Genomic DNA, 69,105 nt, shown 5'->3' with positions numbered 1-69,105 from the left:
TTACATATCTGATAAGAGATTATATATAAACAACTCAACAACAACAAAACACAAGTAAAAGATGAGAAAATGACTTGGGTAAACATTTCTCCAAAGATATATAAATAACCAAAAGTATGTGAAATGATGTTCAGGTACGACGAAAATGCAAATTAAAACCATGATGAAACAAACAACTATGAACCAGAGACACACTATGGGGGCGGGTGTTGGGGAAAGGAGGGAATGGGGTCAAAATGAGTGGGTTGCAATTGTATGGGGAATATAAAAATAAAATAAAAAAAAACACGATGAGATGCCACTTTACACATAGTAGGATATTTATGTAATTAAAAAAAGTACTCACAAGAGGGGCCTCCCCAGTGGCGCAGCGGGTTGAACACATCGCTGTGAAGCTGTCCGCAGCCTCTGTAGCGCCGGTTCGATTCCTGGCCGGCCAGGGAGATTCCCACATGGCGGGGCAGACCTCTCTTGACTTGCCCGCTGCTCCCCTCAGCAGTGTATTTCAGTCATTCTGCCTGTTCTGTTCCCCACTCTGTCTCTGGGGAATCCTCTCACCCCCCACACCTCTGGCCTGTACTCCAGCTCTTGTATGCATAAACAAATCTTTTTTTCTTTTTTTTTAATTTTATTTTTATATTCCCCATACAATTGCAACCCCCTTATTTTGACCCCATCCCCTCCTTTCCGCGCCCCCCCCCATAGTGTGTCTCTGGTTCATAGTTGTGCATAAATAAATCCTTAAAAAAAAAGTTATTCCGTCTGATTCTAATAACCACTGGTTATTAGGGATGTATGCCAAGGATATCTCAAGGAGCATTCTGAGCCTTAGAAAAGTTGAATAATTTCTCCAAAATCAGCACCCAAAGGGTCTGCCTACAGAGAGTAAGTCCACTCTGCAATATCTCACACTGCCACCTAGTGGGCAAGACCAACCAACCAGTTACATCATTCATTTTCATGATGGGCCTCTCAGGAACCAGAGAAGCAATGAAGGTTCTGACTCCTTCCTGAATCTCCCACCTGAGAAGTTTGTTTACTAAGAAGGATCATTTCTAGCAACTAACATGCTCTGAGACTGTGTACGTGGGTCTCAAGGAAAGGAAAGAGTAACCCTTGAGAATTCTGGACTAAAAGGGCAGCCCCTTACCTACAAATGCTCCCTCTTTTGCTTCTCTTCTTCCCTTTGCATTGACGCTGAAAAACAAGAATGGAATGAGGAGTTTTGATTCCATTTTTATTACCTTCTCTCCAAGCAAGTTTCAGGCATTCATTTTATGGAATAATATAAGTTTCTATGTTGAATTAATTCATTTCTATGCATTTGCCCTGAAATTCATTCTAAAAAATGGAGTATTTTCTATTTTTCTTCTTTGAAAATCTCAAAGAAATGTGTGTGACCATCAATAGATTTTTAGGCAGTAATCACTGAAAAGGGCAATTCTGAGACCAACTGAGACCAAATGAATATGTGCTTCATTTGATAGGATTTTGTCCCCTGGATATGGATTCTAGTATCTCAGCACTGCTCTCCAGATCAGCTCAAATACAAAGGAAATGTCTAACCCGGAGACAGCTGAGAAGGTAAGGTGAATGGTGAATGTGTATTAGGGACTTTGTTCTGCAGGTGTCCAGAACCATCTTCAGAATTTAAGACCTCCCTAATGGCCTAGGGGTTAGGTGTTAGCACTTTCACCACTACGGCCTCAGTTCAATCCTGAGCAAGTTGCTAAACCACATATGGCACAGCAGGCCTTTCCTGTCTGGCCCACTGTTCCCATCCCAGTGTATTTCAGTAGATCCACCTGTTCTGCTCCGCAGTCTGTCTCTGGTGACTCCTCTCATACCCTGGCACCTCTGGTATACACCCCAGTTCTTCTATGCAAAAAAAAAAAAAAAAAATCACAAACAAACAAAAAAATTTAATCCTATGCAGCCATACTTAATAACCTCTTGTCACATGTGGCTATTGAGCACTTTGAAAGGTGACTAGTCTGAACTGAGATGTGCTATAAGTATAAAATACACACTGACTGGATTTTAAAGACAATACCACAAGAGAAGGCAAGTGTCTTAATAATTTGCTTACATTGATTACATGTTGAAATGGCTCTTGAAAGGAAATTTTCAAATTTGCTATATATTTGCTGAAAATATCTCTTAATATTGTCCATTTAAAAAAATTTTTTTTCACATAACCAAGAGCTTTTACATTTTTTTCTGCAGAAGACCACTCTTTAGGAGTTTATAACCCAGGAAACATGTTTTAATACAACAGATTGACCAACATGGGTAAGAACCATTTGAATTTGAATTTTGTATAATCAGTTCTGACTCACTCTGTAGTCAACTCTGAGGACTCACAAGTGAATTTCCTCCATGCAACATAAAGAAAATCATCTAACAAGAGTAACTGCAGAGCACAATATTATGTGCACAATAAAGGCACAGAGATATGCTAACAAAGAGATAAAGGAAGAACTGTATATGTTGTTAAAATTTTTATATCTCTATATAAATACTTGCAAATGTTGAAAAGAAAATGGATCATGTGTTACACATTTGAAATTAAGTGAAATTTAAGGGTTCCAATTAAACACAGTAGATCAACATGCTTATTTATCTCCTCTCTTACCCAAAATTCCATTGAAAGCAAAGGAAAAAGAAAATAAAATATTTAAGAGCGAAAGAATGGGAGGCATACATAAGAGATGTAAACAAATTTCTAGCAAATGGAGATATGGTAACTGACTTAGCAAGGCAGAAGTAACTATCAAGTAAAGCACTTGTAGATGAGGATAGAGAAGTGAGTTAGTTCACCCCTGCAACCTCAGCAGACCCAGAAAGTGTGAGGAGGGTGTGCAGCAAGGAATTGCAAATGATTATCTGATAATTATTGGCCACATGATAAGCAGGCTTGAGAGACTACGGGCATATAGAAAACCAGATGAGAAATTGAGAACTGGAAAAACAAAAGTTGTATAAAAAGGAAACATGGAAAGTTGGAATGGCTATACTTGTTGTGACAGGAACTTTGTTGCTGCCTTGCGGTGGGAAACCTATGAGGGGCACAGCAGTCGCGGAGCAGGTTTGCAAGGCAAAACTCTGCTACTTGAGCTGAAGTTCTTGTGCCATTTATTGAAAGCACACAGGCTAGTAAAAGCTGATCATGCAACTATGGTGAGAGGAATAAAGTCCAGGGGTGGGATAGGCATGGGGGAGAAAGTTTTACGAGGGACAGAGAAAGGTACATCATGACCACTCTCATCAAGAGACATTTGCCTTTTCAACGTTCTGGCCCGGCAGGATGGCTCCTGCAAAGAAGGGTGGTGAGAAGAAGAAGGGCCGTTCTGCCATCAACGAGGTGGTTACCAGAGAATACACGATCAACATTCACAAGCGCATCCATGGAATTGGCTTCAAGAAGCGTGCCCCTAGAGCACTCAAAGAGATCCGGAAATTTGCAATGAAGGAAATGGGCACTCCAGATGTGTGCATTGACACCAGGCTCAACAAAGCTGTGTGGGCCAAGGGAATAAGGAATGTCCCCTATCGTATCCGTGTACGGTTGTCCAGGAAACGTAATGAGGATGAAGATTCACCAAACAAGCTGTATACATTGGTTACCTATGTACCTGTCACAACTTTTAAAAATCTACAGACAGTCAATGTGGATGAAAACTAATCACTGATTAGCAAATAAAGTTACAGGGCCTCAGTGGTGGCACAGCGGGTTGAGCATGATACGCCTGTGTATTTCTGCCTGTTCTGTTTCCCCACTCTGTCTCTGGTAAATCCTCTGGCCTATACCCCAATTATATAAAAAATTTATTCATGCAAAAAAAAAAAAAAAAGAGAGACATTTGCATCAGCAAAGTATTTGATGTTATCACAGGCAGAGTAATCCCGAGACCACCATGGAGACAGTCACTTAATCAGGTCAACAGTGGCCTGGGCGTCCCCGGGGCCTGCCTCTTGATACCGCTGTACTCCACAGGTGGTCAAGGAATGCTCTGCTATGATTTGTAGATAGCAAATAAGTCACAGTTGCCCATTCGTGGCCACGTAGTAGCCAGCTCTTAGGAACCCACATATACTCATATCAGACAAAATAGACTTCAAAACAAAAATAGCAATAAAAAACAAGTATAGGGCCTCCCCGGTGGCGCAGCGGTTGAGCGCTGGGTTGCGAAGCTGCCCGCGGCCTCTGTAGCGCCGGTTCGATCCCCGGCTGCTCCCCAGCCACTGGAGGAGGGTCCCACATGGCGCGCAGACCTCTCCTGCCGCCCGCTGCTCCCCTCAGCAGTGTACTTTGGTCCTTCTGCCTGCTCTGCTCCCCGCTCTGGTGAATTCTCTCACCCTCCCGTGCTTCTGACTGTACCCAGTGCTTGTATAAATAAAAACAAAAAAACCAATAAAAACAAGTATATTGGTGAAAGTGTATTTCTTTAAAATAAGATCAACAACAGAAACATAGCAAAGAAAAACTTAACGTGATTGGCTCTGGTAAACAGGATTTGAGGCAGATTAAAATGGGAGAAAAGAGACTATTTTTTGTTAAACGATTTACATTACTGACTTTTAAAACAATATGCATGAATTATTCTGATTGAGAAAATTAATTTTACTTCCTTAGCAACTTTCAAATTTGCGATATTATTATTATTCAGTAATACTGCAAATTTGAAAGTTGCTAATTTTCTATTTCTCTTAATTCTGTAGTTTTTGGTTTCATATATTTTGGGGCTCTTTGGTTAGTAATTAGTAGTTCTTATAATAAAAAATATTATAATATGTATGGGGATAGATAGCAACTAGATTTATTGGAGTGAAAATTTTGCAATTTATATAAATTTCAAATTATTTATATAATGAAACTAATATGTTGTATGTCAATTACACTTTAATAAAATTAAATAAAATTAAAATTAAAAACAAATTTTAAAAATAAGCAAACAAGTGTTTGATAGAGATTCCATTGTAAAAATCTTTAGGTAAGCCTGAAATATAATCCAACTTTTTTAAAATGAAATCTATATTCCCACTTCTGGCAGTTTAACTAGGCTAGATATTATGAAATACCCTTGTACTGAAAAACACTCAAATGTTGGATATATTAGAGCAAATACATTTTTAAATGCACTGCTGAGCTCACAAGAAAGTAAGGAAAGTTCTCAACAACAGAAAGAGGGGGAGGAAGGGGAAGAAAGAAATTCTAGAGCCAAAATTAGATGGAAGGCTGACACAGACACCAAAGCTGCCCTAAAAATATACCCAACCCAGAAGCCTAAAGCTTTGCTGATTATCAGCCCCAAAGAGGAACAGTGCTTAGAGTTAATAAAGTAGGGGAACGGAATCTAAGAACTACACATAAAGCCAGACCATCAAAAGGTCTATATCTTGAAAAGGTGAGCAGAAAAATCTGCATGCTGGCAACACAACCCAGTAAGAAAACCAGTCTGTCTCTGGTGACATCAAGAATGGAGAGGAAAGACAGATTTTAGAAACAGACAAAAGTGACAAATCTGAATGGAAAGATTAACACCATTAATACTAGTTATTTTCCCTAATAATTTATAAGTATAGGGCCTCCCTGGTGGTACAAGGGGTTAAGCATCAGCACTATGAAGCTACCCGCAACTTCTGCGGCACGAGTTCGATCCCTGGCCAGGGAGGTGACCCACTTGGCGCAGCAGACCTCTCCTGTCTCACCTGCTGCTCCCCTCAGCAGTGTATTTCAATCTGCCTATTCTGCTCCCCACTTTGTCTCTAGTAAATCTTCTCATTCGCTGCACCTTTGGCCTGCACTCTAGCTCTTGTATGCATAAATAAATCTTTAAAAATAATAACAATTTATAATTATAGTCCTAGTCTTTTGCCACCCCAGGATTTGAATTTACACCATACTCACTGTCTGAGAAATCCCAATCAAAGAAATAAGTAGAAATAATTCCAAATTGGCAGTGCCCCCAGAACCCAGGAGAAACCAAGACACATCATCTTAATCCAGGCACTTCAGGATCAACAAAGTTAAAATTTAACCAAATGTGAGCTCCTAATAAAATATATAAACATACGAGGAATATCAAACATATGAGGAAACAGACCTCCATAATGGTGAAGAGGGACTGCAAACTGAAAAAAAGACAAACTTAGATTGCAGATATTGCAATTTTAAGAAAAAGCATGTGAGGCAAATAGACTGAAGTGTTTTAAATGATGTTTTAACTGAAAAGACAGCAATAATTACTATGTAGAGCAGAAAGAAGGGCATTTAGCACAACCTGAGCTTTCAGGATAGGTAACCCAAGAAAATGATGCCTGAATTGGGCTAGAAGGACAACTGAGAATTAGCCAGGCGGGAAAAGGTAGTGAGGGCAGCCAATTAGGGAAATCAAAATCATGATGAGCAAAGACATGGAAGCAGTGGACAGCATGGAGGCCTGAGGAGAAACTGCAAACATTCCCCTGCAACTAGAATGACATGCCGAGCACTGACATCACTAAGATCAATGTCAAAGAGATTTTTACCTACCCTCCTGTAGTGGCAGGAGGACATGGAGCAGGATCTCGATGACCCCAGCAGACGGGGTAAGAAGTCCTGGAGCCCTCGGTGGCTTTTGCAGGTTTTTATTGGGATTTACCAGGTACACGGCAGGTAGCAGTGCTGGGGGCGGCTGCCCCCAGCAAGTCTTCACTCTTTCTGGGCTCACCGGCTCACCGGCGTTCTCTGGTGGTCTCTGCTGCTCTTTCACTCTCGTTCTCTCTGCTTCTTTGCTCTCCTGGTGTCCTCGTGACGCCGCCCTTATAAGCCCAGTCTTAGCCCAGGTGAATCCCATCTACATATGCCACACCCTATTCCAGGTGCCCGCCATCAGGCATGCATTCAGGACCGCAAGGATCCATCATCAATCCGAATGGCGGGAGGGCAGAAAAGCCTGATACTTTTTTTTACTTACCCTATACCACCTCAAAGAGCAAAAAGCATGCTGGGAAGAGGAGCTAAAGTTGAGAAAGATCTGCAGGTGGAGGGCAAAAAGGGCCAGTATTTATTTTAATTATTCATCCTTGAAGGTTCTTATTTTTGGAGAACAGCAAGGCATTTTATTATCCACTCTCTTTATTCTTTAAAGGTTTCCAAAAATTTTGGTAAATTCATATTACCCTCAACACTCCAGGTGTGTCAGCAGATCCATCACCAACCCACTTCACCGACACTTTGTAATTTCCTACGTTGAAGCCAACAGCACACTGCAGCTTGCCTTAAGAGACAGGGCAAAGGGCTAGGGGATGTAGGTCAGCTCCTTCCAAATGCTTGGAGCCTTGCATTAGGCCTGCCAGCTCCTGGCAGTGACAGTCTAAATATGTATCCCTTCTCATGAGTTAATGTCTTTCAGGACTGTAATAGTTACCAAAAATTGAAAAGTCACTTTGAAGATGTTTCCTGTGGCTCTTCACTTTGCCTTCAAAGCGAGCTATAAAAATTATTGTCACACCTAGCAAAGCTGAATATCCCACACTGTCTGTCAAAGAGGCAGGTTTTTATCCAAAGACAAAATTCCTGGAGTCTGTTGGCTAAAGATCAATCATAGTTATTCACACGACATAGAAGGCATCTTGAGGTTTGTTCTCTTTGAAGAACTTCAGGATGTCACCTGAATGAATTTCTATGTTTGGTGTGTTATCATTGATTCTACAAGGATCACCTCATTGCAGACTTGACCTGGTTCTAGAAGTTTTACTGTCAAGCCATAGAAAAATGCTTCACAGTAGGCTTTGAGCCACTTAATATATTGTTTACTGATAATACTGGTGTTTCTAGATGTCCAATTGCACTGTATATAAATACTGTGTGTAGGGTAAGTGAAAAAGTGTCAAGCTTTTCTGCCCTCCTGCCATTAGGATAGATGATGGATCCTTGCGGTCCTGAATGCATGCCTGATGGCAGGCACCTGGAGTAGGGTGTGGGCATAGGTAGATGGGATTCACCTGGGCTGAGAGACTGGGCTTATAAGGGTGGCATCATGGGGATGCCAGCAGAACGAATAGGAGAGCAGAGAAGCAGAGAGAATGCGAGAGAAGGCCGGAGAGCCCGGATAGAGTGAAGGCTTGCTGGGGGCTGGGAGGCCTCCCGGCCCCCCAGCACCCCTGCCTGCCGTGTCCCTGGTAAATCCCAATAAAAGTTTGAAAAGCCACTGAGGGCTCCAGGACTTCTCCATTACCCGGTCTGCTGGATCAGAAAACCTGCTCAGTGGCCTTCCTGCCACTACACTGTGTTTCCCTAGAAAGGGGCTATTTTGTAGGGATCACTGAATATTCAAAGTCGTGGGGATCCTCAGAATGGGAGGTGATCCAATCTGATCAAGAATGCAAGGTAATGGGTTCAAAGAGCTCACTGTCTGGCTGGAAGGCTTCATTCAGCAAATGCTGTTCCAGCATCTAATTTCTCACACTGTGACATTAGCACTTGGTTCTTTGAGATGAGGACTGTTTTTGTGTCTGTGCAGAGAGCCCTACTGTTTGCATAATGAGAGTTCTCTACCATTCACATCACGTTCCCTATGTAGAGTTTTCATCCTTCCATTTCAGTGGGCCAAAGCTGTTTCACCAAGAGGTTTACAAGGATGGGCATGTCTGGGTATGGCTGGAAGTGTGAATGGGATGCTTTTATCCCTGCCAGGTCTCAATCCTGCCTGCCTGTCTCTGGTAATGGCCCATGCACAGTCCTCTCTGAAGGATTTTTAAGGAGGGGAATATCAGGTCTCCCTGGTGGCCTAGGGGTGAACTGTCACCACTATGGCCTGAGTTTGATTTCTAGCCAGGGAGCTACCCACATGGCTCAGGAGACCTCTCCTGTCTCACCCGCTGCTCCCCTCAGCAGTGTATTTCAGTCGATCTGCCTGTTCTGCTCCCCACTCTGTCTCTGGTGAATCCTCTCACCCCCTGCACCTCTGGCCTGTACCCCAGCTCTTGTATGCATGAATAAATAAAATAAATCTTAAAAAAAAAAAGACAGAAGTTTCAAAGAAATATGGGAAGTGCTGGTGGGGAGGTGAGAATAAGGGTACCAGTCCTAGCTTAAGAAGTTCAAAGAAACTTCCCAGAGAAAACACCTTTCACTGTTGCAGAAACGAGATCAAACACAAGGGATTTTTCATGACTAAAAGATCCCATCTTCAAGCTTCTGGTTCCTCTGACAAGTAGAGGTCTGGCACATCTGCTAGGGGTAGAGGTAAGAGAAGCTGAGGGAAGCGAGGATGGTCTGAACTGATTTTGAGTATGATGGGTGAGTTTACTAAGGAATAAATGATGTAAACTCCATCAGCAGGGAGCTTTACCTATTCTGATAAGTATCCCAAGTACTTAGAAAGTACTTACAGTGCCTATCACATAGCAGATACTTAATAAATGTAATGCATGGCTAAATGCTTTTCAAGAGATGGTGGAACTCACCATTAGTTGTAGATCATGAGTTTATGGTGGCACCATTTTTCTCATTCATATGTGTGATTTTATCCAACGAGGCTTAGAGGCTCCCTAGAGGGCAGGTCTGGCAGATGCAGAGAGTTAGAATTTCACCAAGTAGAATGATAAACGGAAAATGAATTGATCCATGTTTAAGATGTTGATAAGTGATAGACCATGAGGTCTATCAAAGAGAGGGATGAAATGAAAGCAAGAAAGTGAAAGGATCAAAGGACTGGACGGTCTGACAAGGTTGAGGAATTGGCATTGTTAGGACAAATCTGGAAGTCAGCATTTAGAATGGCAGGCTGTGTTATTTCAGAAGATACAGTGATTCCTGATGATGAAGTTTCAGATATGATCACAGCTTGATTGAAGCAGAACTAAAGAATTCGGAGATGGAAAGGTCTAGGAAGTAAGAATCTGGGTCACTGAATGGGCTACGTGCAAAGATGCTGGGGTTGCCTGTACATGCCTCCTCGTCAAGCTTTCTAGCCCGGGCACCATTCAGGCCCTTCTCTGGCCTTCAGAGGATCCGCCATCATACCTCAAGTTAAGGTTTATATTCTGAAAGTGTAATAACATGAATCTGGGCCAAAGAACAGAATAGGGAAGTTACAAAGAGTAGACATCTGTTTTGTCTTAATTCCAGGATGAATACATCTTTGGCAATAGTATGTCCTCTGTTAAAAAAAAAAAAAATAGTATGTCCTCTGTTGAAACTACACCCCGACTTCTTCAATCCCAGTCCATGTGCAGCTGGAGTGATTTTCCCTCCACACGCCTACTCCAGGATATGTATGTGACTCAGACCTGTTAGAAGAAGTTCTATTCCCATGAGCAGTGCAGCAAATAGCTTAGTGATTGATACATGAGAAACTGGAGGCCATAAAGCACAATGGTGTCAGGGTGACACCACTTTTTCAGCTTTACTGAACTGGCTACCACACAAAACCTGAGACTAAGGTCAGCACTGTAGACTGAGAACCACGAAATGGAAATCTGAGGACTTTGAATTGAGTCCCTGCATCATTCCTACTATCTGAAGCTGGCCCTACTCCTTAATTGTTCAGTTGAATCAAAACATTTTCATTTTGTTTACACCAGTTAAATTCTATTTTATGTCACCTATTTTGAAATGAGTTATCGCAAAACAAGAGGGTCCTCAATCCTTGGTTCTGTCTTCTGGGATAGCCATCTCTATGCAAATATATTGATTTCTCTGTGCCCCAGTTACCCCTTACGTGAAAGGAAGTAGCAAAACCTACTTCAAAGAGTTGTGATGATAAATAGGATAATATAATTTCTTCTCACAATTCTGAGGAGCAAGAAACATCACATCACTTTATTTTTCTAAATTAATTTTGACTCAAACTTCTGTTTATCAGGGTTGGAAAACATCCAATATTAATCATGATTGGGGGAACTTCTTCCCTCTTCATCTGGTATCACTCTCCTCACACCACCCTCTAACCAAAAACAGAAACACTCAGGAAAGAACCTTGGGTCTTAATTCTATCATGGCTGCCACTGGGGCAGTTGTGCACTGTCTAAAGCCATCGAGTCCTTTCAAAGGCAAATGGTGCCACAGCATCTCTGCCAAGTATGTACACCAACATCTTTGCTGCAATTCCCAAGACTGCATCCTACATGTTTAGTGCCCTTTCTAACAGAGGTCCTGCTGCTTCCAAGTGGCCTTTTGTACAGACCCTGTCACTCATGGAGCCCATCAGGGTATCTTTCTCAAGTCTCTGGGCAACTCCTCTTCTTTCAACCCAGCAGCTCCTCCATCTTCCTGAGAACTCCCAGGTAAGTTAAATTGCCCTCCCACCCAAGAGCTGGATAAGGATGTAGATGAACTATCTGGCAACTTTGTTTTGGGACTAGAAAACACAGAGTCCATGAACAATTTACTGTGACAAGAAAGCTAGACTCTCTGGAAAATAGGAGAGAAAAATTACCTTTTATCCTACTGTGTGTCTCCTTTGTCAAGGAGTAGGAGACAGCACTTGATAACTTGCTAAGTTATTCTACCATAGAAGTACTTCAGCTAGCATAGAACAGCGTAGAACAGGTATTCTTGCTTCTCTAATTCTCATCAGGACTCAACTTCTCTCCATTCAAAGGTAGCAAATGGGTCAGGTCTTATCTTTTGTTTTGCAGAAACTAAAGCAAGGTTTCACTAACTAATGTGTTGCCTTCAATCTCTGCCCTCACTATAGTCAAGAGTATTTTTTTCAAGACACAAACTTGATCTTGCCAATTCCCTGCTCAGAACTTTTAAATGATTTCCCATCATCTTCAAGATCAATTTCTAACTCCTTAGTCTAGTATTTAGGGCCCTTTGCGATCTTGTCATTCCAGGTCCACCTCCAGCTGCATCCGAAAGTCTAACCCCACACGGCAGCTGCAGTGACAGATCTTCAGTGTCCCTGATGGAACATGCTCTCTCTGCCCCAGCACATTTACACTGGCTGTTCCTGTGGTTTGGGTTGTCCTCTCATTCCCTACCCTGTTTTCTTGGATCCTCAAGCCAAGTATTATCTCCTCGGAGAAGCACCCCCAGACAAACAGCCCCTTTCCCCAAGCAGGTTATCTCTGCCCCCACAGGACCATGTGCATGTCTGGATTTTGATTGTCTATTTACTTGACTATCCCCACCCCCCCCAGAAATGGAACTTACTTTAGTGCAATCTTTGTCTTCCATCTCCTCCGTATGCAGCACACTACCTAATCCACAGTAGTCACTCAATATAGTGTCACTCAATACCTAAAACCCAGTGAAAGAATGAGTCTAGTCCAATGGTGGCCATGGAGAAAACTTTCTTCCCCAAGATCACAGTCAGCCAGCAACACAGCTAGAGAATTCAAGTTTCCTCAGTTTCAGCTCAGTGGTCTTTGTGTGAAACTAAGCTGGTCTTTGATGGAGGTGAGGTGAAAGAGTGGCATTTCAATGTACTAGGGAGACAGAGGCTGAAGTCTGGCCTTGAAAAGAAGAGCTGACAGGAAACAGAGTAGTGGTTTCAGGGGAAAGAGAGGCAAATGGGGACGAGGACCATTCTATGCATTTATTCTATTTATTCTATGCATTTATTCTATGCATTTATTCATTTAATACTCAAAACCTGAGATAATATTATCCCCATTTTATAAATAAGAAAACTCAGGATCCAGGGCCTCCCAGGTGGTGCAAGGGATTAAAACACAGCACTATGAAGCTATCCACAGCCTCTGCAGCACGAGTTCGATCCCCAGCCAGGGAGCTACCCACATGGCGCGGCAGACCTCTCCTGACTCACCCGCTGCTCCCCTCAGCAGTGTATTTCAGTCAGTCTGCCTGTTCTGCTCCCCACTCTCTCTGGTGAATCCTCTCACCCCCTGCACCTCTGGCTTGCACCCCAGTTCTTGTACGTATAAATAATCATTAAAAAAAAAAAAAAAACCTCAGGATCTGAAAGTTTAAATAGCTTGAGATTTCACAGGTAGGAAGTGGTGAAGATTTTTTTTTTGACATTTTAAAAGGATAGATTAGGCAAAGGAGAAAGAAAACCACCTGCATAGTGACAATGAGTGAGGATTTGCGTAAGAGAATTTGATACTAGAATCCATGTTCTTAGCCACAATTGCCTTCAAACAAGAGGATAATTTGATCTTGGTTATTAAAACAAAGGGATCACCCAGATTTCATTGTGTGAAGTATGAATTGTCTGGTGAAGGTAATTTTTGGGCCCTGAATTCAAGAAGAAAACCGTTAGGCTCGTGGGGGATGGGAGTTCTTTTGTTCTGTGATGCCGTGATGACCTCAGGGTAAACCGCCACTAGGCTGAGGAAAATGGAATGGCTGCTAGAGAGTCTGCTTGGGGATGACTGGGATATGGGGATTCTCTGGGGCCAGTTGACCCAGGCCCTGGCCTGCAGGCACTGTGGCAGCAGCTGCTTCCAGAGTCCAGGGACTCTGGTGACACTGTTCTTGTTCATGGTTTGGCAGATCCAGAGGTGGTGGCAGCTTGGGAAGTGGCAACAGCTTCAGCCCTGGTACTCTGGAGACATGATGCAAGGCAAGGTGGGTGACATGGATGTCCAGCTGGGTAAATGACTGTTGACATCACATGTGAATTCAGGTGAGGAAGCACTGACAGGGATGGAGACCCAAGTGAATGACTGTAAACCTTTATTGTGAGACTGGCCAAGTCACCACTGACACCAGATCTGAAACCTAGTGAATGGTCACTGGAGCTAGGTAATGCCCATTAACACTGGGTGGGTGACTACTGACACAGAGGTGGGGCCAGGGAGGTAACTGTTCTAGATGTGGAACAGAGACTGAGGCGACCTGACATACCTTGTGTCTGCAAGGCTTTGTGTCTGACAGTGTCTTTGGACTCCCCAGGACCTACCTCTCCTGCACCGCTGGGCATTCCTTGATCGCCTGTGGAAGCACACATCAGAGGAGGAAGAGGAAGAAGGGGATGAAGAGGAGGCAGAATTGGCATCTCTGAATCACCTGAAGGCATATTCTCTTCCCCAAGAAGCTCCTATTGGAGAGGAAGCCACCACAGGCTCATCACGGACATCCTGTGGTTCTGATGATGCCTACAAGACCACAGGAACACCAGAGCAAGTACTCACGCAGACCCCAAACCCTTCCAGTTCCTTCCCCGTCTTTCAGATACTGACCAACCTGCCTGCGAGGCACAATGGAGTCTCAGGGAGGTGTCTACAGCAGCAAAAAAGTCAGTTCTTCTGGGGTTTCCCCTCTCTGCACAGTGAATCTTTGGAGGCCATCTTCCTAAGCTCGGGTGGCCCCTCTCCCCTGAAGTTGTCTCTTGGTCTTTCTGTTTTCTTCAACAAGTTTGCTTCCCTATCTGGGACCAACCTGCTGTTTCCCCGGGATTGTTTCCCAACTCAGCTACCTACCCATGAAGCCCATACTACAGAAGATCTGGAAAGGATGGCCCTAGATCCTCAGCAACTTCCCCTTTCCTCTCCCTCTCCTGTCCCATCTCTACCCCTCCATTTAAAACCCTTTCCCATGGACAACAAGGGAGTCCTATCTGGCCCTGAGGCACACACTCAATGGCTAAGGCAGCAGAGAGAGGTCCTTCGGGTCTCTGAAGAACAAGCTCTGCACCCACAGCCTAAACTCCAAAGAACCAGAAAATCCAAGCTCTTCACTTCACCTGAGGTTCAATGGGGGGTGCCATGGGATCTCGGTCTCCAACAACACATTTTAGAGCCACTCTCTGCCCCTCCGTTTTATCCCTCTAGCCTTCTAGTCCTGACTGGATTTGAGGTCCCATCGAGGACTATGGGGCAAAATGAGGATACCAAAGCCTCTGAGCCACCAGTGCCGGCTCCCAACCCAGTCTCCCTGCCTGAACTCCAGGAAATCAACCCTATAAGAGACCTGTCTGGATCTCAGGCCCTCTGGGAAACCACTAAGCAGAGAAAAAAAATTCATACTTGTGAGCCTTCAATCCTGGCCACTTGCCAACCCAGAGCCCCTGTGACAGGGCCTGAAGGAATTAATCCTTTGGGAATGCCACCTGGATATGAGACTCAGTGGGGAAGCATCAGCCATAAAAAGAATCTTCAAGTCTCTGAGGCTCCAATGCCGCCAACCCCCTGCCAACCCTCATATTCTCTGTCAACGCCCCAGAAAGTCAACCCTGAAGGTGGATGTTTTGTACCTACAGACTTCTGGAGAACTGTGGGACATAAAGAGACCAGTCAGGTCTCTGGGTCTCCAATGCCAGCCCTCCCCTCTCCCCCAGACCCTTTAGCAGAGCTCCAGGGAGGCAGACCCCTGGGAAACCCATTTGGATATAAGTCACAGTGGGGATGCAGAGAAAATTCAGGAAAGCCCTGGGCCTTTGATCCCCTAGCCTTGAGCCTCAACCCAGTGCTCCATAAAACCAGCCCTGCATGTGTCCCATCAATATCTGAGAATTCAGGGGAGGGCATACAAGGCAGAGAAATTCTTTGGGTCTCCATAGACCCAGTGTCATCTCCCAACCTTCCCTCAGTCTCTCTGCTGGAGTCCCTAGTAGTGGGTCCCCAGGGAGTCCTGTCTGAGTCCAAAGCTTTGTGGGACAGCACAGGGCAGAGAGAGAACAGCTGGACCTCCCAGTCCCCAGCACCTGCTCACAGCCCACCTCTAGATCCCATTCTAGAATCCCCCAGAGTCAATGGTGTGGGAGGCTTCACTAGATCAGATGCTGCCAGGAAGGACACTGAACATTCCAGCAAGTCTGAGCCCCTATCTCTGGCCCTCAGCTCACCGCTGGCTCTTACATTGGAGTCCCTCAGAGTTAGTTTCTTAGGAGTCCTGTTCGATTCTGAGAACAGATGTGGGAACGTACAAGGGAAGAAGAAACCTTGGGTCTCTAAGATCCCAGATTATAGTTTACTCCAAAACCCATATGATACAAGCCCCTTGGGATTACTGTTTGCTTCGGAGCCTGTTTGGAGGGACATGGGGCACAAAGAAATCAACTGTGTTCCTGTTTCCTCAGCGTGGGGCCCTAGTCCACACTCAAACTCTATGTCAAAGTCTGACATAAGTGAGCCTAGTAACTGTAAGCCTGAGGGGGAAGCAATGAAAGAGAGAGAGAACTCTTGGGCCACCAAGCTCCCAGCCGCAATTCCCAGTTCAGCTCCTTTACCAAATCCACACACTGACCTCGCCTTTGTAAATACACAACACAGAGCGATTCCCCAGGGCTCCAGCCCTCCAGCAGTGGATCTCCTGAAGCCAACACCCTGGCTTCCCACCCTACCTGACACGCTGAAGACTGAGCCCCAGAAGAGTGGCCAAACCAAGGGAACACCATTCTCTGGAGTTAAAGCAGAGACTCTACCCTCCCAGGGAGAGGCTGTCCTAGGGGTACCCACCCACTCTGGGGTCCAGGCTTGGCACTGGAGCACAGAGCTGGAAGCGAGGCTTAAGAAACTGCAGCAGAGTCCTGCCTCCAGATCTCCTGGCCCAAGCCAGTCATTTGGCAGCTGCCCTGCTCTGAATTCTACAACACCAGGCTCCAGGGGACTCTCTTCCTGTCCACCCCAGCAGACTAATGCCCCCAGTATGTGCCCCCACTCTTCAAGCTGTCATCTCCCAAAAGTTAGGAGCACAGTAACTCAGCCTGTCCAGGCCTCCCACTGTCATCACCCCAACACCTTTTCCCAATGTCAATTAGGAGGGTCTGACAGGGCAAAGCAAGGGTCCGAGACAAAGGAAAATATGAAGGCAAAAATGGTGGTCCAGGTCTCATCCCAGAGGCCATGTTGCCACATGAAGGCTGGTGAGAACTGCCCAGGTCTAGGAGAGCCCTCAGATCTTAAGGTTCCAGTCTCAGGTAAGAGACAGGACAAGACTTCCGCCCTATCTTCAGCCAATGAAAGAGTGAGCCCCAGGAGACCCAAAGAAATAGACGGAGGAGGGGATGCAAGATTAGGGTCATCCACAGTTAAAGGGAAGAGCCATCCAACTCAGGCCCAAAGACTAGTGGAAGCCTCTGTAAGCACAATTTCCCAAAGATCTCACTCCAGGGGCCAGAGCTCTCGACATACTCTGCCCCAGCTGCTTAATTCCAAAGTTGCAGATTTCCAAGATCAGCGAGGGGCAGGGATGGGAGCTGGTGACACCCCAATACTGCGACACTGTAAGCACTGCCCTTGGGCCCACATGAAGCATCACTCCTCCATACCTCAGGACCCCCTAACCAGAGGTCTCCGACGGGTGATAGCCAAATTTGTGGGTACCAATGGGCCCTGCTCACCAAGGTCAGTGAGCAGAGAAAAGGCTGGTAGTATTGGCACACAGTTATCCCAAGATGTGAATTCAAACCAGTTTGGGGGGGGGGGGGAGAGACAAGCAGAGTAACTAATAAACTAGGTGAACTAGGCAAATCCCACTCATTTTGTTTGGAATCTGGGGTACTAGAAATGTCAATTATGTCTGCAGCAACAAGCACTCCAATACATACATCAGAAACTTGTCATCCCTGATACCTCTGCTTCTCACTCCCTGATCATCCAACTGTCAATTATATCCATGAACTGTTATTTCAAATTCATCTTCATCTCTCTGCCGCCAACATCACTGTCCAACATCTTTCCCCATCAAATTGGTTGCTTTATTCCATCTAATCTATTCTCCACATAGCTACAATTCTCTGCATATCAACTGACCTAACAAGTGTCATTTGAGTAAAGGAACAAAACAGATGCAACCTGTGGTTCTAGACTGGATACTCATTTGGTCAAAAGTTGTGAATGACCTATTTGGGTGACTTGGGAAACTCCACAGTGTATTATTAAACAAAAACTGAAAGGAAAAGGTGGAAATTATTGGCTAAAAAAGTTACACAGCAATAATCTCATTTTGAATTTAAAGTTAACATGTATAGACACATTTACACAAGTGTAGATTCAGAAAGATATGAACTACCTATTACACTAGTGATATTTTTAACGTTTTGCTTACATTCTCCTAAATTTCAATGTTACTGCTTCTATAGTTAAAAGGTTATTTTAAAAAATTGTTTATGCACAATGCATACTGTGGTTGACAATACTACTAAAATTTTTACAATAAAAAAGTGAATTGTCAGACACTGAAATCTATCATCTTCCTGCCTAAAATCCCGAGAACCCATGTCTTTAGTTCTTCAAAATGTGGTTTTTGATCTCCAATTCACTCTATGTTTCTTAAACACTGTATTTTCTGGCCTCTGTGCCTTTTGCTCAAACCCCACTTTCCTTCTTTATCGCCCAGACTACCTTCAGAACTTTCTCTTGATTCTGTCTTGGTATGGTTTTCCCATCCTGGCAGTCCCACAACACTCCGTCTTGCTGCTAGCACTCACTTCCTGACGGTATAGCTATTAACCCCTTCAAATAACAAGTGATATTCTATGAGGTCAAGTTCACATCCCCAGTCCAGTGTTCTTCTCTCTATACCATTCTTTCTGAGAAAAAAGTCAGCCAGAAGGTCATGCTGTTTCTCTGCTTCCTCTGTTACTTTTGTGTTCCAAAGCTTCATTTAGCCCAAGCCTGTATACAGGTTTTAAGTCCAGACCAAGTGGAGAACTGAAGGTACTTTCCCTCTCCCCACCTAGCTACTATCTCCCCCTGAAAACAGTCTTGAAGAAGGCAATTCTGAATTTTGACTCAACAAAGCGTCCTTCAATGAGTCCATAGACTTCTGGATAGCTCTATTAAAAATCCAAGTACTATTTTTTTTCTTTGTCCTTCACATTTTAAAAGAACAGGTTTATTAGGAAAAGGAGAAAGTATGAGAGACACCTGCAAAAGTCACAGGTGGGCAGAAGGGCGATGCTAAGTCCCATATCCTTGTCTTTTTAAGCACTCAGGTTGTTGGATAGGCGAGGTAACCAACCACTCAGTACTTGCTATAGTTCAGTTGAATGAATGATGGACACACCTGTGCTCCTCACGGGCATTGTGTCCACTGAGCTCTCAGGGTTCTCTTGGAGGATCAGTATCTTGGATCCAAACATATCTCAGTATGTTAAGTTTATAGTTCCTTCTTTGCTTTTGCCTGTTGGTCCTCTATGATCTATGTGAAGTCCTCTCGGTTAGAAATCTTCTAATGGTAGCACTGATCCTACAGGAAGTAGTGATTAGCTAGATTAAAATCATATTCTAATTTCTTTGTAATTAAAGAAACTGGAATTCCCCCTCTGGGGGAAAGACAGTCTATACAACTTGTCTCTTGGTTTTAGTATGCAGGGTTCTTTAGGTACAAGCTGACAATAAACAGCCCCTCATATTGCTTCTAGATTATAAAGTACAATCAATCATTTTTAACACATTAAGAAACTCAAGGCCCCTAAAGAGCTGAGCACCTTGTTCAAGATTACACTGCTTATAGCGTAAATGCCAGGACTAGAAACGCCTCTCACTGAAAGTGCGCTTACTTTTTCCTAAAGAATCTGTAAAGCTTCAACTGTCCTCTCTACATTTTGTGACAAATGAAAGCAAAATAATCATTCTAACACAAATTTCTATCACTTATCAACTAGGATCTCCACATATTCTGGGAAAATACCAACTGCTTTCTGTTTTGTTCCCACAGCCCAATAAGGAGAAAGTAAATAAATGTCTTTCCCAAAAAGATCTTGTCTTTGGCCCCCACTGAGGTTAGGCTGTCAACCCACAGGAGTGAGACAGTGACAATTTTCAGAGTGGAAAGAAGACTAAAGTCACCAGGATACCTAAAGATAACCTAAGACAATGTATCTGGTAAAAAATAATATGGGAAATGACAACAGTTAATTCAAATCCACAAAGTGCAAAAATAACTATTTCACAGCATGAGTTAGAGATGCCCCAGTTTAATCAGCCAATAAAATTACCTTAATAGATAATCTAGGTAAACCAGACCAGAGCCTGGTGTAAATACTAGGACATCTAGGAAGCAATACAAATTTGACTCAATAAATTATTTTCTTTGCACCATACTCCTCTTTGGGTAAGGCATCATGGTACTGATCCCAGAAGAACTACATGATTACATTAGTACCTGTTGAACATACTCTGTACCTAGACAAAACCATGCAAAGCAATCATCTGAAAAACTAAGGAATGTTTAGCTAAGAAAAAAACATACCCAATACTAGAATTTTATATTAGGAAATGCTTTTTTTATATAAAACAAATTACATAAAGTAAAGCTGGACATATTTGTAAGTGACCCTCAATCAGAGCATGAATGCGTGGGATTTTTATGTATCAAAAGAATGTCCATCTCCAGATAGCAACTGTATCTTCCTGCAATCCTAAAACTTTGAGGTCACCCCAATCCAGTTCTCAGCCAGGAAAAGGAATCTCTGAAGGACTAGCCTTGCCATCCACATCAAACATAGGTGGAGGACACCACATCAGGAGCTTCATCTGGCTTCTCCTCCTGTACTGCAGTCCTATCCAGTGATACTGAGCAGGAAGTAGCAAACCACCGATGTTATCAGGAGGGAAAGAGTGCAATCTTAACTTTCCAGATTTCAAATTTGGAAGAGTGCCTTGGCAGTGAGAGGAAGCCCAGGCCCTTCCCAGGAAAAGAAGCAGGCACAGGGGCCGGGACTCAAAGGCTCCATTTTGACCCAACGTTTATTGTCCTTTTACAACATGTCATTTTTGGTTTAGAAACTGCTTATGATTAGTTTTCCAACATTAACTCAAAAGCATGTAAAATAAAATCAACCTATTCTCTATATAAACACCCAGCAACTGTGGCCCTTCAGCCTCCTGCCCAAGTTGGGTAGGGGGACGAAGAGAAGGCTCAGGCAGCACTGAGTGAAGTGCAGATGCTTTACTGTGGCGTGGCAGCAGTGCCTTAGTTCACACCCACAGGGCCCCTGCACTGCCCCAAACTACAACAGATATGGCGTAGGCCCAAGGCCCAATTCCTTGTTGGTAATTCACTCTCCGCCTCCCAAATGAAAATCGCTTTTATTTTATCGCTTTTGTAATTTTTTTTTTGCAACAGAAACCCCCTGTCCAGAGTCTGACTGTAGCTGAACTGTTCAGACTGAGGAATGGAGCAGGCCGTGGGCGCACCCCTGGTCCCTCCTGGGCGAGCGCCCCCACCCTCAGGGAACAAGGTCCAGCCAGGCCAGCTCACTGCACGCTAGCCACCACCAGTTAGCCATACAGGTCATCATCATTGTCTTCTGTGTACACACTGCCTCCTGTGCCGCCTCCACTGCCCTGACTGGGGCCAGCTCCGCCCTGGTTTCCTGAAGGGAATCTGTGTGCACAAGAGCAGAGTCAAAAGAGTATTAGAATAGGGCCTGTGGAAGATTCTCAAAACAACCCAATACACCTTGGGTGTGGGGTTCCACAAGACAACATAAGCACAACCCACTGCAACCTAATTACCTGAAGCTGCCAAAGCCCCGACTCTGCTGAAGGGTCTGAGCAAACATCTCATACTTCCGAATGTCATTATCACTGACAGAACGCCGGGCAAAGCGCATGGCTTCCTCAAAGTGATCTCGGCGGATCTCGGGCACTGGATCATCCTCTTCTACCTCCTGTGGGATGGGTAAATGCAGATGACCAGAGCTAGCTCGTTAAGGCCCAGCTGCTTCTTCCCTGGCCTACCTATCCCCCATTATTGCAGTAGTTGACAGTCTCCCTGCCTCTCCAATCCAACCCAAGCAAGGTGTCAGGCCAATATTCCTACAAGTGAGTCACTGACTCACTTAAAAACCTATCAACACATTCTGGAAGGGTGGATATGAAAGGACAGAAATCCTATCAACATGCTGCTGTGGGCTTACAGTGAGGAAAGGTGCCACTAAATGGCACAAGGGAACATTCTGGGATAGAAATTTCTGTATCCCAACTGTGGTTTAGTTTTAGAACTTATATGGCTGTCCAAAAATGGAAATGTATACCTTACTAAAGTGGTGAATTTCATTGTATGTAAATTGCACCTCAACAAACCTAGATTTTAAAAAGAAAACGCCAATGGCTCTCAGTGTTTACCACATTGGGATTACAACTTGCCTAGACATCTCACTTCTACTAACAAACACATACCCTCTTGAATTCATCCAGGTTCCTCCAATTCCTGCAGCCCTAACTCTCAAGCAGGTTATTTGGATTGTTTATTTCCTTTACCTAAATTCCACTCTCCCTTCACAGCCTATCTCAACCCTATCTTTTCTACTGAGAAGTTACTCTAATTGCTGTGATTTATGAGCTTACTTCCTAGGATTAGTGCACCAGTTTTTAAGCTTTCATAGGAAGATGTCACAGAATCCCTCCAAAAGGTAAGAAGAATCATACGTTCAGCTTTTTTCATTCATTTTTAAGTCTCTAACATGGCAACAAATAAGCAAAATAATACAGAATTCCTATCTTATAAATAGCACCCTCAAACCCCTCTCCAAATTTTGCACTTAAATTTCAGGAGATTCATGGACTACCAGGGGTTGAGCCACAGAGCATACGTGCTTTGTTCTACTTGTTTATCTGCCCAGTCATACTTTGATTTCCCCAAAAAAGCCTACTACATACCCTCCTGAATTCATCTCTTTCCAATTTTTGTAATACTAGACCCAAAGGGTTAAATCTCAATCTTCTTTCTCTTTGAGGTCCTACTAAACATCTCATTGAGATGATCTTTCCAAAACCTTATACTCTTTCAAACTCCGGGGCATGATGGAGCTTGTCCCCTGCCCGCCCCCCCGCAAGTGGCAAAATCCTGGGGAAGGGTGCAGACTCACCATGGCTGATGGGTTGGTCTGTCTCTCCCGTTCTCGCCTAATTTCACTCTCAATGGATTCACGGATGGCCAGCTTGCAAGCACGCTGGCAAATCTCTGTCAGGTCAGCTCCAGAGAAGCCATTAGTCATTTTAGCCAGGAACTCCAAATCCACATCCTAAAAGAAGCAACAGAGCTACTTTGCCTTTAGCCTCTCTTCTCCCCTGTGACACACTGATGCATGAGCAACCCAAGCACTCCCAACTCCAATGTGTCCCATCTCTTGCCACCCTGTTACACTCCTGACTCAAGATTTTCTCAATACCTTCAAATTTCCCAACTTCCCTTTACAAGTCTAATCCCAGAAATCCACAACAGAATCTTGTCTAGAAACCTAAGAGCACTCCACACCAGCTTAAGGACTCAGAGAAGTCTCCACGGCCCATGACTCTGCACCTGCCTTGGCAACTGGGGATTTGCGCAGGTTGGCCTTGAGGATGGCAACACGGGATTTCTCATCAGGAAGTGGGATATAGATGAGCTGATCAAGACGTCCAGGTCGCAGGATGGCAGGATCAATAATGTCAGGCCGGTTGGTAGCGCCAATGATAAACACGTTCTTCTTTGTGGACATGCCATCCATTTCTGTCAGAATCTGGTTGATGACTCGGTCAGCAGCCCCACCACCATCTCCAATGTTACCACCACGGGCCTTGGCAATTGAATCCAGCTCATCAAAGAATAACACACAGGGGGCAGCCTGGCGAGCCTGTGGGACAGATGGACTCAAGCGTTAGCACAATTTAGTCTCTCAGTCCCGAGAAGGAAAAAGAAAGTGACCCTCACTGCCTTAGGCAGAGTTGCCAGAATGAGGTCGTTTTCACTGTCCCAAAGAAACAGCCTCTAACCCCATCAGGCCAATAGACAGTCCAATCTCCTTAGCTTACCTTGTCAAAGATTTCTCTGACATTAGCCTCAGACTCCCCAAACCACATGGTGAGCAGTTCAGGACCCTTGATGGAGATGAAGTTGGCCTGGCACTCATTAGCAATGGCTTTGGCCAGCAAAGTTTTCCCACAGCCAGGAGGTCCGTAGAACAGTACTCCCTTGGAGGGTGTCATGCCAAATTTGAGGAATTTGTCTGGGTGCTCCACAGGATACTAGCAGAAGAAAAAAAGGTCCAGGGATAATTTGAAAGAAACAGAACCAAACAGAAGAATCCCTTCCACCAGCCTATGGTATTCGGTCAAGGTCCCCTAAGAGCAGATTCCTTAGTGACTCAAACCTGAGACTAGCAGGTTCCTGAATCATGGTCCCACAATTCTTGTGATGACTGGGTTAATATCCACACCAAGCAGCTCAAAATTACTAAATACAACTCTCCCTGAACTTAATTATCCTACCTGGACCAGCTCCTGAAGCTCACGTTTGACATCCTCCAGGCCCCCGATGTCCTCCCAGGTTACCTGTGGCACCTCTACCACAGTTTCCCGAAGTGCTGATGGGTTGCTCTGGCTCAGGGCCCACTAAAAAGGAAAGAAAAAATGGGGATGAGACTTGCCAGCAGAGGGGTCTAAGTACATGTGTGTCTACCTAAGGGGTGGATGTGGTCCTTACCCGGAAGTCATCCATAGTAACTGCCAGGGAGTTCATGACCTCAGCATCAATGGTCTCATCCTCTAAGTCAATAAGGTCCATCTTCTTGCGGATGGCCTGCAGAGCGGCTTCCGAACATAGGGCTGCTAAGTCAGCACCGACATGCCCATGAGTCTCATTGGCTACCTGCAGAGAGAAGATCTAATTACTATTTTATCTCTAAGGACTAGCAGCAGCCTTAGGAGGCTCAGAGACAGTAGACTCCTAGTGCCTTCTTGTGAACACATACTAGCAATCTTTTCACTGGACTTGGGATCTGGAAATCAAGCTGTCCTTCAAATTCTAGCTTATGCTAATGTAGTGTCAATTGAAAAAAATGCCAAGTCAAATCAAGTTTGATGGATTCAATCTCAGATCATTTCCTTCCTTCCTTTTTTTTTTTTGAAAAAGATTTAAGTGATCTATGCATATAAAAACTGGGATATAGGCCAGATATTGGGGGGGTGGTGATGAGAGGATTCACCAAAGACAGACCGAGGAGCAGAACAGGCAGACTGACTTAAATACCCTGCTGAGGGGAGCCGCGGGCAAGACAAGAGAAGTCTGTCTGCGCCATTTGGGTAGCTCCCTGGCCAGGGATCGAACTCATGCTGCAGTGGCTATGGACAGCCTGATAGCGCTGCCTTAAGCCCCGCGCCACCAGTGAGGCCCAGATCATTTCCTTCTGCCCAGGAATCAAAATCACTTTCCTGACCTCTTAAGCTGATGTCCCTAATCAGCCCCCTCAACTGCCTGGAAACACACACCCTAACTCCTGGCCAGCCCTCATCACCACTCCACCTGTTCCAGGTCCACATCATCTGCCAGCTTCATGTTCTTGGTATGGATCTGAAGAATTTCCAAGCGTCCTGTAGCATCAGGGATTCCAATATCTACTTCTCTGTCAAAGCGACCTGTGAAACAATGTATGAACAAAAATCAAGGCTTGTTTCTGATCTAGAAGGAGAAGACGATAGGACTGTCCTGGTGTAAGTGTTTTTGCTGACGGTCCCAAGTTGTGGAAAGCCCAACTTGGGCAAACCGGGGCAGCTGGTTACCATAGGCAGGAAATGGGATAAAAAGGACCCCTGGGGCCTCTCACTGAAATAACCTTGAAGAAATTCTCAAGATCAGGTGACTGAGATGAAGGACAAGCATGGGATCAAGGAGGTTACACTCACTAGAGCTATAATCTCCCTAAGAGAAAAGACAGAGTCGAAAAAAATCTGGGGTCCTTACCAAACCGCCGAAGGGCTGGGTCAATGCTGTTTGGTCTGTTGGTTGCTGCCATTACAATCACATGTGCCCTCTGCTTTAAGCCATCCATGAGGGTCAACAACTGTGATACAATCCGACGCTCTACTTCCCCATGGGTCTGTCAGGACAGAATGTCTGGTCAGTAATGAAGTCAGGATCTTTCAACCTCCCACTATCCCCTTAAGTAAGTTCCTACTTTCTCTCTTTTGGGAGCAATGGCATCCAGCTCATCAATGAAGATGATCGCAGGAGCATTCTTCTCTGCCTCCTCAAAGGCTTTACGAAGGTTGCTCTCAGACTCACCAGCCAGCTTGCTCATGATCTCAGGACCTGAAAGGATACAGAATGGCGGAAATGACAAACCACATATATATTCCCTCAATCTCAAAAGAAATCACATTTTCTTATTTGCCCAGCTCAGAGGAATGTCCTAGGTTAAACATGGTAACCTTGCCTACTTTGTCACAGCCTGCACCAGTGAGAACCCCAGAATGGTCACCAGACCAGGCTGGAAAAAATCACGAGACTCAGTATACTTTTCTCACAGTTGAGTTTAAAGTGTAAAGATGACAGCAGATGCTCTGGGTCCTTTGACCAGAACAGAAGCAGCACTCTAACTGGACCACTAGCAGCCATATATCATTCTTAAAGAGCCCATGATCTCAGCCTCAAACTCTCAAGTAAGTGAGCACAGACTTTTTGATATGCATTCTAACTTGCTTCCTCCTCCCCAAATGTCTTCGGCCTGTCCACAATCTCTCTCAAAGGGGCAGTGACCAGGAGCCCCAGGGTAGAACAGCTTCCCCATGTTGCTTATCTATCCACAAGGTATCCCAGCAGAAGATGCTAAAATGTACATAAGGGCATTTGTGCAAATGAATATGTCCATGCATTCTCCAGCTCATGAGACTGGGTCTCACTCAATTCAGGGTTGGATCCAGCCAAATGCAAGTGAAACAAGTCTCCTACCATTGATCAAGAAGAAAAAGGCTCCAGTCTCATTTGCCACAGCTCGAGCAATCAAGGTCTTCCCAGTCCCAGGAGGTCCATAGAGCAGAATTCCCCGAGGAGGCTAAAGACCAGTAGAGAGGGTAGGATTAGATTCAGACTCTCATCTTCTCCCAACCCCACCCACCTGAAAGGGTTTCTATCCATAACAGTTAAGAATCAGAGCTTAATTCTGAGACCAGTATAAATAACACTCAGCAGTAGCTGCTAGGAAGACAGTTTACCTCAGGTCACCCTCACTCCCCTCATCAATAGGAAAAATGTTACTTAGAAAGCTGGCAGCGTTTTGTGATTGCGATTTGAAGAGAAAACCAAGCGCAGGGGGCCTCCCTGGTGGAGCAGGCGGTTGAGCACCGCACTGTGAAGCTGTCCGCAGCCTCTGCAGCGCAGGTTCGATCCCAGCCAACCGGCGAGAATCCCACATGGCGAAGCAGACCTCTCCTGTCATGCCCACTGCTCCCCTCAGCAGTGTGTTTCAGTCAGTCTGCCTGTTCTGTTCCCCACTCTGTCTCTGGTGAATCCTCTCACCCTCCTCCACATCTGGCCTGTACCCTGGTACTTGTATGCATGAATAAATCAATCTTAAAAAAAGAAAACCAAGTGCAAAGAAACTACCCCAAGAAACTCTAATGTTACTAAGTCTAAAGACCCTGGGACTAGGGAAAAGTAAAAGGACATCAGGCAAAGGGCTTGTCTGACTTTGAGGCAAGGACCAGTGTAGCCATGTCACTGGAGGTTCATTCACTCCAGCAATGCTTTTCCTCACCACCAATCACAAGTGTCCCCTCTGTGAAACTGACTTTTCTGTGTTCTCATCCATAGGCAGTACATGAGAAGTGCCCACATAGAAGATAAAATTATTTGCACAGTGCACACTAAGGAAAAGAGTTATAAATTCATATTCAGTGTGTCCCATATGAAAACAGTCGGGAAGTTACACTCTAGAACAGCAATTCTCTAGACCATTAATAGCTTTCATGAATTCAGAGGCCTCTATATAAACTCCATGAATATATATATTACTGTCTTTCTAATTCAAGGTTTAATGAAACATGTGTGAACACAGGCTCCGGGATTAGACAATGAATACTCAATATTAATCATCACCCGAGACTTGATCCCAAAGAGCCCAGTACACTCACCTTCACACCAATTGCCTTAAATAGGGCAGGATGTCTTAGCGGCAGCTCCACCATCTCTTTTATCTGAGCTAGTTGTTTCCTGCAGCCACCAATGTCATCATAGCCCACTTCATTCAATGACTCTTCCTCATCCTGAATATGGAGGAGACAAAGAAAAGGAGAAGGCAGAAATAAATACTATGTTTAAAAAGTTGAGTTTCTCCAAATCCTCTATCTGGTGTGAAGAAATCTGCTATATAATTCTTGAAGGGGAACCTGCCTCAAAGGACAACTCTAAAAATCCCAAAGTAGATTTCTAGCATAGTTTTCTTCTCTTTTCACTGTCCTTAGGATTCCCTAAGACCTGAAGCTACAAACTCTTCAGGTCTAGGGCAGAGGTTTGGATGCCACCATTGGTATTTATTTCTTTAAAAAGTGGGTTCCAAGCAGATTTCTAAAAGTACTGGTCCAGAAATAAGCTACAGGGAGGTTTCTTACTTCTGCAAAGAAACTTAGTTCCACAGAGCACCTAGTCTTGATAGCTACACCACATGACTGCTCCACCAAATAACCATTAAATCAAGTACTGCAATCATAGAAAAGAACTCACCTCTCGTTTGATAGGCTCCCCTTCACAATGGATCACAGTGTCTGGAGCAACAATGCAATAAGGGCTGGGATCTGTCTCCACTACTTTGAACTCTACAGCACGCATTCCACCTCGGACGAGGAAAATGTCTCCTATGAAAGCAATCAGCACAAGGACAGTGAAGAGGCGTCAAACTACCAGACCAAGTAAGCATTGCTCATCAGATCCCTGGATCTAGAATGCCAGGCTCGCTAGATTTTGCTCTGTATCTCTTTCCCACCCGTCTCCCTTATGATCTTATTAAGCACCAGGCAAGAAAAAACTAACCTGTGAAGACTCCCTCTGCCACTCAAGAGGACAGTAGACAAAATGGGATGGTCCAGAAGCCCATAAGGTTTTGACACTTGTGGTACAGGTTACTCAAGCTCTCACAACCACCACCAATGGTACAGTTGTGCTAAATGTTAAAATACCCTTCAGAACATGACAAAGCCAAAACGGCACACCTCCTCCTTCAGAGAGGCTAGGTAGCTTACTCTCCTGGTGCAGGGAGTGGGAGTGGAAATGGGGGAGAGAGGAGGCTAGAGGAGAAGGCGCATGCACACATGTATGAGAACAAATCACAGATGTACCAAAGTTTACTCCATCAAACAATCATCCTTAAGCTCAGTTCCCAGAATTATCTCTCACCTTTCCGGATGGGCCGATAAGCTTCCAGGAAGTACGGCTTAAGATATACCTCAAAGAGATTGCCAGTGATGCCTTCCACCGTGTCATCGATGGGCAGCACATGGATACGTTTGCCGTACTTGACATCAGGGCACGGCTGGATGCTGAGGATGACAAGCAGACTCCACGTTACCAACCACACTGCAGCACCAAACACTGGGTGTCCGAAAGGGCCTGGCACAGAGAGCTGATGGCAAGTGAAAGAGAAAAGGCAGGGATGGCTTTAGGTGAACAGAGGCAGGTAGGTAGAGTGGGACTGAGGGCAAAGAACAGCCAAGCAGACTAAGACAGATCACACTCAGGGCAGGGTAGTAAAGGAAGCTACTACAAGAAGCTGCTGAGACCTCACACTATCATCAGTCTGTTAAGCCAAAAGACCCACACATTTGGAAACCCAGCATCCAAGGATAACCCACTCTGGGGGGCTTTAGTCTTACAAGTGTCAGGGTCTAAGAAACAGGAGTGAAAAAAATAACATCAGTGAGGTGGTCAGAGCACCTTGAGAAAGTGACTAAGTGCCTCCAGGAAGAAGGTAATATAAAACCTAAAATCCATGAAAACAAATCAGAAGTCTGAGCTGTTCTTGACCAGGTGACAGGTGGTTGGATAGTAGTGACTGGCGCTAATTCCAAGATGGGAAATCACTTTGCCTAAAGTTAAGTCCAAAATCACTCAGTCTGGAGCTATCCTTATCTTGTTCAAACTACCTCTCTCTTTGGTTAACTTGGATTCTTAAAAGACCTGCTAAGAGTCCATCTTCTATACCTACATTCCCACCTCATTCCAGTCCCAACCAGCCATTAATACAACATAGTACATGGTTACTTGGCAGACACACACTTTCATATAGCAACCGAAACCAGGGTCTAAGGTATAGTAAGTTATATCTCTGGTAGAAAAATAATAAAGGCATCGAGAAAGTCTTAGACATGCCAACTTATCCCGAGGGTTAGGAAAATTCAGATTTTGCAGTCCCAGGGAGGCAGGTCCAAAAACTAAAGACTACCCTAAAACAGAAGTCTTCAAATGCCTGGGAGGCTTCTGGTAATAGCAGGCAGCCGACAAGGCTTTCATGGGGATCATGCCTGCCACACAAGCTCTCTGGCCTCCCATCCCTGAGGAACCAAGAACCCCACACACACCTGATGACATCGCCTAGGCGTACGCGAAGGTTATTCCGAACAACTCTATTCATTCGAATCTTCTCATCAGAACATGTGTCATCAGAAAGCACAATGCACACAGCTTCCCGCCTCTTCTTTCCTTTCAGCAACACTGTGTCACCTCGGAATAACTGCAGCTCATCCATCTTGGGCTGAGGAAAAAAAGGTGAAGACCTTTGGGTCACTGGGCCAGGGGATAAGCAGCAGTCCTGGAAGTTGGGATTCCCAGTAAACCCCACTCTATCTGTGGTCACTACAAGAGAAATGGGAAAAGAAACCTGGGGAAAACCCTTAAGTAACACAGTAAGGAAAGATTAGACTGTGGACCCAACATACCTGAGACAAGGACACAACACTGTTGTCCTCATTGATGGCTTCATCAACAATTAACCGATTGGGACGGTTCTTCTGTTTAAGAATGGCTGTTGACAAATCATCACCTTTTGAACTAGTAAGAGAAAATGAAGTCAGTCCCAATGCTCCATACCGTGACGTAGGGGCCCCCACCAGTCTCTAAAACTCACATTTGGAAAATTAATGGTAAGACCTCCCTGGTGGTGCAAGGGGTGAAGACGTAACCTATGAAGCAATCTGCAGCCACTGCAGCATGAGTTCGCTCCCCGGCTAGGGAGCTACCCCCATGGCGCAAGAGACCTCTCCTGACTCCCCCAGCTGCTCCCCTCAGCAATGTATTTCAGTCAGTCTGCCTATTCTGTTCCCCACTCTGTCTCTGGTGAATCCTCTCACCCCCCACACCTCTGGCCTGTACCCCAGCTCTTGTATACATAAATAATCTTAAAAAAAGAAAAGAAAAAAAAGAAAAGAAAAACAAAATTAATAGTAGAGGAATGAAACTGTCCCTAGACCAGAGAGCTCTCATAAGGAAATTCAACCAATGTAATGAAGTAAGTAGCACAGATTACATATTACAATTCCCATTCTATCGCTCTTGGTTTTCTGAGCACTAGCATGCTCATTATAAGGTTCCAAGTGATCCTGCCCAAGTGTCAGGAAACCATGGTCTAAGGAAGACAAAACAGAAGAGGAGGTTGACTAGCAGAGAAATTAAAAGTCTTAAGACAACAGAGAATAGAATAAAATAGAATAGTGATAAGAGTAGGGTAGGGGTTCTATAGTCAGACCTGCTAGGTTTGAATCAACCCTGTCACAGCTTAACTGTAATCTTTGACAAATTATTCAACCTCTCAAGACACTGATGTCCTCATCTATAAAATGGAGCTTATAGCAGTACCGATCTCAAAGGATTATTGACCTAAATGAGATAACAATATAAAACGTTCACCACTAACTCAACTAACATATGGTAGTAATGGACACTATGACTAATTACTGCACCAAGTGAGCAAGACAACGGCCCTTAGGGCTCAAGGAAGCCCCAGTTTCATTATGAAGCAGGATCATGAGCATCCCCCTCAATATTGGCTAAACCTGTTAAATGACAGAGCATCCTATGTACCACAGAATGCCAATCATTTTTTGAAAAGAACATTAACAGATCTGAAACATTCATCAAGAAGCTCAAACTCAAAAGGAGCTTCACAGTAATCTCAGCAAAGATACCTAACTCTATGGAGATGGTTCAAAAAGTTACAACTAGAAAATGCTGAGACATGGGGGAAGTCCAAATGGTGTCACCCAAATCAAGGTTGCCTGAGTCTACATTCAGTTAAAACTCTAAACAGTTTCTATCATTTACTAGAACTAATATCACTCACCCACCACCAATTTCTTAACTAGCTTGTTTCCAGCCTTCCTTAACTAGACTCAGTGGGTTCTCCCTTTGAAGGCTACCTCCTGTTAGTAAGGCTCAGGAAAACATGAGTATTAGCCAAAAGAGGGAGGCCAGACAAAGAAAGAAGTGAAGAACTAAAAGAGATCTTTTCCATGAATTATTTCTTCATTCAACAAATTAATGAGTATCCATTATATGCCAGGAACTGTTCTAGGACCTGGGAAATATGTCAGAAACAGAATAGTATTCCTATTGGAAACATTTTCACAACTTGCAAGAAAAAAAGATGCTCTAGAATACCACCTAAGGGGGTTATGGGTTCTTAATCTGATCCCGACACACTGAATCCCATACCCCACCAAAGTTGCTGATCTTTTCACACTGGTTTTATCTTTAATCGGGGCCTTCAAACTAGCTGACGAAAGTGGACTTTCCTCAGCTTCAACCTGCCTCCTCCAACCCAAAAGTGTGCAACCCAAAAACTCAGGTAGGCACACTCTTCCAATGTTCATCAACACCCTGGAGGGCAAGCACGGTCAATGTGACAGCTGAGGACAACATAAACCCATTAATTCTCTCACGCAGCAAAATTCCCAATCTTCCTGCTTTATCTGTGGAACTGGGGCTGGAGAGAAATAAAATGACCCTCGTCCTTAAGGTGAACACTTTCACTCCCACATCCCTCTACTGAAATGCAAGCAAATCAAATCTCTTGAAGAAAGAATTCAGCCTGATTATGGGCCCATGGCAGTTCTGGAGATTCTTGGGGGGCATCCCCCATGGTCTCCTGAATGAGTCAGGTCCTTTCTAGAACCCCAGTGGGTCACAAGGGACTTGGAAGCAGTTCAGGTAAGAGTCATCAAGATGACGACCTAGAGATTAGAAACATGATGCCAGGTTGCAAGAATATTGTATTTTTACTTTTAGTCTGGAAAACAAAAGCCTGGATAACCTAGGGCAATGTTTTTTAGTCTTAGTGAAGTAGTCCTGTTAAACAGCGGACTAAGAAATACCTGCTCTGGACTCAGAAACTTGAAAAAAAGGAACACACCTCAGAAAAAAACAAAAACCAAAAAAACACACAACCGGAAAAAAAAAAAAAAAAAAAACCTAAACTCTCCGGTGTCAGGAAAGTGATTTGCATGCAGTTTCCATAAGATGGCTGTGTCTTTTTTTGTCTTCAGCATCTAAAGCTCCACATTCTAAATTCAGGGGCAGAGCTGCCAGGTTTTATCTGACGCTTCCTCGGGGGGCGGCTCGACACCTCAACAACTTCGGGGAGCGGGTGCGCGTTCGCCGAGCGCCGGGGAGCGCTGCCCTCCACGCCACGAAGCCCGCAATCCAGAAAGGCCCACAAAATACGAACTGAGATTTGAACTTCGGCAAGAACCTACCACAGAAGCCCGAGGAAAAGTTCCTTCCTCTCAGGCCCCGTTTCGTAACAGCGGGGAAACCTGCCCGAAGCTTTCCCAGCGCAACACGCGGGCAGAGAGTCGGGGCCGGCCGGAAGCGCAGGTGGGGCCGCCCCCCACCGGCGCGGCCCCCCGGACTCCGCCAGGCCGTGATGAGGCGCCCCGAGTCCGCCCGGGGTCCCCCCGCTCCGGCCTCACGGCCCCGGCCTTCACGTGGCCCGAAGTCCACGCCCACCGGGCCCGGCGGGGGCGGCGGGTCCGCGGGGCCCGCTCTCCTCGGGGCCCCGGGCCTTCCGCGGGCGGCCGGCGGGCCGCAGGGGCGCGCCCCGGGGCCCCGGGGGCCGCGGCCGGCGGGGTGGGCCCGCCGCCCTCGCGAGGCCCGCCGGCCGGCCCGCGGGCACCCGGCAGGCCGGGCCGGGCCTGCATGACACAGCACGATCCGGCCCAGGCCCCGACCCGGGCCCCACGCAGGCCCCGCCTAGGGGGCGCGCGGGTGCGCAGACGGGCCCGGCCGGCCCGCGGCCCCCGGCCGCCCTCCCGCCCGCCCGCCTTCCCCCTCGCCCTCCGGTCTCCACCGCCCCGGCGCGCCCGCGGCCCGGCCCGGCCCGGCCCGGCCGGGCCTACCCGGCGCGGAGGTCCCCGCGCGCGCGCTCGCGGCGGCCGCGGGCGCGCGCACTCACTCTGCTCCGGAGGCCATGGCGCGCGCCTCTCCCGGCCGGCGGCTGTGGCGGCCCGCGGTAACGGCTACGAGGGCTGGCGGCGGGCGAGCGGCTAGGCCGGGGCTCGGCGGTCGGGGCCGGGCGGCGGCGGCGGCAAACCCGCGGGCGGCCTCCCTCTCGCTTCCTCCCAGCGGCACCGGGGCGGCGGGCGGCGGGCGGGCGGGCGGCGCTGGTCCCGATCCGCGAGGGGGCAGCGGCAGCGACGACTCAAACGACGGCTGCGAACGCTTGGCGGAGACTGAGCCGAGAAGAGCCGAATCATCGGAAGGAGAGCGGCTCCCCCGCCGGCCAATCAGCGCCCGCCCTGGCGACGCCCGCCCGCCTCTCCGCGCCTCTCCCCAGCAACCCGCGGCCCCGAGCCAATCAGGAAATTCGCTGGCGGCCGGGCTCCCGCCTCGGCGATGCAACACGCCTAGTAACGCCACGTCCATTGGCCGCAGGGCTACGCTTCCTCGACGGATCGGGACTCCCGGCCAATCAGTGGAGGGAATGGGGCCAGAGCGACTGGCCAGAAAAGAGCCTTTAATCCTTGGGGGCGGTCTCTCCCACTTGGCTCCCCTTCATTGGCTCCTAATCTTATCCTGTTGGAAGGGCCTGGCACAATGGACTGAACTCTTGTGTTGATCTAGTGCTGTTGTAATAACTTACACACTCATCTTGTTTTCCAAAACCCGAAAGCCTCTCTCCTTATTCCTTCAAAACACGAGCCACCCCTACTCTGGACTCCTTGACCAGCACCCCAGCTCTCAATTCACTCCTGCCCAATTGTCCACGCACCCTCAGGCTTTAGTTCCTCAGGAGGCACATACTTTAGTTCCCCATCCCACAGGCTTTAGTTCCTCAGGGGGTACACAGGTCCTCTCTTACCGGGCTATAGTATTATTCATGGCTGGAGAAGGGAGGGCATGCAAGTCCAGAGAGGGGTCAAAAGGCAACCACAGGACACACAGCATATTCAATGGAGCCCAAAGAGCAAGAGAATTGCACGCTAACTTTAAGAGCTGAGGCGCAAAGAGCCTGCTACACCATTTTAATAATTAGCTTTTAGTGGCAACCCCAAATTTCTAGAATTTGAGATTAGGGCAGGGATCTGAGAGTCTCAGTCCCTCTAAGACTTCCTATTCTTCCCCTCTCAGAATCAAATATCTACCCTTGTACTGAAAGACCTGCCCAGAACACCTTCCAGACCCAATTCCACTCATTCTGTCATCTTGCACAAAATTCTAGCTCCCTGGGGTTCTGATTTTAGACAATGGGAAGGACTAAAGCAACTCCTTCCTGAATAAGGATTCCTGCAGCCCTTTCTTCTACCCAGACCTCAAGATCATAAGGCAGGTGATTTTGGGAGATGGCATCTTAGACAACCAGCACTCAAATGAATCAGGAAGCTGGGAAATTTTTCCCACTCAAGTATATGTAAGTAGGCAGACAAGAGATAAATATAAGATTTTACTCAATACAACAAATGAGGAAAGAGAAAAAAAGGATACCATGAAAAAAGTCAATGTCTCATTGATAATAAGGGCTTCCACTGGAACCAGAATGGCAATAACTAGGCCAAATTTCATAGGACTATCGCCAACCTCTCCAGTGCCAGACATATAGGAATGGTCAGCTACAGTCACATCCCCAAGAATGGTTAAAAAAAAGTCCACAGGGAGATGGCCCACTGGGGCCGCAGACTCTTAGAAACATGGCAGTTATAGGTCACAAGGCTCCAGCACAGATGTCCGAAGCTCTTCAAGAAGGGTTTCACGGTCAGGGGGATGGATCCAGCTCAAACAGATTTCTAAGTAGAGAGGGGGAGACCTGGAGAACAAAAAGGGTGATGTCTGAGTGAAGGATAGGCAGATGGATGGGCAGCCATTTCCTCCTTTCATTCACTACCACCCCCAACAGGCCAAGAACTCCAGGATGGCAACTGCCCATCAGTCCTAAGCCAGCAGGCCTCACTCTTACCATGCAGCATTCTCCTGTGGCAATTCAGTTTGGGCCTCCAGCTTCCCCCAGAGAGCAGTGGCCTCATTCTTCCGATTCAGCCTTCTCAGAGTCTGAAGCAGGTGAAGGGAGGCATCCTGATTACCTGTAACCCCACCCCAGAGTACAGAGCCTTAGAACTTCACACAGCTTTAAGCATCATTTTATAAAAAAGGAAACTGAGGCCTAGTCTGGTTCACACATGGAACCAAGAGATCATTCCCAACCACTCCTATCCCAGGGTCCCACTGTCTGCCCAGGACGAAAAGCTCAGCTGGCTCTGCTCCTTTTTTTTTTCCCAAAGATTTATTTATTTATGCATACAAGAGCTGGGGTACAGGCCAGAGACACGGGAGGGTGAGAGGATTCACCAGAGACAGAGTAGGGAACAGAACAGGCAGATTGACTGAAATACACTGCTGAGGGGAGCAGCAGGCGAGACAGGAGAGGTCTGCTGTGCCATGTGGGAATCTCCCTGGCCGGCCAGGAATCGAACCAGTCATGCAAAGGCTGCGGACAGCTTCACAGCGCTGCGCTAAACGCGCTGTGCCACCAGGAAGGCCCTGGCTCTGTTCCTAGCAACACATTGCCAGCACAAACATGGTCTTTGTGTTTGAGGGCATTGGGAAAGTTAAGGAACTCCTGAGAAGCCTTAGTACACACTTACCTATGTCTTGCATATATCTGCACACTTTGGTATATCCCTGGGTACATGTACTATAATCCCAAGCACGCCTCCTAACTGGAAACATCACTCTCATTTGTCCCCACATACCTCCCTCATGGCCTCTCTGTCCTTGGGCTTCTGCGCAAAGCTGATGTCATGCAAGCATACATACCTGGACACATCTGCACACTGAGGAGGAAGTCCTGTAGGGCTTTGGTATCCTGGCCACTGGCTACCCATCCTAGTCCACGACTAATGAGGGCAGCAACACGAAGGTGTTGTAGCATCACATCAGATGTACAACCCTGCTCACATTTGGAAACTGGGCCTGGAAATCAGTCCAAAGTCAAGAAGTGTGTTTCCAGCCAGTCCCCAAAAACCCCAAGTACCCCTCTATTTCTTCTTATATCCAGAGTTGTTTTCTTAATCTCTTGAGGGCTGGGACACATGGAAATAAAACTAACATTTACCACCACCACTTCCAGGAAGGAAGAAGAAAATTGAGAGAGCATAGAGTACCTTGGTCTTTGTCCTTAGGTGTGGCCCGGAAGAGCAGCTCAAGGCACCTGAAGTAGGACATGGAACAGGGGTGAAGAAGAATCAATCTCAGAATCTCTGGGGTGAGCAGGTTACAATGGAGGTCACCAACTTAAGTCTCAATCAGAAAAGTATCCCTCCACACTTCCCCCAGAGCCCTGGTTGGCTTCCTGATAAAATCACTTATTCACCTGCTAAACTCACTAATGGCTTCTTTTTTGGCCCCCAGTTGCACCCAAGCTTGGCCCTGAAGCAGGTAGGTGGCAGAGACCCAGAGTGGGCAGTGTGATGACTCCTTGGTTCCTTTTTTGGCATCTTCCCACAGCCAGGGCATCTTGGGTAACAGAGACGATGTGCGGCCGAGCAGTTCCTCACATACAGTCAAAGCATCAAGGGCTCGGCCTGCTTGGATCAGCGCTGCAGCTGCCTCCAAGAATACCTCAGGCATACAGGGCCCTGGGAGGCCCGGGGGTGGGGAGAACTGGGATGAAAAGAGGATACGGTGTTTTAAAAAGGGATGAACCACCATCCCCAATCTAGTCATGGTTCTGATGCCACAAAGAGACTACCCACTGCTTGTTGCTCTTACCCCTTGCTCTGGGAAGCACTCCTTGTCTGGTCCCCCACATTCGACAGCCTGAACAGCAGCAGAGAAATAAAACAACAGAAAACAGCAATCCTCTACCCCAGAGGGGACTCCAACCCTCCCATCCCAGAGAACCTTGAAGATATACCCACCTTTGGCACCGAGTCATCCAACAACAGGGCCAGCAGATCCAAGTAATGTTCTGCAGCATCCTCTGCCCTGAGGAGTCAAAGCCCATGAGCCTGAGCTTAGGCCCTAATAGAGCCCACCAAGAGCTATTAGTTAACAGAAATGCTCAAGGGCCCAAGGGAGGGGAGGATCCAACCCTGGCTCAGTATGGATCTACCTTACTTACAGAATGAACTGGGAAGGAAACTTTCAGAGTTTTAAAGATACAGAGATTAATCTGGGTGAAGAGCCCTCAGTTCAGATTCAGGGGCAAGGTAGGAGGCTAAGGAGTAAAGGTGTATCCTAACAACTCATCTATCCCTTAGACTTGCCAGAACAGAAGCAGAGGCACACCCAGAAGAGGTATCAGAGGTGAGAAGAAAAGCTCAGGTGAGGAAGGTGGAACTTTACCTTCCTGTTTGTAGGCATCGACTTGCTAGTAGGTACTTGGCTTGACTCTGTGTGCCACAGTGAAGGGGTGAGGTTGGGTCAGGTTGTGGGAGCAGCAACTCTACCTCAGTGAGAAGCTGGGGAGCTTGAGAGCTATGAGTAAGACTCAACGCCTAAAAAGCACAAAAAAAAAGGAAGCTGGGTCCCCCCTGGTGGTACAAGGGGTTAAGGGTCAGCACTATGAAGCACGAGTTTGATCCCCAGCCAGGGAGCTGACCCACATGGTGCAGCAGACCTCTCCTGACTCACCCACTGCTCCCCTCAGCAGTGCATTTCAGTGGATCTGCCTGTTCTGCTCCCCACTCTGTCTCTGTTTATCCTCTCACCCCCACACCTCTGGTATATACCACAGCCCTTGTATGCATAAATAAAAAAAACAAATCTTTTTAAAAAATAGAAAGAAGCATATTTACAATCTTTGGGAGCCATCCTTCCTTCTACTTACACCTTGACTAAGTCATTCCAAGTCATAAGTCATTCTAAGTCATAAGCACCTCAGTAATCTTCCACCCTCTGTCTTCACCTTGCAGAGCTCCTTACCTCAACTAACAGCTCCAGACTCTCCAGCTCTGCTTCTGTGTTTCCCAGTTGTTGATAGAGCCTAGAGGCCTCCAGAAGTGGGAGACCCCAGGTTGATCCCCCTTTCAGGGCTGCAACCAAGTACAGCTGAGCTCTCTGTGGATTTCCCTAGAGGGATGAGAGTATACAAGCCTCAGTTATTCTCACAAAGCAGAAAGCTGTTCATAGCACCCACGCTTTTCCCAGCCCACCCCGGGGCTGTCTTTACCATCTTTCGGAGACAGATAGCCAGGGCTGTGTACACCTGAACTAACACAGGCCGTGGGCACAGACCTGAGGCTGCTTCATGCAGGCTGCTCAGTGCCTTGGGCAGGCTCCCACTGATAAGCTCCTGAAGGCCTGAGAGCAATCAGAGTGTGAGTTTAGAGAAAGGCAGGGGGCATGATGAGGAATAAGAGAAATTCCTTTGAGCTAAATGGGACATAACAGGGAGGGCATGAGCTCAGAGGACCCCTTAAGACAGGGAGAGGTAGTAAGGGACAAGTAGACTGTGAGCTAACCTTGGCGGTAGGCAAATGCTGTCAGAAGGACATCACGTAAGCCCCGAGCATCCTGCAGGGTCAGTGGGGCATCTGACTTCTCAGCTGGGGGACTCCACATTTTTAGAAGTAGGATCAGATCCTCTGAAGCCTCATTCTGGGAAGAAAAGGATGATCAGAGACTGTAATCACCCTGTCTTGTCTTATCTTAGTCTATCATGGTTGGACCCTGAGCTTAAGGATCCTCCTGATTCTTATTCTAACAGATAGCTGAAGAGCTATCTTCAGTGGTGATCTATTGTAGTGTGGCCCTTCAATCAGGATAAACCCAGGAACACAAAGGGTGAGGACCAAGTTTGAGTTACTGATGAGTAACTGGCTGGCAGGTCATGAGAGCAAGGTCATCAGCAAGGTCATGAGAGCTCTAACCGTACCCAACATCATGAAACTATTTCAAAATCACTCCCAAAAGAATCCCCTAAATGAAGGACCACCCACAGCAAGGTAACCTGTGTCCCTAAGTCTTCTGACTACCAGTGCAGTAGCCTTTCCAGCACATCAGGTGATGTTACTGCAGCTAGAAGGGGCGGGAGGAGGGAAGAGACCATTAGATCCAGGTCACATCCCACATTACCTGACTGCTATTCAGGGTCTGCAGCAACAAGGTCAGGTCCTTAAGGCGGTCATTGACCAGCCAGAGGGCTGCCTGCAGGCCAGCCAGGTGATGCAGGATAGGGAGCAGCTCGGGCAAAAGGGAAGAAGCCTGGAACACAGAGTTCCACAGCCCCTTGACCCCATATTCCAGCTTGAGTCCCGGCTGCTCCTGGGTCTCCAGCACTGTAGAGTATACACACACACACACACTTAGCCGAGATGGCACCTCATTTCTGGCTTTCCTTTTCTTCAAGAGCACAAAGATCACAAAGGCACCCCTCATCTGAGAAGCACATGGAGGATCTCTCCATGGAGTTGGCGGATTATACTGCCCCTCTCTCTCCCTTTGTGGGAAGTCAAACCCACACTGATTTTGGCAGGGGCAAAGAAGGCAATCTCTGCTTCTCACCTCTATCTAGACCCTGCTGGATATCCTGTGCCAGGTCCTCAACGAATCCCTGGGCCAGGCTTGCCCTCAGGGTAATGAAGTTGCAGGTAACAGTCAATTCCAAGGGAAGGACAGGAACAGTCACAGGGAGCCCTGGAACAACAAATGTGGCCCTCGCAAAAGGTCCCCCCATGAAAAAGTCCCCAAATTTGAAACCAAATTAATGATCACCATAACCAAAACAGTCTCAATAAAGAGCCTATCCTTTGGACAGACTTTGGACGTTGACCATCCTGAAACTTACTTCAAATGCTGCGCGCGTGTGTGCGTGCGTGTGTGTGTGTGGTGAGAACGGAGAGATTGTGTGTGTGTGTGGTGTGAATGGAGAGATTCCAGACCGGTATTTCCTCTGCCTTAAAAAAATGGCCCTCTGTCCCTTGATTAAACACCACAAATAGAGATGTAGAAGAACAAATTCTAGGCTGTGAAGGGGGGCTACTGACTGTCCTGAGGAGGGGCCTGCTTACCCTGCATGCTATGGAGGAGTCCCCTGAATCCTTCCAGTGCATCTTGAGCCAAATGCTGTTGCCTCAGAGGCAGACCAGAGGTCTGAGCCACCTGCCAAATGTGAGATGGAGTGTCATTTACCTCCCCCCTTGCAACAATGCCAAGAGATGTCATTCTCCAGTCATTTTCGGCCAGGGGAGGGGCAGGTGTCAACCTCAGCGGGGGGGGGGGGGGCAAATCCATTGAGAACCCTCTTTTTGAACATTTATTTATGCATACAAGAACTGGGGTACAGGCCAGAAGTGCGAGGGAGGAGTGAGAGGATTCACCAGAGACAGAGTAGGGAGCAGAACAGGCAGATCCACTGCAATACAGCGGGCAAGTCAGGAGAGGTCTGCTGCGCCATGTGGGTCACCTCCCTGGCCGGGGATCGAACTCGTGCAGCAGTGGCTGGCACTGCTTGATAGTGCTGACGCTTAACCCCTTGCGCCACCAGGGAGCCCCCCTCTTTTTGATATATTGGGACAAAGCGAGGGTCCAGCAGCTCGTTACCTTGGCCTGTTTAACTAGCTGGTCGTTCTTTTCCTTCCACAGGTCCAGGCAGTTGGCGTGCGGGGGTGAGGAGCCCAGAGGGCTCTGGTAGAACATGGTGCCTCGGCCACCTGGACGGGGTTGCTGAAGGATGGACGTCTGGCCCCGCCGAAGCCGCCGCCCGGGCGCGGCGCGGTCCCGTCGCTCGCGTGGGGGTCCCTGTGGGGACGGCCTGCCGCCCTCTGCGGGAAAGGCGAACTCGGCTCGCCTACCCGGGCGACCACCTGCGCCTCATTGGTGGGCCGGGCCGGAGAAACCCTCTTCCAGGGTTAGTCTCCGCGGCAAACTCGAAGGAAATGAGTCCAGACCCGCCAGTGAGAGAGCATGAAGGGGCCCAAGGCCGGCGGTGGGGGTGGCAGGGGGAGCGCCGCGGTCAGGGGGTGTGCCAGGTTGGGGGCGCCGTGCGGCTCGCTCTCCCGCCAGCCCGGCGCGCGCGGGAGAACAGTCCGGAGCAATCGATCTCCGCGCGCGGCCGGGTCAGCCCCCGGCCGCAGCCACGCTCCACACGCCGCCCTGGCGCGCGCGGGGCATTCTGGGAGTCGTAGTTCAGCAGAGCAAGTCCTCCAGCGAGTCCGGTCCCGGCAGAGATTGTGTCCAAAAGGAAGGGACTGGAGACGGAAGCCCTCGGTAATCCGCCTGTCGGCCACCATTCTAGCACCTACACGTTCACCAGGCTGTTCAACCGCGTGTTGTCAGTGCAGCCCTGTGCTTGTGCGTTCTGTACTGCTTAGAGATACAGTGAAAGCCCAATTCTTTCAACAGTAGGAGCTAGGAGACTTGGATGTATGTATGCAAAATAACAAAACAAAACTGCGACCCTTGCAGTACATAAAATCAATTCAAAATGGGTAAGTTGGGCTTTATTAAAATATTGTGCTACCAAGATTATCAGTAAAATTGAAGAAAATCACAAAGTGTAAGAAGCTATTTGTACATCACATGCCTCATAGTGGACTTGTATCCACAATATGTAATTCTCAACAATTAAAAAAAAATTTTTTTTAAAAAAAAACACTTTTAAGATGGGGGGAAAGTCAACGAATAAGAACCTTAAAAAAAGATATGCAAATGGCTAAGAAGCATAAAAAAAGGGGCTCAACGTCATTAGCCACCAGGGTAATGCAAATGAAAACCAAGAGATACCACTATGCACATACACATAGAATGATTGCAATAAAAAACACAGATAATGCTAAATGTTGGTGAAGCTATGTACCAAATGGAACCCTTATACTTTGGTGGTCTTAGCATAACAGATACAGTTAATTTGAAAAAGTTTGCCAGTTTCTTTAAGTTACTTATAAGTGGGCCCTCCCTGGTGGCGCAGGGATTAAAGACACAGCTATCAAATCAAGATATCGCCAACCACAGCAGGGAGCAATCCACATGGTGGCACAGCAGACCTCACCTGTCTCACCCACTGCTCCCCTCAGCAGTGTATTTATGCATACAAGAACTGGGGTGTAGACCAGAGGTGTGGGGGAGTGAGAGGATTCACCAGAGAAAGTAGGAAGCAGAACAGGCAGATCTACTGAAATACCCGGCCGAGCGGAGCAGCAGGCAAGACAGAAGAGGTCTGCTGCGCTATGTGGGTCACCTCCCTGGCCTGGGATCTAACTCGGTGTTGCAGTGGCTGGCTATAGCTTGATAGCACTGTCTTTAACCCCTGTGCCACCAGGGAGGTTCCAATAAATAAATAATCTTTTTAAAAAAGTTATTCATAAGTTTAACATAATATCCAGTAATTCTACTCCAAGAAATCTCCCAAAGAGAAATGAAGTATTTCTATAGCAAGACCTGTATGCAAACTTTAGCTTAAAAATATTCATAGTAACTAAAAATAGAAAATACAAGTATCCAGCAAATGATCATAGGCATAGTGGAAAATGATCTGCAATAGAAAAGGGCAAAAAAGTGATAAACGCATCAACAAGCGTCTTAAAAATTTTTATTCTAAGTCACATAAGCCAGACCAAAAGATGACATATTACACGATAGCATGATTTCATTTATGAATTTCCAGAAAGGACAAATTTAAATGGAAAACAGATCAGTCTCCTGCAGTAGGTTTGGGAATAGTTGTAAACACAGTACCAAGATTTTGAGGGAAATGATGAAAACTTTCTTAAACTACATTGTGGCACCTGACAATGGTTTCTTACACATGCCACCAAGAGTAGAAGCAACAAAGGAAAGGGAAAAATTAAGATTAATTAGACTTCCTCAAACTTTAAAATTTTGTGCTTCAAGGACATTATGACAAAAATGAAAAAAGTTCAGCAAATGATTTAAATATTTGCAAATAGGGTATCTGATAAGGAATTTGTATCCAGAAATATAAGCAATCTATATAAACAATGCTTATAACTCAATTAAAAATTTTTAAAATCTGGACAGTTCTTCAATAAACACAAGAAGAGATGCCCAACATCATTAGTCACCAAGGACGTACAAACCAAAAGCACAAGATACCACTTTATACCCACCAGGATGATTAGAATTAAATATAAATGTTGGCATGGACGTGCAGAAAGTCGTACCCTAGTCACTGCTGGTGGCAATGTAAAACAGTATAGCACCTTTGGAAAATAGACTGGCAGTTTCTCAAAAAGTTAAACACACAGTTATCATATAACATAGCAATTCTATGATATACCACTAGGTATATACCCAAAAGAAATAAAAAACATGTGCAAATACTTATTTGTGAATATTCAAAGCAGCATTATTCACAATAACCAAAAAGCATGTATAACCCAAATGTCCATCAATGGGTGAATGGATAAACAAAATGTGACATATCCATACACTGGAATATTATTTGGCCATAAAAAATAAAGTACTACTAGTACATGCTGCAATATGGATGAAGCTTGGAAACATCAGGCTGAGTGAAAGCCAGTCAGAAAAGGCCACATATTGTATGCTCCCATTTATATGAAATGTGTAGAACAGACAAAAAAGAGACAAAAAACAGATTGTGGTTGTCAGAGATTGGGGACAATGCGGGTCAGGATGTGTCTATATATGAGTAAGAAGTTTCTTTTAAGGGTGATGGAAATGTTCTGGAATTAGATAATGGTGGTGATTGCACAACACTATGAATGTCCTAAATAAAGACCAGTAAATTGTACACTTTAATGTTGTATGAATTTTATCCGTCCCCAAAAAGAGGTAGTCATCCATGCCACTACATGGGTGTACCTCAAAAAACATTATGTTGACTGAAAGAAGCCAGTCACAAAAGCCTGTGTTTCTATAAAACTAGTCTACAATTGGCAAATATACAGTATTCTTCCCTTACCCATGGGGGAGATGTTCCAAGACCCCTACGGGATGCCTGAAACCATGGATAGGACAGAACTTCATATATACTACTTTTTCCTTCAATGTATGTCCTATACAGACCTACAATAAAGTTTAATTTATAAATTAGGCACAGTAAAGAGGTTAACAATAATAAAATAGAATAACTATAACAATATACACTTTAAAAAGTGATGTGAATGTGGTCCCTCTCAAAATAATTGTATTGTACCTAATATTTTTGGCCCCTGACTAACAGAAATCATGGAAAGTAAGAGTAGATGGGGTGGGGGGGAGAATGAGGACTATCATAGTCACAAAGTAGATGAGTAGTTGCCTCGGGTTAGGGGTGGAGATTGAGAGGGTTAGATGGTGCTAGAGTATCAGGTCTCATTTTGCATTGATGAAAATGTCCCAAAGTTGATGGTGGCAATGGCTGTCTAACTCTGTGAATGTACTAAAAATCATGCAAATGTACTCATTAAATGGGTGAATCTTATGGTAAATTGTACCTCAAAAAAGCTCTTAAAAAATGGGCTCTTTGATGTCAAGTAAAAGGGGTAAAAATACTTAATAGTGTAAATCAATATAATATCTTTCTCTTAAAAAAATCGTGTAGATAGAAGAAAAAGGAAATAGACAGTGGTTGTCAGTTCAGGGAACTATCCTTAGGCTTCAGAAAAGGGATTCCCCCTGCAAAAAAGGTGGCAGGAGGCCTGACTAAGAAATAAGGTGAGGGGCCCGGATCTGTAGTCACTCTGATGGGAGTTGAGGATGGTCATTTTTATCCTTCTTACAAGGTCACTGCTCACTAAATGCTTAGTAGTTGTATCCACCAATTTAAAGGAGCAAAAGGGCTTCTCCTCACTCCTTTGATGGACATTTCCATGAGGATTTCTTGGCAGCATATCATGGCACAGCAGTAGTGAGGTAGATGGAGGACAAAGGACACGTGTATGGGGAATATTAGATTCATAGTTTTGGTTTCAGGTCAGGAATAATCAGCAGAACAGGTGAAATGCTGTATAAAATGGGCAAGTAGTTCTGATAAAATGCAGCATAGATTGTTAAAAGTAGGAGGCCTCCAAAAAAGTAAAGGGCAAAGGGTGTTCTAGAGCAGAAGGACATAGTGAGGAGGAAAGAACAGTATCCTGGGCCTCACACAGCCTGTGTGCTGCACAACGCCTGGATGTGTCTTTTTAGCCACCTGTTATCCATCAAAGCATAAGAACTGAATACCTTGCATGGCAAAGGAAAATGATAGGAAGGAAATAAGAATGATATGGGAAGAGGCCTGGGAAGTGAATTCAGACAACTCCAAACATTTTCCAAAGGTTCTCAAGTGTAATCAGGTCTGTATAAGATGGTTGATCCATGTGTGCCTGGTGGGAGGGGAGAATGACCCTTCCTCTGGCCCCTTATAAGGACAGTGGGAGCTTCCCCACATCTCAGACACACATATTTACATTATTATTTTATTCCACTTTGGAGGCCATCCCCCAGTCCCTCAGATGGATCCAAAGTAGGATTTAGGGATAAGACCCCACTATAATTTTGAATTATAAAATAATGAAGTCCCAGATGCCAGTAGTTCTTGGCTGCATGGTGGGAAGAAGTATAGATGAGCCTCTCTTGCAGATGATCCATCACCCATACCAGCCAGGCTAGATTGTTCTCTAGTTCTCCCCATGGCCAGGAACCAGCACCTGCACCTAGGCTACCTCTGCTGCGACAGAACTAGCTGCCTGAACCAGGAGCTCACAGCACCATCCACTCGCATCACCAAAGAGATGCCCAGGAAAAGTCCCACGCTGCTCACAATGAAGCCCACAGCCTCAAAAATGAACCTGCAAAGACAGGTGGAGGATCTCAAGGGACACTGAGAGTAAATCCAGAGTATTTTCCCTGCAGAGGTAAAAGTGTCCACCCTAGATGTTCAGTCTTTGCTTTAGGCTTCACCCTCCCCACCACCTCTATTTCTTAAGCAAATCTACTCACTTGGGAGCAAACACCTTCCAGACCATGAGATGCCTGCGGAGGATGGAGGCTGCCAAGGCACAGGCCAGAATCTAAGGGAGGAGAAGGGGTTTGAGTTACTTGGGAAGGGGAGGAGGAAGTGGGTCAGAAAGAACTGCCATCAGCCCCTGTGAAGAAAGGGAAGAACAGGGAAGTAGTGTGTGTCAGTGGAATAAAACCTGTACCAGGAGTTAGGAAAGCTGTTTTTTGTCCTGACTTACTGTGTGACCTTGGTCAAGCACTATCCTGAGCTGCTAATAGTCAGGCTCTGCCTCCAAGGGTAGAGGGAGATGTAAGTCACACCTTCTGCCTCTGAAGGAAAGGTGGGGGATCCATAATCACAGCTTGGGAAAGAATCCTGGCCATCACTTCAGCTTTCCCAGTATTTCCACTAATAGGGTAACCCTCAAATGCAATCTGATCTAGCTCGCTTACAGAGCGAAAACGATCCAAAACTAGGATTAAGGAGACTCAGGTTCAAGTCTTAATTCTGCCATTCACGGTACCTTAGTCAAGGCTTTCTCTCAGAGTTTTGGCCAAGTATGAAAGATAGTTATGTATATATAAGAAAAAGTCACTAACGGGCCTCCCTGGTGGAGCAGAGGTTGAGCGCTGGGTTGCGAAGCTGCCCGCAGCCTCTGCAGCGCCGGTTCGATCCCCGGCTGCTCCCGGCCACCAGAGGAGGGTCCCACATGGCACGCAGACCTCTCCTGCCGCCCGCTGCTCCCCTCAGCAGTGTGCTTCGGTCCTTCTGCCTGCTCTGCTCCCCGCTCTGGCGCTGGTGAATTCTCTCACCCTCCCACGCTTCTGACTATACCCAGTGCTTGTATAAATAAATAAATAAATCTTTAAAAAAAAAAGAAAAAGAAAAAGTCACTAACTCCATGATCTCTCCCCTGCACCCACCTGAATACCAAGGACGAAGAGGTACTTGAGACCCAGCTGCAGCAATGCTGCATTGAAGTGGTGAGGTGCATCTCGGAGCCGCATCTCCATCAGTGGCTCCTCCTCCTCCTCAGGCCTGACTTTGGCCTCAGCTTCACCCCCTGGGGGCTGCCTCCTCTTCCGGGTCCCTTGACTCTCACACAGGAAGGGCCAGAGTAGCAGCAATGGACAACCTACTGCCTCGGAGGGCAGGGCTAGAATCAATATAGGACCAGAGACCAGGCACTCCCACCCTGACTCCCACCACCCTTGTCGGCTCAGGTTCCAGTTAGCACAGGCCAAAGGATGCCAAAGATCCAACAAAATCACACCACCCCACTCAAATCCAGAGGCTCCGTTTCCTTTCACAAAGCCAGAGGAAGCAACGGAAGCAAGGGAGGAAGGAGGAGTTACCTGCAAAGAGGAGATGGGAGGCAAAGGTGTTGGCTCCCACCAGCAAAGCAGGCAGCCAGGTGGATGAGTCATGACCCTCTGGGAATCCCACAAAGGCTGCGTGCCAATGGATGGCTGGAAAGACGGGCTGGTGGCCCGTGGAGTAGAAGGTCTGTGTGGCCATGAGGGCCCAAGCAGAGACTGCCTGCCATGGCACAGTAAAAGGACCTGAGGAGAGAGACATGCCTTATAGCCACATCCTATTCCCTAACTCAAAGCCCAGTACCCTCTGATCATCAGTGCTGATTCTTATATACAGCCACGCACCCATCACCCCAGCTGCCAGAAAGTCCACACTCTTTATTCTAATTCCTGTGGCACAAGGCCCCGTTATGCTAACAGACCTCACTGTGGTCAATCTCTTTCTGCCTCTCATATACACACAGCTTGCTATGATGTCATATACTCATAATTTGCCATTTTCATCACTGGAAAACTAGAACATGCACTCAGGAGGGTGCAGCATTTCCCTAAGAAATGAGTATGAAGAGAACTCCTTGTCTCCCAGCAGTGAACCCTGCTGACCCTGAGACCCGTCAGCCTGGCTATCGCAGGTAAGAGAGGACACCAGGACAACCTTCCCAACTGTGTGGGGCCTGAGACTCTGAGGAACACCTCCCTGGAAACAAGAGGGGCCGACTCACATCACTACTGTCCTTGGATCAATCAGGGCTGAGATAATGTATTTACCAGGGGTGGTGATGGGTATCCCAGCAGCAAGCAGATGCAGGAGAAGGAAGCTCTGCAGAAACAGAAGCAGGAACACGAGGCTAATGCGCTCGGCATGCAATAGCAGAAGTGGGAAGGCCAAGAGGGTGAGGGCCGTGACCATGGCCGCTGAGTAGACGCTCCCCAACTGATAAGCAGCCACAGTCAGGGGCCCCTGAGATTTGATCCTCTCTAGCCGGCCCCGGAACTCCTCTTGCATGTGTCGGTATATTTGAGGAACCACATAATCCAGGTCAGCCTGAGAAGTGGGAGGGCCTGAGAAGGGAGTGAGGACAGTCCTGGTCCTTGGCACCCCAGCCACGGCCTTCACCAGCACCGTCACAGGCCTCCAGAGCAGCAGCATGAGCCCTGAAGCGGCCAATCCTGCCACAGCCCTAGGCAGCACCACTGATGCCCCAGCGACCAGGGCCCGGAGACGTGGGGGTGCTTCGTCTGCCCCCGATGCCAATGCCCAGTAGGCAGCAGTGCCCAGTGCCATCAGGGGCATCCCCCAGCGCACAAAGAGCACAGAGGGCTCAGGACTCTTGAGATTGCCATAGCGGCGAAGCCACAGGCGCACAGCGGCTAACAGGGCCACCAGTGCTCCCACAGAAGCGCCATACCACAAATTCTTAGCTCGACCACCCACCATCGATGCCAGGGGACTCAGCCATGGAGAGGAGCGGCAGGCAGGCGTCTCTTCAGGGCAGCGATGAAATAGCCCAGCTAATCTTATACATAAAAGCAACCCAACTCCAAGCCCCAGGGCATGAGCGCCATTGTGCCTTGGGGGGCCTGTTGGGGCAGAAAAGCCAAGGCGGGGCATTGTGAGTAACTTAGCTGGCAGCAATTTGCCCTCCCAGTGAAGCTGGGCAATCAGGAGCAAGATAAGTGAGCCCAAAAGGAAGGGGGTAGCCCTGGCCTCAGCTACAACAAAACTATCAGAAAAGAGAGCAGCAAAGCGAATCAGCAGGAGTGACAGGACAGGCCCAGGGATGGGAAGCAGGGCAGTCAGGGGCCTCCTGGACCCCCAGCCAGGCCAGGTTTTCCACAGAAAAGGCATAAGTGAGCCCACAGCAGCCAGAGCCCCTAGCACCACTGGATCTAGCATCAGTCCAGTAGTGAGCAAGAGTCCGGCACACACAAGAGCCCCAGCCAGACCCCAGGCCACAGGTTTTAAGAGGAGAGGCTGGAAGCAAAAGCTCTGGGATGTTGCCCACTGAGATACCAGCAGACAGAGAACACAGGCAGCAGCCAAGAGAGCAGCACCCCCTGCCATGCGGACCAGAGAGAAACGAGCCCAGGACTCAATGCACATGGCCCGAACTCCCCGCAGGAACTGCTGCAGCTCAGTAATCACAGTCTGGAGGGCTGCCTCAGCCCTCTGAGGGCTCTGCAGAAGCCGCTGGTAGTCAGCAGAGGCCTTGGAGAAGAGGTTTTGCAGTCGATGAAGCTCCTTCACTCGGAGGTCCTGTGCCATAGTCGAGTAAGTATGAAGAAACCGGGATACCTGGCAGAACAGGTAAGAGGTGAAGGTGGTTAGAGATATAAAGTACGACAGAAATAGGGGCCTCCTTGGTGGCAGAGGGGTGAAGTCTCAGCACTATCACCTCTATGGCCTGAGTTTGATCCCTGAGCAGGAAGCTAACCCACATATGGCGCAGCAGACCTCTCCCATCTCGCCCGCTGCTCTCCTCAAGCAGTGTATTTCAGTAGATCTGCCTGTTCTGCTCCCCACTCTCTCTGGTGAATCCTCTCACACACACACCCCACCCCTCTGGTCTATATCCCAGTTCTATGCATAAATGAATAAATATTTTAAAAATTAATTAAAATAAATAAAAATAAAATTAATATTAAAAAATATTAAAATTAAAGTAAAGATAGGTTTTACCAAATGGGGTAACTTGAAATCAAAGGCCTAAATTCTGTCCAGGATTTGGTGGGTCAGGAGGACGTGCTAAGGATGGTATTAAAACTGAACAAAGGGGGCCTCCCTGGTGGCGCGAGGGGTTAAGCACAGCACTATGAAGTTATCGACAGCCTCTGCAGCATAAGTTCGATCCCTGGCCAGGGAGCTACCCACATGGCACAGCAGACCTCTCCTGTCTCGCCCGCTGCTCCCCTCAGCAGTGTATTTCAGTCAATCTTCCTGTTCTGTTCCCCACTCTGTCTCTGGTGAATCCTCTCACCCCCCACACCTCTGGCCTGTGCCCCAGTTCCTGTATGCATAAATAAATAAATCTTTAAAAAAAAAACCTGAACAAAGGACACTGTGCTCTCCCATGACCACCCTAGCTCTGTCACCTGGAAGTCACACCCATTACCTACCTGCTGGGCATTGAGATGAAGAGCTGAGGCTTGGGCAAGAGCAGAGGAATGAAGCTGGGAGTCTTCAACTTTTGAGAACAATTCAGTCATCACCTCTCCAATGTTCCCAAATGGTATGGGCAGGCCCAACAGCAGGGCCAGCGTTGGCACTAGGTTGATTTGAGGAACTACCTCTGGCTCCTAGAGGATAAGGACAAAGTCAGCGGGTTCTCACAGGGCTGCGGTCAGTGTCTGAGATGGAAGACATTAAGGGCCTAAGTAGGAAATGAGCCCAGGTAATGCCCAGGATCATGAATTTGGAGGCCTAAAAAGGAGGGATCCACAAGGATGCTGGGATCATGCTGCAGGTTGAAAACTTGGAAACCAGACAAAGCACACCACAGGCCTCACCTCTGGTGGGGTGCTGGGGAAGAGGGCTGTGGGACTGTATAGAAAAAGTGCAGCTGAGATCTCCAGCTCACTGTCCCCTCCGTGGTCCCCATTCATGGTCATGCCATGGTCCCCAATCACCACCAGCAGTGTGTCATTCTCCAGACGCTCCACAAGTCCCCTAGGAGACAAGAAACATGTCAGGATGTGGGGATGGAAAAGGTTTTCTCGGATGCTCATCTCATTCACCCCTAGTTATAACTTCCATTAGTAGGACGTGACACCTCTTTGGTCATGACCCACTGGTCAAAACTACAGGCTGAGTTACTCAAGATAGATGAGACCCCTAGCTTCAGAAAAAAGGCCCAGAAAAGACAGAATTCAGTCAGAAAAGATAAAAGATAAGCACTTTATCTCTTGGAACCATATATCCTAAGAATCTCACACACAAACCCACTCCCCCAGCCAATATCCCACACTCACTGGATCACCTGGTCCATCTGGCTAAGTTTCTTGGCCATCTCAGGGTGGTGAGGGCCATGTTTGTGGCCACAGTGATCCACACCCAGGAAGTGAGCAATCAGCACGTCCCATTCACCACTGTCCACTGTGAAGGGGAGAACACTGAGCACAGGGGACAAAAGCCCACTCTTCAACCCCAGCCAGGCTCTGACACTCCTATGTCCAGGTAAACAAGTCAAGGTCATTACACCCACTGGCGGCTCAGAATATGTGGCCTGAGGCACCCCGCCCCAGCGCCCAATGGTAGTCAGGCCTGCCTCTGGCCCTGTGCTCACTGGTTGGGTAGAGGTGTTCCAAGATGCCATTGTCCACTGTGTGTAGGTCTCTGACATTGAAGGATGGATAGAAGAAAGCTTGGGAGAAAGCTCCAGGAAAAAGATCTTTCCAGGTATCATCTCCCATGAAGACTACACGCCTTCCTGCAGAGACATGAGAGTAGGTTATGGCCGCAGCAAGAGTCAGGGCTCAGGAAAAGAAAAGAAGAGGTTCTTCGAAGATCTGTCAGAAATCCCAACTGCATACTCTAAGGCAAAACAATTCCAACTAGCAACTCTTTATCTTTCAAGGTCTACAATTTTCTTCCAGTAAGCTTTCTCTGATAATCACATTCTACCCAGACCTTTCATTCTTTAGTCCAACAAAAGGCCCTGCTGGGGCCTCCCCGGTGGCGCAGCGGTTGAGCGCTGGGTTGCGAAGCTGCCTGCGGCCTCTGCAGCCGGTTCGATCCCCGGCTGCTCCCCGGCCACTGGAAGTGGGTCCCACATGGTGAGCAGACCTCTCCTGCCGCCCGCTGCTCCCCTCAGCCGTGTACTTCGGTCCTTCTGCCTGCTCTGCTCCCCGCTCTGGCTCTGGTGAATTCTCTCACCCTCCCACGCTTCTGACTGTACCCAGTGCATGTATAAACCAAACAAACAAACAAATAATAAATAAATAAATAAATAAGACATGCCTCTAGAAAAATTAAAAAAAAAAAAAAAAAAAAAAAAAAAGGCCCTGCTAATTTTCAGTCCCTGGCTATCTCTGCTGCTGTTTTCCTAGGCATATCTTGTTTTTTCCAAGTAAGTGAGTGAGTGGACAGAGTCTGGGTCTCTCTGCTCACTCCTCCACACCACAGAGTAGCAGACCGCACATACTCTCTTCAACTCTCTCCTCCCCTTTACTGGGCGCTCCCTCAAAAATAAAACCAACATACAGACTAGAAACCCCAGAAAAACAAAGCCCTGACTTGCACTCCTTGCATTCAGGGCCCTGGTCTCTTTCTTCTCCCCATGCCCACCACACAGTCAAACGTGCAGCTGGACACCCACAATTCTGGTTTCTAAAGAACTTCTAAAGAAGAAATCTGCCAAGGTCTCCAAGTTAGTCCAGACTAACCTGCACTGGTGAGCTGCTTGATGAGATTGTCTTCTACTATGGCATAGCTGGCAAAGTTACTGCCAGCATCAACAAAGGTGGGCAGTGAACCAGTGGTGAGAGCCTTAAGGCGTTGCATGGTGGTGGTAGGAGGGTCAGCTTTAGATTGGTAGAGTCTGGCATGATGGGGCTGAATCTCCAGGATCCTCTGCAAGGTGCCCAGTTTGCCCAGGAAGGGCAGAGAGACAGGAGGCGCCCCAGGAACTTGTGAATGCTGGGGCTGGGCGAAGTCAAATCGTAGAGCATCAATTAGCACTAACACAACTCTGGAGAAACGGGAAGCCATCCAGCAGGCCCCTGGCTCCCCCTGGCTTCTCCATGGCAGAGACCCAGGGCCTGGGAGTTCTTGGCAGCTGCTATGGTTGGTGAGCTCCACACGGGTGAGCAGGAAGCCACTGGTGAAGAGGGCAATGCCAGCGTAGAAGAGGAAGCTGACCCAGGCCAGGAACAGCAGCACTGAGATCTTCTGCATCCTGGTGGTGGCAGGGGCGGGAATTCATCACTGTAGGGCAAAGAACCAGTGGGTATTTTGGTCGCTCATGACAAAGCTCGCCTAGAATTACTTCCTCTTGGAAGTCTTCCTGAAGATAAACAGTCCCACAACCAAACCAATGTAATATTCCTCTCCACCAGTTATAACAATGTTTCTGAAGTCCAGCGCTGCAGACTATGGGCATCCACTTGGAGCGGCAGCTTAAGATGCCTATTTCCAGGCCTCCCCAGTGGCGCAGGGGGCTGAGCACAGTGCTGTGAAGCTGTCCGCAGCCTCTGCAGCGCGGGTTCGATTCCCAGCCGACCAGAGAGATACCCACATGGCGCGGCGGCCCTCTCCTGCCTCGCCCGCTGCTCCCCTCATCAGTGCTTTCGGTTCGTGTGCCTGTGCTGCTCCCCGCTCTGTCTCTGGTGAATCCTCTCACCCTCCTGTGCCTCTGGCCTGTACCCCAGCTCTTGTATAAATAAAGAAAATCTTAAAAATAAATAAATAAAATAAAATGCCTATTTCCAGGCCCCAGATCTACGGAAGCAGGATCTTTGGGGGTGGCGCGCAGGAATTTGCACTTGTATTCCTGGGGATCCTAAGGCTGAAAAACAGTCCACGAGGGAAATTTATTCCAAGTGGTAAAATGTCCTGGGAACGCCCGTCTCAACACCCCAGTGGCGGCCGAAGCTCACGGCCTCCGGCAGAGGACGCCGCCTGGCGGGGGCCGAGGGGCGCAGGGGAGGAGTCGGCTCCGCTTCCGGACGGCCGGGACGCCCGGGGACCCGAGGCGCCGCCCCCCGCCCGGCAGGCTGGGGCGCCGGTCTCGAGCCGGCGGGGCCTCACCAGGACGCGGGCGTCGGGCGGCTCGGCCTCCTCCGGCGGCTGCTCGGCCTCCACAGACGCACCCTGACCCCGGCTCTGCGCGCCCCAGGGTGCGAGCCGAAGCGGGGGTCCTGCACCTCACTTCTGGGAGAAGGGGCTTGGGAGACCCCGGCTCACCTTGAACAGCGCCCGGAAGTGCAGCGGCCGTGCCGGCTGCCAGACACCACAGAGGTGCGAGCGCGGGGCAGAGCGGCCCGCCGGCGCCCCGGCGCCATCTGCCGGCGCCTCGGGGCAGTGCGGCGGGGAGCGCAGGGCTTGCCCAGGGGGGCGGTTTGATGAGAGATTATGGTAATCAGGGGTGCAAAGTGGGGACAAGGGACTGCACTAGGAGAGGCCAGGGATCCACTGTCCATTCTTGGTTAAGACTAAGGATCAAGACTTAAACTTAACTTGAATCCTTGTTCTGCCATTTACTGTTATTTCATTTGCTTTTCTAAGGGATAATGACACTTATTTCCCCCTTTTTGCTAAGCTGATTCCCACTGATCGTCTATTATTCCTCTTCTCCAAGTTTCATTGAAAATTACAATTCAGTAACAAAAAGACAATCCAGGGCCTCCCTGATGGTGCAAGGGGTTGAGACACAGCCTGTGAGGTTGTCCGCGGCCACTGCGGCATGAGTTCAATCCCCGCGCAGGGAGCTACCCACATGGCACAGCAGACCTCTCCTCTTTTGCCCGCTACTCCCCTCAGCAGTGTATTTCAGTCAGTCCACCTGTTCTGTTCCCCACTGTGTCTCTGGTGAGTATTCACCCCCTGCACCTCTGGCTTGTACCCCAGTTCTTGTATGTATAAATAAATCTTTAAAAAAAAAAAACAGCTAAAAGTGGGCAAAATTATATAAAGATATGTGACCAATTAACATGTGAAAAGATGTTCCACATCAATAAGCATTAAATCAATAAGCAGAAAATGTGGAGGTGTCATTTTAAACCCAGTAGGATGACTATAGTCACAAAGACAAATACGTTTTCTTTTTATTTCTATTTTTATTTTTATTTTTTTTTTTAAAGATTTATTTATTTATTTATACAAGCACTGGGTACAGCCAGAAGCGCGGAAGGGTGAGAGAATTCACCAGAGCCAGAGCGGGGAGCAGAACAGGCAGAAGGACCGAAGTACACTGCTGAGGGGAGCAGCGGGTGGCAGGAGAGGTCTGCGCACCATGTGGGACCCTCCTCCGGTGGCCGGGGAGCAGCCAGGGATCGAACCGGCGCTGCAGAGGCTGCGGGCAGCTTCGCAACCCAGAGCTCAACCGCTGCGCCACCGGGGAGACCCTATTTTTATTTTTTTTTTAAGATTTATTTTATTTATACAAGAACCGGAGTACAGGCCAAATGTGCGGGAGAGTCAGAGGATTCACCAGAGACAGAGCAGGGAGCAAAACAGGCAGACTGAAATACACTGCTGAGGGGAGCAGCAGGTGAGACAGGAGAGGTCTGCCACGCCATGTGGGATTCTCGCTGGGCGGCTGGGATCGAACTGGTGCTGCAGAAGCTGCGGACAGCCTCACAGTGCGGTGCTCAACTGCCTGCGCCACCAGGGAGGCCCAAGTTTTTTTTTTAAAGATAGATTTATTCATGCGTACAAGAACCTGGGTACAGGCCAGATGTGCGGGAGGGTGAAAGGATTCAGCAGAGATAGAGTGGGGAACAGAACAGGCAGACTGACTGAAATATGCTGCAGAGGAGAGCAGTGGGCGAGACAGGAGAGGTTTGCTGCGCCTTGTGGGTATCTCTGTGGCCAGCAGGGATCAAACCTGCGCTGTGGAGGCTGCAGACAGCTTTACAGCACTGTGCTCACCCCACTGCACTACCAGGGAGGCCCTGACAAATAAGTTTTGTCATGGCAATGGAGAAATTCAAGCTTTCATACATCTGCTATTGGAGTTGTAAAATGGTGCAGCAGCTTTGGAAAACAGCCTAACAGTTCTTCAAAAAGGTTAAAAACAGAGTTACCATATGACCCAGCAATTCCACTCCTTGTTACATACCCGAGAAATGAAAACATGTCCACACAAGAAATAGTACATGAATGTTCATCATCTGGCACTATTCCCTAATAGTGGAATATTGTTTGGCCATAAAAAGGAATGAAGTAGGGCCTCTCTGGTGGCGCAAGGGAGTAAGATGCAATCTATGAAGCTATTCGCAGCCACTGCAGCAAGAGTTTGATCACTGGCCAGGGAGGTGACCCACATGGCACAACAGACCTCTCCTGACTCGCCCACTGGTCCCCTTAGCAGTGTATTTCAGTCAGTCTACCTAGTCTGTTCCCCACTCTGTCTCTGGTGAATCTTTTCACCCTCCACACCTCTGGCCTGTACCCCAGTTGTTGAATTCATAAATAAATAAATCTTAAAAAAAGAAATGAAGTACTACTATATGGACAAACCTAGAAAACATTTACAGAATGAAAGAAGCCAGTCACAAAATACCACATATTGTATTATTCCATTTGCATGAATACAAAAATCTAAAGACAGAAAAGACTGATGGTTGCCTAGGGCTGGGGGCATAACTAATGATTCATTAGAATGACTTCTAATGAATATTGGTTTTTTTGTGGCAGGGTGGGAGGAGCAGTGATGAAATGTTCTATAGTTGTGATGGTTGTACAACTGTGAATATACTACAAGTTATTGGGTTCACACTTTAAAAGGGTGAATTGGGGCCTCCCCGCTGGCGCAGCGGTTGAGCACTGGGTTGCGAAGCTGCCCGTGGCCTCTGCGGCGCCGGTTCGATCCCCGGCTGCTCCCTGGCCATCGGAGGAGGGTCCCACATGGCGCGCAGACCTCTCCTGCCGCCCGCTGCTCCCCTCAGCAGTGTACTTCGGTCCTTCTGCCTGCTCTGCTCCCCGCTCTGGCTCTGGTGAATTCTCTCACCCTCCCGCGCTTCTGACTGTACCCAGTGCTTGTATAAATAAATAAATAAATAAATAAAAATTAATCTTAAAAAAATATATATAAAAAAAATTTAAAAAAAAAGGGTGAATTGTATTGGATGTGAACTTTCTCAGTAAAGCTATTAAAAACAAAATAAAAAAATCTCCCCACTAGCTTCCCATTTCAGAGTAAAGAGTATGTTCTTAGAGTGGTCCTACAAGTCTCCATACCCATTACCTACTTCCCTCTTTTATTTAGCAGTCACATCTTCGCTTCCTTAACTCTGTGCTTGCTACTATAGTTCCTCTGCTCCTCTAGTTATAAGGGCCCTTGTCATCTCCTGCCGGCCCTCCTTTCAGAGGCCCAAATGAGTCTTTCTCTCATCTCTATTATATTACATATTATATATTATATCTGTTATATCTCTATATACAGATATAACACCCATGAGGCTTCCTGGAAATCCTCTGCTTGATATTACAATTCTCCACTTCCCAATTCCCCATCTCCCTCCCTTTTTTAAATGTCTTCTATCACACAACTCACCAGCATTTGAAATATTATACATCTTATTAATGGTCTGTCCTTTCCAACTAGAATATAAGCTCACTGAGAGGATGGAATTTTGTTTTCTTCATTAGTATATCCTCAGAGCCCAGCATAAAGTTGGGTTCAACAGTTATCAAAAGGAGAAATGAATGCATTCTAATTCAGAAATGTGTAGAATAACTTTCCACCTCCATTCTGATGACCCCTATTTCAATCCAGGTCACATCACTCTCTCCACGATCTCTAAGGCAGCCTTCTTATCTTCAGCCTCCCATCTCTTTCAGTTCACCTGTCCACATTGCAAATGGAAAAATCTAAAACAACAAATTACTTTAATCTCCACATTCTTCATGGGAAGGGGACAAAACCCTTTGTATTCCCACCATCACCACCACCACCACCCCCTCCCACGCCAAAGGATAAAGTCCAAACTTTCTGGTCTCCATCTCTCTGTGTTGTGCCCCTTGCCATATATCACATCCCCGACACCCCACAACTCAGCCGCAACGATTTTTCAAATATTCCAACCTCTCTAGGACCTTTCTTTGCAGTCTAGTTCCAAACCCTAGCCAAGCAAATATATTAATTCTTCCAGCGTGAGCTAGTGGCAGCTGGCAACCTTGCTGCCCATAAGCTGACATGCTCTTTCCCTCTCAGCCAGAACGGTCCAGTCACAGGACTTAATACTTTCTATCTCTGTGTGTCTCCCCTTCAGACTTTGTATTCTGTGAAAGCGGGGGCAACTGGGTCTTTTTTTTTTTCTGTCCCTCCCCACCATGGGCCTGTTATTTTTGTCACCCCATGTCTAACACTGAGCTTGGTAGATGGTAGGCTTTATGAAATGTTTTTGAATGAATGAGTATCCTCAGTCCCTGAAGACCCTACAGTACTACCGTCCAGGACAGTCCTCTTTTCCATGAAAAATCACCCCAATTACCTACCTCAAATTCACAGTCCCATTTAACAGAAGGGGACACTGTCCAGCTGGCAGTAGACACCCTCTCCCACTGTTTCTCAGAAAGGATGATTTCGCTGTGCATGAGTTTCCTTTTGCTCACTGAAGAGTCAGCTTCCATGACCCGATGGCTGGAGGGTGTGAGTGGACAGCCAAGGAAAACACTGGTGACTTTCCCAATTTCATTCCCCAATCAAAGAGGACAGTCTCTCGTTTGTCACTGATGAGTTTATTACATGATTAAAGTTCAAATAAAAAAATAATAACCAAAATCTCGGCAGGGAGGTTAGAACCAGTCTGGGAGTGCTGCTTCCCTGTCCCCAGCCTCCCTGGCCAAACCCAGCTCCATTAACTCAGCTTGAATCGATCAAGCTCCTCATCAAGATTTGCATCTGTGCCCCGGCCATCTCTGTTGCTTCCACTGGAGACTGAGTCCTGGGCCCCTGGCACTGGAGTTTTGGTGAGGGCCCCATACACTCCCATGGCCTGAGGAGAAGAACAAGAGAGAGAGCCATGAGGACACATGGCAAAAGGTGTAGCACAAGTCACCAAGGAAGGTGAGGCTGGGCCGGTGAGCTTGTTTTTCCTTTTCCCTTGAGTCTTAACTGTTATAAGTCTTAACTGTTAACAGTCTTAACTGTTATAAGCTTTATCATCAGATCTAGGACTCTTACAAACTACCAGGGCACCCTCAGAATATTGGTACAGGTATGTGAAATTAATTAAAAAAATAAGGGAATCTCAAGGACATCCCTTATCTGTGAGTGAGGCACTGTCATTCCTAGGGGCTTGTGCATTAGAGGGAATGAAGGGCGATCTGGGTCTCAGGGCACTCAGCAGGACTTTATGATATGTAAGTGGTGATGGTGGTCACGGGGTCTCAGTCTCTACTGGGTCCTCTAACCTGAGCCACCATACTGGTGACATCGCTGGGGTTGGAGGGCAGCAAGATAGTGTTGGAGTCCTTGGCCAGTTTGGAGAATGCGCTGACATACTGCTCAGCCACAGTCAACGAGGCCGCTGCATCTCCATTCTGTGGTTACAGGAGGGATAAAATCAAAGATCACAGGTTGGGGTTTTGCAGGAGAGGAGGAATCAGTTTCCTGGGAAGAGGAGATGCAATATCCTCTTATCACAATACAAGAGATTATACAATCTGGCTCAATGGAACCCACAAAGGCAGGAACTTCTCCCAAAGGTAGATGATAGAACCTCTCCCACTGTCAATTCCTGTCCCCCACTCCCATTTAGGGGCCTCTCACATGTTGTGTCAGAGCTGCAGCCAGGATACGAATAGCTTCCGCTTTAGCCTTGGCCTTGGCCAGAACTGCACTGGCCTCACCTGAAAGAAAAGAAATAGAGCTTGGCTTGACCCGAAGCTTGACAGGATCCCAAAGCTCCTGTCTCAGCACCAACCCTCAAAGCACCATGCCCTGCCTCCTCCCTCAGCCTTGACCTGCTGACTCTGCTGACCTGCTGCCTGATTTATTTGCTCAGCTTTTTCTGCCTCAGAGGCCAGGATCTGTGCCTGCTTCTTTCCCTCTGCCACGTTGATGGCCGACTCTCGGGTCCCCTCAGACTCAAGAACTGTGGCCCGTTTCCGACGTTCTGCCTCCACCTGCAAACCCCCAAAAACCCCATCAACAAGAACCCAGGGTAAAGTCCTACATAGAGCTATAACTGTACCCATCACAATAAGAAAGGGAGTCCAGTTCCCTATCTGACTGGAGCATCCTGAAGTCCTCTTCCCTACCCCTCCCTAGCTCCCACCTGCATCTGCATGGACTCTTTCACCCGGGGTGGCACATGGATATCCTTGATCTCATAACGGAGGCAGCGAATGCCCCAGCAGTCGGCAGCCTGGTTGATGGCATCTACAATGCTGGCATTCAGGGACTCCCGCTCCTAGAAGAAAAGAAATGCAAGCTTTATTGTATGAGTCTCAACCAACCATCTCCCCAGAAAGGAGAGAAAGTGCCAGTCCTGTGCCTTCAAACCCTTACTCTGGCTCAGATCTCCTTACCCGGAAGACCTTGTCCAGAGAGAGTTTGCCAAGCTCTGATCTCATGGTAGTCTGAGCTAGCTGGGTGACAGCATACTCAGGGTCCTCCACTCCATAGCTTGCCTGAAAGGGGCATGGATAGTGTAAGAAGCTTGGGTATAGAATTTCAGTAAACAGAACAACTCAGGAGCTGAATAAAGCAGGGGCAGATACCTTGTAAGGGTCCATGATTCGCAGGTAAAGGACTCCATCTATTTGTAAAGTTACATTGTCTGCAGGGGCAGGAGAGAAAAAGTGTAAAGTCAGGCCTCTAGGTCCCAATCAGCTGTTTCTCCTGAGCTCCCAACTTTCAGCAACCACATCCTAAAGGACTCAGACCACCCGTGTCACCCTGCACCCCTCACCGAGAGTCACAGCCGACTGCTCAGGCACATTGATGACAATTTCCTTGAGACTCTGCACATATCGGATCCGGTCTAACACTGGAATGAGGATGTTCAAGCCCTGGGAAGAGGAGTCATGGATCCTCAGAATGATGGGGGCTGTAGGGTTGGGATCCAAGCTATGCCTGGGGTGGGCAAGGAATCAACATATGGAACATGGCCAGAAAAGCAGAAGGTTGGGGGTATCACTGTTAGGGAAGCCCAAAATGATAGGAAGGTAAGGCTGAGGATCTGAATGTAAGGGAGAATCAAGGGAATGGGATCCAAGAGTGTAGCCTTCTCCCTGCAGACTGTGGAGCTGAGAAGTTGAGTAGGGAACATTCCAATAAGGCCGGTGGGGTGCTAAGACAATAGGAAATGTGGTAGCATGGGAATGACGGTCAGCAGCCTGGATCCTGCCAGGTTTGGTCTGGGGCGTTGGAAGTAAAAAGTAAGGTCAGGCCTCACGCGCAAGTCTTGAGGGAATTGGGCATCAGGTTGGCCCAGAGAGGGCAGGAGAGGTTCTCACAGGCTCCAGGATTCGGTGGAATCGGCCCATTCGCTCCACCACCCAGGCCTCCTGCTGGGGCACAAACAGTATCACGGTGTTTCGGGGCAATCCAGAGGAAGCGCGGCGCGGAGCGAGGCCAGAAGCCTGCACGGAGCCCTGAAGAGAAGAGGAAGGTTAGCAGAGACCCCCGGCGCGGGTCACTCCGCCCCGGAGGCATCTCCCCAAAACGCGACTCTAAAGGATCTTCGGAGAGGGTCACACGTGGGGACCATGAACTCTGACCCCAGTTCTCTCCCCAAACTTAGAATCCCGCTCGTTCCCCCCTTTGGACCCGGGTGATCTCTAGTCAGACCCTACGAGAGGGTCGCCACGCTCTCACCCTCAGCAAAAGGGCCCCAGTGCCCCGCGCCGCGCGCGCCAGCATTCCCACAGCCGCAGCGACCTCCGGAACCAACGAGACGCGGGGCGGAGCGGGCCCCTCTAGCTAGACGGACCACAGCCGCTCCGCTCGTGTTTCCACTCCCCCGGATGTACTTCCGGCTGTCCTTGCCGGGTCCACGCTCAGCCAATCAGCGTTAGGGAGCAGAGCGCGCATCAAGTTGTTCCCTGGGAAACGCAGACCTAGAAAGGGCCCAAAGCTGGAGTATGTTCTGGGTCTCGCAGATCAAGCCCACTACCCCGGACTTGGTGAACTAAATGGAATCTATTTTCCGCCTGCAGGTAGCCAAGAAACACCTCTCACCGAATTTTTTATTCCCACCCGCGTCTCAGTTTACCCTTCTGAGCGTATAATCGCCCCCATCTGTCACCATAGCGACCAGGGGGTTGGCGCTGACTCGTTGCCATGGTTGCCATAGTGACTTTCTTCGGTAGTCCTGCTGCGCTGTGCCCAGCCCTCCCACTGGGGACTGACCCCATTCCCGTTGCTATGGTGACCGGGACTAACTTTGCTTGGTGATTGGACTGGTATTTACCCCTCCCCTCTTTCCCCAAGGCACCATAGTATTTTCTATTTCTTCTCAGTCAGGGTCTATTAGTCCCAGTCTACTTGCATACAGCGCCCCAACGTTCATCCTGGTCTGAAGAATCTCTCTGTACACACGTGCCTGATGCTCCGGTACATCCTCTAAGAGACTTGCATACCTGTCAGGGCACTGAAGCTCAGAGCGGCTGAAATTATTAGCCACTGAACTAGTATCAGAATCCAAATCCACATATATAGGGTTCAACTTTTATGGCTGAAACTTTCTCAACACCCCACCTCGTTATCTGAAGAGCAAGACCAGGCCATAAGAATCAGTAGGGCCTCACCTAAGACATCATATCATGGTCTCAGGTCTGGTACCTCCTTCCTAGACAAAAGGGCAGAGTCCCAGCTTCAGTGAGGGCTTCCATCCCCACCCATTCCCATGATCTCCCCAACAGAAAAAAAAAAGTAAAGCATAGTTCAAGTTTCCAAACAAGAATTTATTTTTCTAAAAAAAAGTACCAGGTACAATTTTTTCCTGTTTTGTTTTTTTTTTTTTTCAAGTTTCAGCAAATGCTTGTTCCCCTCAGTTCAGCCCCAGGAGTCAGCTCCAAGGCTGGGTCAGAGTCTGGAGTGGGAAATGGGGTAGTTGGAAACCACATGACTGAGTTTGAGGGGTACCCCTCACCCCAGCTGAGGTAGGTGGGTCAGAGTCTGGCCAGATGAGAGGAGGCACCCCAGTCCTTGGCCCTGACTCTGTCCCTGAATACCTTCCTCAGTCAGGACCCCAGAGCAAGGAGACACAGGCAGGAAGAAAGGGACAACTAGAGCCTGGAGCCCTAGATGAAGGGTGTTAACCCCCGGGTGTGCGTGTGAGTGTGCATGTCTCTCTCACACACACACACGCACGCACACACGCATGCACACTTCTGCATACACACACACACACACACACAAATTGGCTTTCAGAGAGGAATCACAGGGGAAGTGAAAGGAATAGAAGCACAGGGGAAGCTGAGTCTTTGGCTAGTGACTCAGTCCTTCTGGATAAACTTTCTGTCCTCAAATGAGGGAGAGCAGTCCTTCCAGTTCCTACATCAGCCTCTACAACTCCTAAGGTTGGATCAATATCTGAGAGTGAGAAAGGAGGAGGGGCAATGCCTATTTTCAGGTTTGGGAGGTTACCAAGGCAATCCAATTTGAATAAATTATAAATTAAAAATAAATAAAATAATAAGTGGCCCCTGCCCAGGACAGGGAGGCAACGCTGGCATGACTTGCCTGGGAATATGGGATAACCTCAGAGTAACTCAGGTTCCTCCCCACTACCTAAGCTGGCTTGGGAAATCCAAGGGAGGGGGCAGGCATGTAGAGTACCCAGAGGTGGGAAGATGTGGTAAGGATCAGAAGCTTTAAACGCCCAAATAATCAATTTGGGCATGAACATGGCAAGGGCTTTAATTCAAGCCTGAAGGGTCTCTCGCCGCCTCTCCACGTATTTGCTCTGTCCAGGATGGAGCAGGATGGGCAGGTCCTTGGCCCACATGAATTCAGGGTCCTGGCAATCAGGGCAAAGGTGAATAACGTGGATTGTGAGGGGCCTCAGTCACAGCCTGCAGTTCATAGGGGAGCCCTGTGTCCAGTTCCAGGCTCCGGCGGGAAAAAAGCAGGCGGATGTCTCCATGTAGGCTTAAGCGGCCTGAGCGGGAGCTCCGGAACCTAAGGGAGGACATGGTGGTCAAAGTTAGAAATCAGACAGTAGAGAAGCAAAGAGATCCTATCCAGGAAAGGGATACCTAGGTTAGGGAAAGGATACCTGGGCCTCCCCAGCTGCCTCTGGCCCCTGTCCTCACCTGAGGTGCAACAAGTAGCAGAGGAGGCGGTGGGTGGGGCTAGCATTTCCCTCCTCACCCACAGGCACCAAAAAGAGACGATGGCGCAAGAAGGTCATGTGGGCAGCAGGCATGTCCGAGAAGTCAAAGGTCACTAGGAACATCTTCACCACAGTCTGGTTGGGGTTAAATAAGGTCTGGGGGCAGGAGAGGCAAGATTGGTAGGGTTGAAAAGCTATTAATCTTTCCCCACTTTCACCCCCTCTGAGGCAAAACTCACCACTTGGATGGTGCCCATCTTGGGCACGCCGTAACCCTTCCTCCCCAGGGGGTTCAGGTCCACGACGCCCTGAGAAGGTCATGGAGCTATCAGTCAAGGAAAGGCCCTAAATATTCATCTATCTCCATAATCACTCACTCTGGAACCTGGCCCCTTCCCACATTAGCATTCTCCTCACCTGGCCTTGACTCTCTCCTAGGGGAGAAACACCCAAAGGACACTCCCTTCCCCTGTCCCTTCCTCCCAATCCCTCATCCTTCTGATGAGCTCACTTTGAATTGGGGTTAGGTCATACCAGGAAGGGGGCCGGGGCATTTTGCTCAGAAACATCAAAGAAGGTGACAGTGACAGGCAGCGTGACATGCTGGGGACAATAGGATCCACTAGCTCCGATCTCTGCTGTGAAGCCCTCAATGTGGCCAGATGGTGCAAAGCGTCCTCGAAGCAATGATTCCTGGGGAAGGAGTGAGGAAAACATATTATGAAAGATAAGCCAGCTCTTTTCCTTATCCATACAAGCCACACTCCACCATCCCACTTTCCCCAGGACCCACCAAACACAAAGTCCAAGGGGAACTACCTCAAAGTTGCCCAACAGGGTACGGCTGACGGCGGGGGTAGGAACAGGGGAGGCACTGGGTGGGCTCAGCAGGCCTGGCCCCTTCCGGAGGCTTCGAAGGGAGCTCCTGGTAGGGGAGGGGACACAGTGGGTTGACTTTAGGTAGCCTGGAGTATCTGCTCATGTCCTTGGGTCCCACTCTTTGTCATTACCTAGGTCTCCTACCTAGGAGACCTAGGCATGCGGTCTCCTTCCCTGGGCTTGGAAAGAGGACTATAGATTTCTACCTCCATTTTTAGGGACAGGGCAGAGGGGAGAAGCTGATCACTTACAGTTTCAGGCGACGGGCACCTTTCAGCCTCCGCCCCATGGGACTGCAGTCTGTTGGGTCCTAAGGAAAAGAAGATTGGGAAAAGAGATGGGGCAGAGGCCAGGTGTATTAGGGAACAGGGGTCCATCATAAGCTCTCCTAGGAACTTCCCCCCAGGCCTTCATCTCTTCCTACTTAAGTGTAGATGATCTCCTTTCCTGGCTTACCAGCACAGGCTCCTTGGGCCCAGGCAGCAGGTGGCTCCAGAAGGGTGTGGCTTTGGCATCAGAACTGTTGGCAGCAGGAGGGTGGCCCAGGGTTCCCCGGCGCCTCCGAGGGGCTGGCCCCTCATCCTCAGAGCTGACATCCAGGGCTTCTCCAGCAGGAAGCAGCCTTCGCTTGGTGGGGCAGGGGCCTGGAGGTCCAGGGCCAGGGGGTGTGTGCTCGGGACTGTGCCCATTGGCAGTGCCAGGGGACTCCCTAGGCCAGGGGCTGCCCCCATTGCCCACCCCAGCCACTGGGCTCTTACGCCCTATTTGTGCAAGACTGTGCAAATCAGTGTCAAGTGTGTGCAGTTGGCCCGGAGGGGCTGGCCCTGGGGACTCCCCCAGGGACCCCTGTCCCCCTGGATCTGGGGAAGCCCAGTCTCTGGTGTGCAAAGTATTGCAGGAAGCATTTGATGGGTGCCCGGGAGGACTCGGGGCCCCTGAAGTCCAAGGTAAGGTGGAGCTACCTCCTTGTTCCACCACGCAGAGGCCATGATGGCAGAAATGTTGGCTGGCCACACCCAGCCCCAGCCCCAGTTCCTCTGGACCCAAAAGCCCCACAGTAGATGGTTCTTCAGGGGGTAGCCCCTCTCTGGCTCCCAGCCCAGGGCCTCTCTTCAGTTCCCGGGGACCCTCAGTAGGTGGGGCAGGTCGCTTCAGGGCCCTATGAGGCTCGGAGGCACCAGCTGGAGGGGAAAAGATGGATACCTGGTAGACCCCGGGGGATGTTGCCCCCCCTGCTGGGCTGTAGCCCATGAGCAGGCCACCTTGGAGGGCCCCCTGCCTGACTGCAGGCTGCGAAGGGCCAGCCTCTGGCTCTGAGGATGGAGACGGCTCCGCCTGCACGTGGCGCATGAAGCCCCCCCTTGGGTCAGGGGGGCCCCCCCCCACAGCCTTTATGCTGGGCCTGGGCTGGGGGGCCTGGGGACATCTGTGCAAGAGAAGAAAAGAAAAGGTGGTCAAAGGAATGAATGAGTATTCTCCCTCCCTGCTGAATTTCAGACCCTCCCCTCGCCTGAAGTGGTGATCTTGTGGGGTCCCTGGTATGAAGGAGTCGAAATATCCAGATGGATTAACAGAATGTAGAGGCCACCCCAGAATTTTAGAAAGGGTGACATGTTTAGCTCAGGGCTCTTACTGGGCCTGCATCTCCTTCCTCTCCCCGATACTTACCCCGATGAAGAGGCCTTAAGCCTAGCTGTATGTTCTCTCTTCCTGATTGATGTCTTGCTCTCCTAGCTTGCAGTCTGGTCCATGCCTGCTGCACTGGCAAGGTGACTGCCACCATTCCGTGCAGCTCCTGGTCTCAGCCAGACCCTGAAGAGAGAAGAACAGACATAAGCCCAGGATCCCTGAAGCCAATGACAAGGTTTCTCTCTAGCTGTAGGCTGTGAGTACTCCCCTAGGACATCCTCCTCTCTTAAGGGAAGCTTTTCAGATACAAGGTGCAGTCTTGGGATCCAGGCTCAAAGTATGTGAGAAGTGAGTTGAGGCAAGATGACCACTTGTCTGGTCCACCACCTGGGGGCTTCCTGCGCTGAATGGGAGGGGGGATAAGATAGTCCAGGATCCAAGAGAGCATGTCAGATGAGAGGTGGCCAGAGCAAGAATTCAGCCATCCTAGTCAAGGCCACCCAGTCATACAACTCCTTCTCATATGGATAAGTGCCAGCCCAGAACCCTAAAGGGAAAGGTTTGCAGAAATTCAGACCCCATCAGTTTGTTCCTCTGAGGTTCAGAGCCAGCCCTTCAACCTTCAACTCCCAACTGCCCCAGCAGAAGGCAACAAATCTAATCAAAAACAAGTCTGGTGGGGAGGAGACATGGCCAGAAGGCACTTGCAGGGCAGGCCTACCCCTCCCCCTAGGCCCTGCAAACTAGAGATAAGACAGTGACAGTCAGAAAGCTGGAATAACTCTGAGTACTTCTTTACTCCTCCCCAAAACCTCCAACATATACCCAAAATCCAAAAACCCAAACCACTGCTTTTCTGCCAAGGCACAAGATGGCCTTCACTGATTAGTCCACCCTCAGGAGTCCATTCTGGGTGACAGGCCATCTTCCTTCATGGGAGGAAATACTACCTCCAGGATGAAGCTTCTGCTTGGGACAGTACCTATGTTACCTGCCACCCACAATACCATTTCCCCTACATGCCTGCTCTTCCTCCCTGGCTAGGTAAAACACCTTCCCCTCTAGAAAGCCCACTTTGGCTACCCCAGACTACAGCTACCTCTCTCTCCTCTGAGGCCTCACCTATGGCAACATCACTTTCTCCTATCACCCAGTGACAATTCTGCTTGCTCCTGTGAGTAAGACATCTCTTAGACAGTAAGGACATAGCAAGGTTGAAAAAAAGTGAAATGTAAGCCCCAGAGATCTGGACAGCAGTCCTAACAGTGCAGAGGAAAACTCCCAGAATGAGAGCAACAGAGAGATTAATTGTATAGGGAGAACCAGCAACAATAGAGGTAGGAGTTGGGGGAGGGGGGCAG

At 47.9% G+C, this 69,105-nt stretch overlaps 8 protein-coding genes and 1 pseudogene across 12 annotated transcripts; 3 read left to right on the top strand and 6 right to left on the bottom strand.

The window, feature by feature from the left end:
- Positions 1-3,304: 3,304 nt before the first annotated feature.
- LOC311174041 (large ribosomal subunit protein eL31-like) lies at positions 3,305-3,685 on the top strand (the record flags this gene model as incomplete). Its single annotated transcript, XM_084238135.1, has 1 exon — positions 3,305-3,685. Exon 1 carries the CDS (start codon positions 3,308-3,310, stop codon positions 3,683-3,685), a length of 378 nt encoding a protein of 125 aa, XP_084094261.1. The 5' UTR covers positions 3,305-3,307.
- Positions 3,686-7,263: 3,578 nt separating this feature from the next.
- On the bottom strand, positions 7,264-10,007 carry LOC311173644 (archaemetzincin-2-like; annotated as a pseudogene). Its single transcript has 2 exons — positions 9,970-10,007; positions 7,264-7,848 (listed from the first exon to the last, which is right to left on the bottom strand). The product of its transcript is annotated as an archaemetzincin-2-like (transcript).
- Positions 10,008-13,297: 3,290 nt separating this feature from the next.
- On the top strand, positions 13,298-15,248 carry LOC311173643 (spermatogenesis-associated protein 31G1-like; the record flags this gene model as incomplete). The annotated part of the gene is made up of 3 exons (XM_084237753.1): positions 13,298-13,528; positions 13,856-14,812; positions 15,240-15,248. The coding sequence occupies 3 exons, from the start codon at positions 13,298-13,300 to the stop codon at positions 15,246-15,248; spliced, it is 1,197 nt and encodes a 398-aa protein (XP_084093879.1).
- Positions 15,249-16,063: 815 nt separating this feature from the next.
- On the top strand, positions 16,064-17,347 carry SPATA31G1 (SPATA31 subfamily G member 1; the record flags this gene model as incomplete). Its single annotated transcript, XM_084236360.1, has 1 exon — positions 16,064-17,347. The coding sequence occupies one exon, from the start codon at positions 16,064-16,066 to the stop codon at positions 17,345-17,347; it is 1,284 nt and encodes a 427-aa protein (XP_084092486.1).
- A 3,486-nt stretch (positions 17,348-20,833) lies between these two features.
- VCP (valosin containing protein) lies at positions 20,834-30,353 on the bottom strand. The gene is made up of 15 exons (XM_084236131.1): positions 30,181-30,353; positions 29,000-29,142; positions 28,331-28,461; positions 27,742-27,873; positions 26,561-26,663; positions 25,788-25,921; positions 25,574-25,709; positions 25,136-25,248; positions 24,317-24,481; positions 24,103-24,225; positions 23,647-23,859; positions 23,160-23,468; positions 22,722-22,877; positions 21,367-21,521; positions 20,834-21,235 (listed from the first exon to the last, which is right to left on the bottom strand). The coding sequence occupies exons 1-15, from the start codon at positions 30,345-30,347 to the stop codon at positions 21,130-21,132; spliced, it is 2,286 nt and encodes a 761-aa protein (XP_084092257.1). The 5' UTR covers positions 30,348-30,353; the 3' UTR covers positions 20,834-21,129.
- A 5,432-nt stretch (positions 30,354-35,785) lies between these two features.
- On the bottom strand, positions 35,786-41,725 carry FANCG (FA complementation group G; the record flags this gene model as incomplete). Its single annotated transcript, XM_084238584.1, has 14 exons — positions 35,786-35,894; positions 36,045-36,168; positions 36,902-37,057; positions 37,249-37,295; positions 37,458-37,747; positions 38,005-38,071; positions 38,432-38,583; positions 39,011-39,157; positions 39,258-39,388; positions 39,550-39,685; positions 40,163-40,365; positions 40,592-40,723; positions 41,098-41,188; positions 41,630-41,725. 14 exons carry the CDS (start codon positions 41,723-41,725, stop codon positions 35,786-35,788), a joined length of 1,881 nt encoding a protein of 626 aa, XP_084094710.1.
- Positions 41,726-46,691: 4,966 nt separating this feature from the next.
- PIGO (phosphatidylinositol glycan anchor biosynthesis class O) lies at positions 46,692-54,182 on the bottom strand (the record flags this gene model as incomplete). 2 transcript variants are annotated; one of them, XM_084238134.1, is made up of 11 exons in its annotated part: positions 46,692-46,821; positions 46,973-47,043; positions 47,897-48,111; positions 48,329-48,535; positions 49,058-49,109; positions 50,361-50,585; positions 51,407-51,586; positions 51,797-51,956; positions 52,259-52,382; positions 52,573-52,716; positions 53,672-54,182. In XM_084238134.1, 11 exons carry the CDS (start codon positions 54,180-54,182, stop codon positions 46,692-46,694), a joined length of 2,019 nt encoding a protein of 672 aa, XP_084094260.1. The 2 variants fall into 2 exon arrangements, with proteins under 2 accessions (XP_084094260.1, XP_084094259.1); XM_084238133.1 differs by having other exon boundaries at positions 49,058-50,585.
- Positions 54,183-59,809: 5,627 nt separating this feature from the next.
- Positions 59,810-62,931, bottom strand: STOML2 (stomatin like 2; the record flags this gene model as incomplete). Of its 3 annotated transcripts, XM_084236767.1 has the most annotated exons (10): positions 59,810-59,947; positions 60,366-60,494; positions 60,724-60,803; positions 60,935-61,079; positions 61,232-61,366; positions 61,485-61,586; positions 61,677-61,735; positions 61,868-61,967; positions 62,415-62,552; positions 62,776-62,931. In XM_084236767.1, 10 exons carry the CDS (start codon positions 62,818-62,820, stop codon positions 59,810-59,812), a joined length of 1,071 nt encoding a protein of 356 aa, XP_084092893.1. The 3 variants fall into 3 exon arrangements, with proteins under 3 accessions (XP_084092893.1, XP_084092891.1, XP_084092892.1); XM_084236765.1 differs by lacking the exon at positions 61,232-61,366 and having other exon boundaries at positions 62,776-62,820; XM_084236766.1 differs by lacking the exon at positions 62,415-62,552 and having other exon boundaries at positions 62,776-62,820.
- A 1,979-nt stretch (positions 62,932-64,910) lies between these two features.
- Positions 64,911-67,465, bottom strand: ATOSB (atos homolog B; the record flags this gene model as incomplete). Its single annotated transcript, XM_084236380.1, has 7 exons — positions 64,911-65,082; positions 65,217-65,392; positions 65,476-65,544; positions 65,771-65,929; positions 66,056-66,161; positions 66,367-66,425; positions 66,572-67,465. The coding sequence occupies 7 exons, from the start codon at positions 67,463-67,465 to the stop codon at positions 64,929-64,931; spliced, it is 1,617 nt and encodes a 538-aa protein (XP_084092506.1). The 3' UTR covers positions 64,911-64,928.
- Positions 67,466-69,105: the final 1,640 nt, after the last annotated feature.

This window comes from Talpa europaea (assembly GCF_964194135.1).
Source record: "Talpa europaea genome assembly, chromosome: 7".
In the NCBI taxonomy this organism is placed as follows: domain Eukaryota; kingdom Metazoa; phylum Chordata; class Mammalia; order Eulipotyphla; family Talpidae; genus Talpa; species Talpa europaea.
The sequence above is the reverse complement of the archived record's forward strand: the minus strand, read 5'-3'. Positions and strand labels throughout refer to the sequence as shown.

What these genes read in the sequence shown, in the direction of transcription:
- VCP (XM_084236131.1), bottom strand. Translation starts at nt 30,347, where the DNA reads ATGGATGAGCTGCAGTTATTCCGAGGTGACACAGTGTTGCTGAAAGGA. An exon ending in TTATCGGCCCATCCGGAAAG is followed by an intron (nt 28,462 to 28,999) that starts GTGAGAGATAAT and finishes TTGCTTTCATAG; the next exon opens with GAGACATTTTCCTCGTCCGA. An exon ending in GCAAATCCCCAGTTGCCAAG is followed by an intron (nt 22,878 to 23,159) that starts GCAGGTGCAGAG and finishes TGCTTCTTTTAG; the next exon opens with GATGTGGATTTGGAGTTCCT.